At 38.9% G+C, this 72,089-nt stretch overlaps 3 protein-coding genes across 3 annotated transcripts in view; 1 reads left to right on the top strand and 2 right to left on the bottom strand.

Annotated features, from left to right (window-relative positions):
* The window catches only part of LOC139720843 (ADP-ribosylation factor-like protein 3), a 6,411-nt gene extending 2,497 nt beyond the window's left edge, over window positions 1-3,914 (top strand). Inside the window, exons 3-5 of the mRNA XM_071632179.1 lie at window positions 398-504; window positions 977-1,162; window positions 3,873-3,914. Of these exons, the coding sequence (XP_071488280.1) occupies window positions 398-504; window positions 977-1,162; window positions 3,873-3,914 (335 nt within the window). The remainder of the gene's footprint in view (window positions 1-397; window positions 505-976; window positions 1,163-3,872) is intronic.
* Window positions 3,915-14,574: 10,660 nt separating this feature from the next.
* Window positions 14,575-21,723, bottom strand: LOC139720842 (uncharacterized). The gene is made up of 6 exons (XM_071632178.1): window positions 21,583-21,723; window positions 20,376-20,919; window positions 19,890-19,970; window positions 18,480-18,608; window positions 16,824-16,986; window positions 14,575-16,153 (listed from the first exon to the last, which is right to left on the bottom strand). The coding sequence occupies exons 1-6, from the start codon at window positions 21,721-21,723 to the stop codon at window positions 16,078-16,080; spliced, it is 1,134 nt and encodes a 377-aa protein (XP_071488279.1). The 3' UTR covers window positions 14,575-16,077.
* Window positions 21,724-22,613: 890 nt separating this feature from the next.
* On the bottom strand, window positions 22,614-62,271 carry LOC139720841 (uncharacterized). Its single transcript, XM_071632177.1, has 21 exons — window positions 62,262-62,271; window positions 61,488-61,697; window positions 52,041-52,217; window positions 51,383-51,565; window positions 48,753-48,881; window positions 46,640-46,954; window positions 45,439-45,822; window positions 40,601-40,834; window positions 39,589-39,744; window positions 38,274-38,534; window positions 37,307-37,459; window positions 35,763-36,065; window positions 35,395-35,583; window positions 33,690-33,815; window positions 32,007-32,267; window positions 26,712-26,921; window positions 25,905-26,201; window positions 25,172-25,297; window positions 24,307-24,564; window positions 23,272-23,784; window positions 22,614-22,729 (listed from the first exon to the last, which is right to left on the bottom strand). The coding sequence occupies exons 1-21, from the start codon at window positions 62,269-62,271 to the stop codon at window positions 22,713-22,715; spliced, it is 4,512 nt and encodes a 1,503-aa protein (XP_071488278.1). The 3' UTR covers window positions 22,614-22,712.
* Window positions 62,272-72,089: the final 9,818 nt, after the last annotated feature.

Genomic DNA, 72,089 nt, shown 5'->3' with positions numbered 1-72,089 from the left:
CCTATTTTAAGTCCTCAAAGAAAATGGGCTTGTGTGACTTTTTTTTTTTTTGGTTTTAGTGATGCATGAACACATAATATTTCGTATATAAAATGTGTAGGTGTATTCACGTATCCTACATTTTGACATTAAACCTGGGCTTATGTGTTGAAGGAATGGAATCATAAGAAGCACTTTCATTGTATTCTGGCATTTGGCGATTTGTTGATCGCTTTGGGCGGGTTTGTGCGTTTCAGCAGAATATGTGAACTTGGCGCGCAGTCGACTGAGTTGTGCATGCGAACATGGCACATAAAGAGTTAAAGATAATGATACTTTAGTAGCACCAGTAACATTAACATTATTCTGAAGATCACTGAAGCAGTTCTCATTTTTCTGTTTACCCTGTCTTCTGCAGGTCAGAGGAAGATCCGCTCCTACTGGTCAAACTACTTTCAAAATACAGAGATGATAATCTATGTCATAGACAGCTCAGATACAAAGAGATTTGAGGAGACTGGAGAAGTAAGTACAGTTAGCAGTACTTGGTTCAGATTGTACACACTTGGAGCCAGGGAGTTATAAAATGCATCAAAGTATTTTTTTTTTCTTTTGGTGTGTGTGTGGGTTTTTTTTGTGTGTGTGTTAATGCTTTGGTCGTGAATGTCTGTAGATGTCAGACATGTATTTAAAGGTAAAACTGTTGAAACTTGTAATCTCTGTACAATGTTCACATGAATCTGAATCTGAATGATATTGTTTGTAACTGTGTTTGATAATGATGGTATTGCAAAAGAAGTCAGTAAGGTTCTTTCTTTCTACCCATTACAATTTTTTTTTCATCTTTCCAGTCATTTCTTTTGAACTGAAACAAATGCACAGGTGGTGCATTTCATAATGCTGTTGTTCTTAAAGGAAACATACAAAGTTTACATTTATTCTTTGTAATTTATTGATCAATTGATTGATTGACTGATTGATCTGTTTGGTAATTCAGGAACTCGCACATCTGCTTGAGGAGGAGCAGTTGAGAGGCGTTCCGCTCCTCGTGTTTGCCAACAAGCAGGACCTGGTAGGGGCGGCACCAGCATGCGAGATCGCCGAGGGCCTGAACCTGCACACCATCCGAGACCGGGTCTGGCAGATACAGGCCTGCTCGGCTATCACCAGTGAAGGAATACAGGTAGTGGTATTGAAAATTTTGATCTGCAGCTTCCTTTATTGGCAGCTAACTTCATTGTTAACTTCACTGACTGACTTACTCGATATAGATTATGATGATAATGATGTGATCTCATTTTCAAAGGAAGCCTCTTCAGTTTCAGAACATCTCCATCCCATATGCCCTCCATTTTGATGAATGATAGATTTATAACTGTAGCTGGTGTTGATAAGGGTTGGATGATTAATTACCACATGTTCAACTTGTGCCAAACTGGTGGTACACTGTACACTATTTCCCTTTACAGAGTACTAGTATTTGTCTCTAGAATGGTGTATGATACATTAACCCTATATCAACTGGGGGGGGGGGGGTCATATTGACTCCCCTCGACATTTCGCGCCATGATTCCGCAACGCGCAAAGATTTTGCCGCGTCGTGTATGACTTTTTTTGTTGAAGTCTCCCGCATATTTTGAGACCAAATTTGCGACATCCGGGTACACCATTCTGAAGTTACGTAATGTTTTGCATACATGAATATGCAAGTCAACCCGAAAACAGCTCAAATTCATGATATGGTGTGCAAATCCAATGTATATTGTGTTTTGTTAAAGGCAGACGATCGTCATCCCTAATGGTACATTAACTCCGAACGACCGAAGTTTGTGCATGCAATTGCGCAATGCCAGACAGCGTGTTGCTTTCATCTCCGTGCCGCACAAACCACTCGCCACGATTGTATGACTTTAAATTTATATAAATTAGATTATTTCAACTTTTAATCATAGAAATTAATCAATTCTAATGTAGATAAGCTTGAAAAAGTCCCTGCAACAAATTTTGGCCAAAAAACAATAGAAAACAAAAGGTCCAAAAAACAAAATACATAAGAAATTAACAAAACAATAAAAACCAAAATAAATTGATTTCGATTGTGCAATTTTTGTACAAGAAAATTGACCAATCCTTCAGCCTTTTTGATGGAGTTACAGGTGAAACTATGATTTCATGCATAAATTTACATAATTAATTTACTAAAAATAGAAAGTCAATATTTTTTTATTGTATGACCATGTAATCTTGTAGATGACATCCGGCTCTATGATCAGGCAAAATTTTGCGGCGATCGCGCGACCGGCAGCCGAGATCTGAAGGGGGTGGGGGGGGGGGGGGGGGGGGGGGGGGGGGCAACCCCCCTCCACCCCCCAACCCCGAGTAAAAACTTGGTCTCAAATGGCCTAGTTGAGATAGGGTTAAACCAAAAAAAAAGATAATCTGTGGACAGTTTTGAGTTGTAAGGTCAAAGGTCAAATTAAAATTTTAAAATTTTACTTGTTTTCCTTCATATCTCAGAAATGACTCTAAAAGGCAGGGTGGTCCCATGAGGGGTTTCAGCATGTCGCTGCAACATGCTCAAATTCTTGCGCAACATCCTCAACCTTTGTGCAACATCCTCAACAGCTAGCAAACATGCCATGCAACATCCTCAAAAATTTGCAACAAGTTCAAATAAAATGAATTCAAACATGTGAAAAACATGTGCAAAAGATAAGAAACATCAAACTACCTGATACTAGATATTTGTGTGCAAAACATGAGAGAGGACATTGAATGTAAGCAGCACAAAGAGAGATTAGCTGTGAAATATTGTGTACTACATGCTCGTGATGTGAGCTCTGCGCACATACAGTTTCTGCAATCTTTTTTCAGATTCTGAGCCAGCAACATGCTCTAATTTCAAGTTGTGGACCACCCTGATTTATCTTCATGAAACTCAGTAGGCTTACTTGTATTGCCTGACTTTGATTCTCTATACATTAAATTTACAAATTACACTACTGTATAAGCTCCTATTTGTGCGTACAGATGATTTTGCGAATGAGGAGGTCACAGACATTTTCACAAGATTTGTTTTTTTCGTGATTTTGTCACCAAGGCTATTTTAAGTGCACAAATGCTTGTTGCTTTGAGACATTTTCGCATGTTAAATTCACTGTCCAACAGTGATTAGCAAAATTTGCAAAAATAACAGCTTATACATTATTTGATGCTGAAATTACAGTTTTCTCCATATCCTCCTTCTTTTTAAGTGTGGATATATTTAGCAGTGTATTTGGTACTGAATACAATTTTGTACATTGTCATTATGCATCTCCACACAATAATTATCTGGGGATTGTTTTGGGCCGTGGGGATGTAGGTCAAGTGAAAATGCTGAAATTTCCTGTTTTCCATATTTTGAATGTGGCTCAAAGTATTGTGATGAAATTTGATGTATGATTACCAGATAATGACTATTTGGCAATCATGTCAAATTGTCTTCTCACATTGGCAATATGTACTTCTGGCACATTAGGAGAATAATGCGATGTGGTGGAGACATACGCCATACACCACTTGTACCAGTTGCCATAGCGACCGCCGTAGCAACATTTTATTGATAGTTCTTGCATAAACAATGTGAACTAATGGCCTTTGAATCATTGATCCATCAAGGCCCATTTAAGGTATTAAAAATTAAAGCATAATCTTTTTAAATGGAAATGATGGGCACTTTTGATGTTACATTCACACACTGCCTTCATGTTGTATCCCATACCGGTCCTGAAGAGTGAAATATGAGATCTGCTGATTTTCTTTACAATATTGGACATTGACGACAAGAAAATTGACACTGATGTTACTGTTTTGATCACAATTTTTCTTTACTTTTTTCTTTACCTTTACAGCCTGGATTAAAGTGGATAACAGATCACATTAAGGCAACGTGAGTGGAACAGTTTTTCCTACAGAGGGGCATGTGATTGCTTCACACACTCCAACAAAACAAGCCTTGAAAATGTTGTCATAGTATGTGATTCTTGCTGCTTTCTGGACTGATCTAACTCGTGGACAACGTGTCTGACACTGTTACGTAGTGTTGCTCCATGTACAAAGTGCATTTTCACAGACAATAGATTTCTTAAAGAGATAAATCATCCATGGAGACATTTTGTTTGTTGTAAAGATTGGGTATGTCAAAGTACAAGTTACGAGAGAAATTAGGAAGATTGTAAGGTATTATAATCTATTTGTAGAAAATGTCTACACATGCCACTTGCAAGCACTTTGTCATGCTCTCAGAACTAATCAGTGGGCATATCATTGCACCAAAATGAACCCTAGAACTTCAAAGAGTGCACTATACTCCACACAGGTTGGTTCATGGCTTGATATTTTAGCATTATGGATGTTGCCTAGAAAGAGAATCTTGATATTGTATGAAAATGTATTTGCCCAAACACACACAATGTATCATGAGCATATCCCTTGTTGCACAAGAGTCCATGGCATGCTGAAGGGCCTGGGAAGGTCTAGGGTATGTTGTGTGCTCTGTGACACCATCCTATTTGTAGGAAGCCCTGTTGTCAAACATTTGACTACAATGAATGAACTTCCATCCATGGATGAAAATCTTATAATAATGAAACTGTCAACCTTGCCTAAAGTCATATCTTATTTGGACAGAAGAAATAGCTTCGACTTAGAGAAATTTCGACTTATGAGAGATGAGAATCAATAGAATATAAAGAGATGAAATAAATGAGTCCTTGACAAGACTTTCAACTTAAGCGATTATTTAATTTATGCAAGGTTGACTGTAATTGTTAATCTAATTTGCAGGTTTCACAGTGTCAGGAGGTTGTTGGTGATAAGCATGACACACTTTTTGATTGTGTCAACATTTCTTATGGTGCAGAGCAAACAGCATGTTACTCTGATAAGTTAAAGTCCCTTAAGTGTGAAATACCCTGCTGCAACCGGTGCATTTCATTTCATTTCATTCCTTTATTTGAGCATGGCACCTACTTCAGTCCAGAGACTGTTCCTGTGCAGGTCCGTGCTGATGAAAGACAACATAAATGTAGCAGAAATTAAAACAAAACTAAATCATTAAAACGCACACACACACACACACACACATACACACACACACACACAAAACAAAAGCATGTAGGCTATATGTGGTCCTGCACCACAAAACCAACAAAAAGTCGCCAGACTTGGATTTTAAAGAGCATACTCTAAGCTGTAAAATGATGTATAACTCAATTCAAATGGATTCTCCTAACCTATCTAAATATTGGAAAGAAAGCACACACTGTGGAAAAGTATAAACTGAGAAAAGAGGCTCTGAACTACAGGGTCTATTCAAGCGCTTCATCTTTACTATTAAAGCCATGCTACCTGTGCGATGAATGAGACACAAAACAGGATGTAAACCACGTAGCAACAACAATGAAGGAATTATCAGATTAAGCTGAAATTGAGCATGCTCTATTAATACATTCTGTCTGTGATTAATGTCAACTTTCAGAGCAGTAGCATTATCCTTTCAAAAGTTCTCAGAGTTGAAAGTAGAGAGTGTGCAAAGGATTTTCATGAAATAAAACGGGGCCTCTATTTAAAGATATACCTGATCACACTATTCTACAAAAAGTGGGTTGTAGAAAAAGTGCTGAAAACCCATCTTCCCATTCATTTTATGATCTCAAACTTAAGAATAGTGTAGAAGTAGAGAGTTCTTTCAGAAAATATGGAAAACTCAAATTAACTTGGTTGACCCATTCAACCCTCTTTGAGTCCTCAGGTAAAATCAAGAGATAGGATTTTTGATGCACGGTCACATATTGTTGCCAACATTCCATATCTTGCTCAAAGAGAGAGCAAGAGAGAACTACTCTGGTTACATTAATGGTCCCTGACTGGCCATTATTGTTTTAACTGTACATATTGATATTGTTTGAATTGTAAATTTTTATGATGAGATATTTATCATAGATGTGTTCTATTGACTAGATTTTCATGAAAGAGTTTGCCTGCCAGCTGTGTGACATTCTATTTTTATAGTATTATACACTTTGTATGCATGATAGCTTGATCAGAAATGCCGTACTCGATCACTGTGTGAAGTTTTCTTGTAATATGTGCTTGAAGTGTAAAGTGCTAACAAAATTCCTTTTATGTGCTAAATATGATCCCACCTGATGTCATTCATAAGTATTTGATGATACAGTGTATACCAATATTGATATCAGTATTTAACTCGGTTCATCAAATGACAAATATGTGAAGCAATATTATGTTGAGAGCAGCTTAACAGTATGAACAGGGTTTAATAGGGTTTGTTTTAGTCCATTTTGGTGTGTACGGTACTGTACGCAACATGCTGTAAACTTTTACAGGGTCCATACATGTACATGGTGTAGATATCCAATCCTTATTTTGTACACCTGTACTGCACCCTATCCCAGTATCGTATTCGTTATGTATATTTCCCAGTTCTTTCAGTTTTTATGAAGTGAAGGATGGTTCTCTTGCCTTGACCTAGTACTGCCAATTGTCCACAGATTCACTCTTAGATGAGGATTCATTCACGTGGATGGACCACTGAAATATATTATCATTCACTGGTAGACAGCATTATAGTAAAATATACATATATTTTGAGATGGATTTTGATGGAAGTAAATACATGTATTGACACGGTACATTAGTGTTGACCATGCTTTATAACAAGCTCATAATGATACATGTATGATACATGTACAGTATATCAAAAGTGCACATATTCTGTGTTCAATGGGAAATGTTAATACAGCTCAGGCTACAATTAGAAGGACAGGTTCACCATCACGTACATACATTGTAATTACTGAGAAAATGCAGCTCAGTATTAGCTGAACACATCACTGAAAGTTTGAGGGAAATTGTGCAATCCATAGGAAAAGTTATAATTTTTTGAAGTTTCAATGCTGCCATTGCTTGTGATGTCACATGCGTAAAAAGGTATAAATGAAATATAAAGAAAATTCAAGATACAGTGTAGTTGCACCTTTCTCGCTTAATAAAAGAGCACTTGACTCGCTGCGTTCAGAAGGAAGGCTGGGGGAATAATATTACCCTTAACATACAATTATTGTACCTCAGTAAGGAGTCTAGGGAATGTATACTTTTTTCATAAAATGAAATTTGGTGGAATTCTCATATTTTCCGTATATTGTTCTACACTGTATGCATGTGACATCATACACTGTGTAGTCTTCTCATCCAACAGTGACTGTGCAAAAACTTTAAAAATTCATAACTTTTGAACAATTCGTTCGATTTTCGTCAAACTTGTTCCACTAATATTGCTGTATTCTCTCAATCCACATGTATGGTATATGAAGGTGAATTTGTGTTGAATGTGTTCAAGTGTGCAATGAAGAAATTGCCTTTTGTAGAGAAGCAACATGTACTACTAACATTATATGACAAGCACAAGGCAGGAGTACCAAAAGTACATCGGAAGAGAGTTCCAGAGACATGGAACAGTAATACTGAAGGATCTGTCACCCTACAACTATTGGAACCAGCCCTCCTTTCATGTGAATGTGCATTTTTAGGACTTGAGCCATGATTGACTTCAGATGGCACGAATATGCAACATATCAAATGTGTCCTGGACCTAGAGACCTTTTGACCCATTGAGGACGAGTCGCGAGTATACTCGGACAGGTGTCTATGGGAAATGTGTGTTGTAGCAAAATCAGTCTGTCCTCAATGGGTTAAGAGTGAGATTTAGAATCTTCTATTCCTTTCCTGTAAATTGTGGCTTCTTTTTTCAAATGAAGCAATGTCAAAGAAAAAGAGGTCTTACCTTTCTTCGCCAAGTGTGTCACTTTGTGTCAGACATGATACGTTGGAAGATTCCATCATTATAATTATTATCATTATTAATGAATAACCATGCCTTGTGTGCAGAAGATGATAGAACTTGCAAATGCAGTGTCATTTTGCAAAACTTTTGTTTCCTTGCATGTATCATTATGTTTGTTTCACATCTATAGAGTTAGCAGTTGGTAAGCGCAACCATTTTACAGTAGGATGTGGGCGATTATATTATGACTGGAATATGACTTTCATTTATGTCAAAAGTGCCGAGCAGCGTGTACATGTAGTATGCCATTCCTAAGTGCCGGTATGAACCTGTGCTTTACATTGCAAATTCTTGCCCAATGGTGCATTCATTGTGCCTAGTACAGCCTTATCGTATACTGCACAGCTGCAGTTGTCATCATTCTTATGCCTTGTGTTTTTGAAGACAATTTTACTCACAGTGCACTTCTTCCTCAATAGGCGCGGTCAGACTGGCAAAAGATCGAGAAGTTTAAGATCGCAAAGTTTGGGCCATTGGTATGCGCGCAAGAAAGAGTGCGCCGTCAGATGGCTAGTGATTGTGACATAACAATGCACATCTGTACAATGGCCTTGTGCTTCAGAAACCGCCGGCAAACAAATCGAGAAGTTTCGTGGGAAGTTTGCTGTGGCACTGGCAAAACTTCGAGATCTTAAAGATTGCGATCTCAAATTTCTCGATCTTTTGCCAGTCTGACTGCGCCTATTGTATATTTTCTGTGCCTACCACTCCCAGTGTGTGTGATAGCGACAACCGTAGTGCTTAGAATATTTACTCTATTGACATAGCAATTCCTATCTAGGCACTTTAACAATTTCTGTTGTGACACATGCTCTTTACAATGTGGGTCAGTCTACAGGGTTTTGTCAGTTTTTATGACATACTGGTACATTGTACTCAAAATCCAGGCCTCTTTGCAACCAAGCAAATATCTGCCAGTGTTGACTTCAGAAAGAAATCAGTATCCCACCAAGATTTACTGCTCAAGCATTTTATGTATTTCAATTTCAGACAGGATCTTTTTTTGCCATTTTGATTTGTGTAAATGTGATGTCCGGGTAACAAAGGTAAGAAATTGAATGTGTTGCAGCAAATCCATGAAAGACTTCTGATTTAAACATGCATTACTGTAATAGGGGGCAAAGTTCATATTGACGCAGCAAAACTTAACCACATTTCAGATGATTTCCATTGTGTGGAATGAAAAGGGTGATACTTCTGTTATTTGGACATCATGCACTTTGTTGACCCAACCTGATAAACTGGCCCATCTGCGTTCAGTATTAGTGACAGAGTCAGGTGTAATGATATGTCATTAGGGTGAGGTTCATGTTGCCTCACATTCTGCTATTAAACATACCAAAAGTTAAAAAAAGGAAAAGGAAAATAGGAATAATTAGTGTGTCTCTCCTTTTGTGGAGATCAAAATCATTCAAATTAAAAGAAGTGTTCATTACAAATGGTACAGCATTTGAAAAAGATTTGTATGGGTTAATTTTTGGGGGGCCTGCCCCCCTCAAATTATACTGAACAATCCCTGCAAAGATTTTAGTCAATGGTACATTTATTATCATTTATTTTTACATCAGGATTCTGTATTGACCCTTCCAAAATTTCAGTGCAAACATATGTAAACTTGTATGAGGGTGTAGGTTAAACTTTTTGTTGAGTTTCTGCTGTGATATGGTTGTTTAAATTTCATGCTATGAGAAATTATCTAATGTCCAAAGTTTGCCGTGGTTTATTGCCAGTTGGTTGAAGTGATCATCTTCCTTGTTTATCTTAATGTCTATGCAGATGTACTCCTTCAATGATTATGAACACATCAACAGAGTGCTGTTTATACTAACTAATATAATATGTGAGTGCAGTGGATCCAGGCGATATAAATTTGAGCAGTCTTGATAGCACATGTGCAAACTTAATACTAGGTTTCCCATGGAAATGGTGCAACATAAACTCCCATTTCGCTGCACCCCCTTTGTTAAGTAAACTGTTCATCGTACCCTAGTCAGTAGACTGATTTACCAATGTATATTCCTACTTGTAATACATGAAAGCAAGATGGGAACCTTTGAAAACTGGATTCTGTGCATTGAAATGTATTCTGTAAATTTATACTCGTGAATTGGTTGGCTTGTTATCATCTTAAGGGGGGAGAGTGAACAAAATCATCATCTACGTGTATCATCCATGTCAACCCTTATTGTGCATGTATACACTTTAAAAGTTCAATTAACTTTGGCTCTGGAATGATAAGAGTATGAATAGGGTTGCATCCAGTATCTTTATAAATATGAAATAATGTGAGCTCCACTGAATGTGAGTAAATATAAATATGACATTAATTGGTGTACGTATATGTCTGGAAGTGTCTCTAGGCATCACATTGATGTATCCAGAGTAACAAATCTCCTTGCATTGGTCCCTTGATAAGCAGAGGAAGTATGACATGGAAGCCTGGTTTCATAAAACTCTGCTATGTAAAATTGCAACTTGCACTAATACGCAGTCTCCACACAGCTACAGCTGTACAACAGCTGAAAAGGCTCGTATTTGAGTGGTTGTGTCCCTCTTCCACCGCGGCAACTGCATTCAGTTTTTGCACAGAGGTGTCAAGACAAGATCTCATGAATATACTCCAAATTTGCTTTTTAAAGGACAAGTTCACCTTCATAGACATGTGGTTTGAGTGAATGCAGCAATATTAGTAGAACACATCAATGAGAGTTTGAGGAAAATCGGACAATCCGTTCAAAAGTTATGAATTTTTGAAGTTTCTGCTCAGTCATGGCTGGATGAGAAGACTACTATAGCTTGTGATGTCATATGAGTACAACTATGTAAAGAAGGTATAAAGAAAATTCAAGGTATTCTCACTTTTCCCACATAATAAAAGAACACTCGACTTCTCTCTTTCAGAAATCAGGGGGAATGATATTACCCCTAACATAAGTCAGTAGCAAGTCGAGGAAATGTGCACTTTATTCAAAAAGTCAAGTTTTGTGAAATTCCCTTTTTATTTTCCTTATATCGTTGTACGCATGTGACATCATACACTGTAGTAGTCTTCTCCTCCAGCAGTGATTGCACAGATATTTTAAAAATTCATATCTTTTGAACGGATTGTCGGATTTTCCCAAAACTTTCACTGCTGTGTTCTACTAACATTGTTGCCTTCACTCAATCCACATGTATATGAAAGTGAACTTGTCCTTTAAGTAGTGAGAGCTCTTTAATTTGCAGCTGCTAATGTGGTCCCATGTGCATACAGAATGTTGAGGTCTACAGAAAAAAATAGCAAAATGCATGGCTGATTGCATTGGGTGGAAGTAAAAAGGAACTTGTCCTTCCACTTGCAATGATACTGTGTGGGACCACCACAATATCCTTGTTTTAATATAGGGTATATTGTTATACACATATCGGGGATTAAAACAAAAGACTATGTAAAAAAGAATGGGACCTGCAAAATTACTTTGTTTTATCAGGTACATGTATCTTGCAACAGATGTATATCCGACCTTGTTACACAACAAGATTCCGCTGTAATACCAATGTGGTGAGTGGCAGTTCAATACTCCAAGACAGTGACCTAGGGTGCATTTTATGCATATAATACAGTTATTAGTTTAATTGTACATTGTACATGTGCAGTATTAATCTTTGCTGCACAGTTGTTTCTTCCACATGGTTTAATTCAGTTGTTTGCACGTGCCAATAGAGTCAGACAAATATATTTGGAGACAAAAAAAAGAAAGAAAAGAGAATCATTGTGTGCATTTGTCATAACTTTGGTCTCAGAAAACATGCAAATGAGATAAAACACAGAAAGAAGATGTGAGGAAATAATTATACAGAGAGGTCGTGGAGTGATGCGTAAAAGAGAGATATGCAAATGGATAGATGGATAATGGATGATAGATTGATGATGGATAGATGGATGCAAGCATGATGGATGGATGATGGATGGATGCAGGTATACATGCATGGTGGATGGATTGATGGACGGATGGATGATGGATAGATGGATGGATGCAGGCATGCATGTATGGTGGATGGATGGACAGATGGATGGATGGATCGACGGATGATGGTTGATTAATGTATGATGGATGGATGGAATGATACAATGTAGATGGATAGATGATGGATGGGTGGATTGATGGATGATAGATAGATGATAGATAGATGGATCAATTGATGGAAGTCACAAATCAAACAGACATGATAATCTGCCGATGAACTTATTTGCTAAAACATGTAACTGCACATGTGTTTCTGTTGTAAGTGTAATGTGTACAATTCGGGTTTGGAACTTGCATTATTCTGTGCTGTATTGCCCCAAACATGTTTTTTTCTTCGTGGTCCTCAACTACGGTATTTGCAAGACCATTTTTTTTTTTCAGTTTGCAGACACTGCTAGAATTGACATTCCCAAGAAGTTATTTCCTCCATCCACACTCTAGCTAGCATGGCACCACTCGACAGTGATGAACATGCAAAATTCAGTCATATCCTCCACAGAGCCCCTCCCATGATGATGTAACATTCACTTTCACTTGCTGTTACCATGGCAACAGCTAACCTGTGCAGAGACTCACTAATTGTGAGGATTTCAGTTATTATACATAATGGTTGTGAAAATTATTGTATGTTTCAATTTTCCGGGGTTTTTCTTAAAGATATTCAAGTTTCACAAAAACAAAAAAAGAACCTCCGTCTGTTCTTCTTCATCTTAACACTCCTTCACAAATGAAGAAATCTTGAATTTCTTTCTGATTTTGATATGTCCAGTTTATTAAAAACTTCTTCTGACACAAGGTGGCAATGAAGGATTTGTGCCATTAAATTCAATGTAGAAAATACAAGAGTACTTACAGATAAAGGCAAGATTACAGATAAGGCACAGTCTTTCAGATGAATGTAATAGCACACAAAAACAAAACAATGTATTGGAATATCAGCTTTAGGATATGCAAACACAACAATTACTGCAGAAAGTGAGATACATACAGTTTGATACAAAGGTACTGGTGCAATATGATTGACCAAGTTAAAACGCAGATATACATCTTCTCATACAGGGATACAAAATACATCATACCATGCAGAGTAGCACAGCTACATTGTAAATACTAAACAATGCAAGTCATGAGTATATTATGCGACTTGAAGTCAATATGTGACCCTGTACCACAAAACAAACAAACAGTCGCCAGACAGGGATTTTTAGTAAAGAGTAGATTCTGAAAGAGCTGACCCTAAGCTTTAAAATGATGTATAACTCAATTCAAATCAACTCTCCTAACCTATCAAAATATTGGAAGGAAAGGAAACACTCTGGAAGTGTAAACTGAGAAAACAGGCTCTAAGATACAGGGTGTAGTCAAGCGCCTAATCTTTACCAAGCTAAGCTAGCTGTGGGATGAATTGGACAAAAAACAGGATGTTGACCATCGGGCAACAGCAATGAAGGGAATATTGGATTCAGCTGAAATTAAGCATGCTTCATTAGCACATTCTGTACATGATTAATACCAACTTTCAATACAGTAGCATTATTCTCTTCAAAGTTATAGGAGTTGAAAGTGAAGTGTATGGACAGGGTTTTTGAGAAATGGGAAGAGGGTTCTATGAGAAACAACTAATCACACTATTCCACCAAAAAGTGTTCGAGAAAAACTGCTGAAAACACAAGTTCCTGTTTGTTTTATGATCCCAAATTTTGATATGATATAGAAAAAGACGTGCTCTTTCAGAAAATATTAAAAACTTAAGATTGGTTAGGTTGACTCATTTCACCCATTTTCAGTACTCACACAAAGTCACTGTGTGCGACTTTTTGTTCGTTTTGTGGTGCAGGTCACATAAGAGAGGGGGAAAAAGATATACAGACAGACAGGGAAGAGGGAGAGGGAGAATTCAAAGAGAGGCGAGAGTTTACAAAAAGATTATGGGCAACGTAGATATTGCAAAGATGAGGATGTACAATGAATGAACATGATCTGCTTTTAAAGATCTTAAAGACATGATTGTGCATTACATATCTGATAGTGCATGTTGCATAGACTTCTTACATCTCCTATGTCCTGTTAAGAATAAGAATCCTTGCATACATGCCACACATAATCACTACTGTATAACTACTGTATTCAGGGGCGGATCCAGGAATTCTGTAAGGGGGGGGGGTGTGACTAATATTTCTGGTGCCACGTCCGGGTTTCATTTCATGTTTTCTTTTGATTTCTTTTGTTTTTAACGAAAAATAAAGGGGACGTGCGCCGGTTGCGCCCCCCTCTGGATCTGCCACTGGTATTAGCTACTCTAAATCTGTCTTATATCTTGGTTGTCTCTACTTTTGACATGAGAATATTACCAGGTATACAGCATTTCACACAATGTCTCAGCATAGTGAGTCACAGACCAAAATTGCCAGACATTGATTTTTAGCTAAGGGCAGATTCTAAAAGAGCAGACTCTAAGCTTTAAAATGATTTATACCTCAAAACAAGTGGACTCTCCTAACCTATCTAAATATTGGAAAGAAACACACACTATGGAAAGTGTGAACTGAGAAAAGAGGCTCTGAACTAAAGGGTCTATTCAAGCATTCTTTTTTTAATCTTTACAAAGCCATATGCTAGCTGTGTGATGAATGAGAAAAAAAACAGGATGTAAACCACTGGAGCAACGACAATGAAGGGATTATTGGATTAGGCTGAAATTAAGCATGCTTTATCAACACATTCTGTCCATGATTAGTGCCAATTTTCAATGCAGTAGCATTATCTTTTCATTTGAAAGTTATTAGAGTTGAAAATGAATATTGTGCAAAAGATTTTCAAGAAATGAAAAGAAGCCTCTATAGTACACTGTATGTACCTGATCACACTACTCTATGAAAGAAAGGGTTGTAGAAAAACTGCTGAAAACACATTTTCCCATTCATTTTATGATCCAAAATTTAGGAATTATGCAGAAGAAGAGTAGCTCTTTCAGAAAATATGAAAAAGTTAAGATTGACTTGGTTGACCCATTTCACCTTTTTTGAGTCCTCACATAAAATCAAGGGGTGCGACCTTTTTGTTCCTTTTGTGACGCATGGTCACATAATTAATGTCCTCTGTCTGTATGGCAGTCAGAAATGGAGGTAGGAAGGTGATAGTCATTCTGATAAACTAAAATGGCTGGCAACATCCAAGCTGGAGAGATTTCCATGAATCGATCTGTAAAGTTGTGGACTTCTGAAATATCAAAATGTTCCCAGTTTCCAGTAAATCTCCAGGCACATTATGTGGCAAATTGCATCATTATGTATTAACGACCATATTCAGCAGCTTTATTGGCAACCCGAACATAACAAAATAATTTCCATCAATTTTCAATCAATTTCATCTGCGTAATCACCTAAAAAAACAAACAACCATTAGGATGAGTTGATTTCTTTTTATCAAGCTGTCACATGCTATCATATGCCAACATGATAATTTGATCAAATTTAGTGAATTCTTAAATAAACAAATGGCCTTTTTAAATAATCTGTGTACTATATCATATCATTTATTTCAATATTACTAATTGGAAAGCAAAATCATGTAGGCAAATTTTTTTTTGTTTTAATTTGCTTGAAGCCTAGACATGAATAATTTATGGCTACATGCTAAATTTGGCCATCTTCTACAAATGAAAGACTATTCTTGTGACCTCACATCACAAAACAAACCCAAAGTTGCCAGATAGGATTTTTACAGTACAAATGAGATTTTGAAAGAAGCAATTTCAGCTTTGATATAATACAATGATTGTGATGACTCTACATAGCTACGATCAATAATTATGTATTATGGTATGTTTACAGAGAAAATCATCACATGGATTTAAAATGAAAGCAAAAAAAAACAGACAAAAAAAAAACACTGACAAACAACAACAAAATTTCGCAACTTTAAAATAACCCAGCATTGACTTTGAAATGAAGCGAATGGGACGAGTTAACACAAAAGCTAACGATGTCATGTGTATAGCAGGCCATCAATACTTGGTGGACATGCGTTTGCACAGTTCGTTTCCTCTGCAACTACACAGTATAAAACTGCTGCCTTTCGAAACAGGAATGTTATCAATTGTTGCGCCCTTCACAGAGAGGGAGGAAGGCTCTGAGGCACTTCACGGTCCAATGAGATGATTGTGGTTTTTTGGTTTTTTTTTCTCTAGACCTCCACAGTGTAGGCATTGTTGATGACACCCTGGGGAGGGGACCCTCCATGCATTTCCCGCTTTGCCGTCCTGCATAATGGGAGACATGATTTTAATATACTTATTCACAATCATGTGCTTCCTCCTGTAGAAAATCTAAAGTGTGGCATACTGAAATATTTGATTATTTTGTTCTGGCTCAACATAACAACAAAATTTTGGCTGTAACTGTAGAAAGAGGCAATGTGTGGAAAAGATATGTGTACCTTGGTAGAAGATTGAGATATGAAAAGTTGAAAGGAATGAGGAAGATATTGGTCATTAATGATCTTTTATTCCTAGTAGATTGTATGTTCATTACATGAAATGTGGCTGAATTTCTTTCATCCAGCATTCAGATGCATTTGACAAGAGCTGTGATGATGTAAGGGAATGCAATAATTCTGTGTCGACTTGAGCACATGTGAGCTGGTTGGTGTGTGCCTCGGTCACCTAGAGGCAGTTGGTGTCTACCATTCATGCCTTCACTTCAACACTGATAAATCTTTGCTTTGTCTTTGAGCGTCTCTTTTTCTCCAAAGATAAAAAAGTAGCGAAGCATGAGCTTCATTATAAATTTGTATAAAGGCTGTTACGTAATATAGCAGAAACTTCAGTGGTGTGTGGTTTCACTTTACTGGCAATGGATGGGAAAATAAAGGGTCGGATAAAATACTGCACTCAAAGGGATGTCTCTATAAAAACATGACAATATGCTCACCTGACAACATTCTTTTGCTCTGGTGTTAACGAGCCAATTAACTCCCTCTCATCACTATTGTCCACTGAACTCTGACTTGTCATGCTCCTCATTCTGACCTCTTCATAAACTCCGTTGTGATCTCCCGTTGGTAGGTCGTCAATCCCTTCTCCCATTATATAAGCTGAAAATGTATAAAAGTGCCACAATGACAAAAATAAAATCAAAAAGGCTGGAATACATTAACGAAGAGAAAGATCTCTATGATTACATACCTTCTCCTATAAGTTACATATACGGTACTGTTAAACCAGATATGTTTGCATAAATTTTGATTTCACAAGAGCCAAGATTAGTGGGATTAAAATGCATGCATAAGTTCTTGTCTACACTATAATGCATTGGATGTCAGTGGCTATTCGTGGAAATCTCAGGCCATAAAAAAGGCCATCAGCTACATGTACAATTCACAAAAAATTACATGCCGCAAATATTTCTTGCTTTACAGTATAAACATTTTCATATGAATTTATCAAATATCACACAATGACATGGAACCTCAATTTGACATTAATGAATACCCTTTTCAGTGCAAAACTATCAAATCACTATGTTTTTTTTTAGAACTGAATTGAAGTGAAAACTGAAAACTTCTGTGAAAGGGGGAATACCTAAAATATGAAAAGTCTGAGTCTACACTTGTAACTGTCTTGCCTATTAATGGTTCTTTTGTATGCACACCAGAGTCCAGCTACTTAGATTACAGTAACTATGACATTTGAATATTTCTCACCAAATTCAAGTAGGAACTAAAGCATTTCAGCTAGCTGATATGCATAATTGACTGGGATGCCTCTGTTTCTCATGCAGTCAGTATTTTGTGTGCCATAAGTCTGTACATGGCCCTTCATTTACAGAGACTCCAACCCAAGCGCCTTCTGATCTGGAGATTCTCCCGCCTGAAACCCCTAGCAAACGGGAGACTCCAAGTTGATGTGTGAGAAGCGCGAAGTTCCTAGGATTCTAGATGTTCTCTGGTGCTATCAAAGGCTTGTTTTTTCAACATACGATAGAAATAAGTAAGAAATCCTTTCCACCGGGAGACACAGAGCCAGGGCGGGAGAAATCAAATCTCAAACGGGAGAACGGGAGATTGTGCAAAAATGGGCTTTCGGCGGGAGATCTCCCGTCGAAAACGGGAGAGTTGGAGTCTCTGCATTTACCCTTTGACAAAGTTCATTGACCATTGACCAAGAAATGACCTACTTTGGGTATAACACTACATCTCTGCACACAGCAAACTTTTTTTTTTCAATTTACTTCAATCCTTACACAAAACAGGATGAATTAACATTGGACTTTACATGTACCTAGTGGAATGTATGGCATTTTAACCTAAGTTTGGTGACCTTTGACCTTGAGCTACGATCTTGATATCTTCCCCATCAATACCAATGTCTTGACTTATTCATACATGCCAATCCTTCTTACTGGAAATAATTACCATTGGACATTCCTTGATAAAGTTAAAGCTACAAACTGTAGAATGTTATTTTATTTTACCAAAATAATGTAATCTTTGCCCTTGATCTTCACCTTCTACTTTTATCATGCTTATCATTGTCAAGTTACCCTGCAGACCCAGAAATTACATTTCATGTACTGTTTGCTACTTACAAGGGTCTTCATCGATTCGATAGGTATGGTTCTTCACTCTGCGCCTCTGAACAAACATAACGAGGACTGCTGCGATGATGATGATAATGATTATGATGGCAACTGACATGCCAATTGCCAGGCTGTCCACTGAAAATGTATAAACACACAGAAAAGAAGAAGGGTAAAGATGTGATGACACCATCTCAAAGGTGGAACAAACTGTAATTTGATTTCAGAAGCAAAAGCTTGGAGAGGAGATGATGACTTTAATATACAAAACTTGTACTCATGATATCATATGCAGACTTGATGCAACCTCCCTGGATGTGGACCCCTGGCCTTGATGCTATGTCTGAAAACTGAGTTGTAACTTTACATTCACACCAACCTTTACAAACATATAATAAGTCCTCACCCAGTGGCAGATCGGGGGGGGGGGGGGGGGGGGGGGGGGAGGGGGAGTAAAGAAAATGAATTTAAGTCTTCAATTGCAGTGGTACCACAAAAATATGCTAAAGCCTTTTTTCTTTTTTTTTTTGCTTGTCAGCTGATTTAACCTGGAATTGGATTCAGATTTTGTGCCCCCCCCCCCCTCCCCTTTATGGAATTCCTAGATCTGCCCCTGCTCACCTGTAGGGTCCTACAGGTATGTGTACACAGATGATTGTTAGTGTTATATCTCAACAGAATAAAATGATGCTTATATTTTGTTGTCTATGGCCATTAGCAACTGTGCTCCCAATATCCCTTGGGGATAACGAGTAAGTTTTACCCGTTCTTCCCACAATTCTCCGAAAGCCTTCAATGCCCCAAACAAGATTCGTTTTGCCCATCAACAGGAAATGGACAGGTTGGCAATCAAGGAAAGTGGTCAAGTGATAATGTATCCCTTTTCCATGGTCAACTGCATGTGCCATTAAGCAATGCAAAAATATTGATGGAATCATGAGGTACAAATAGAGCATGCGCTGATGAACTTGCAAATAACCCTTTCGTTATACACGAAGGGCATCCAAATGGAGTTTGCAAGTCAAAATCTAGTGAGCACAACCTTGGTGGCTAGTTTTCATAGGAGTTTTAATGAAAAACAAGCGCACTACTAAATTGGAAAAAGGCAAGTTGAATTGTAAAAGGTGCAGTTTGGATATAGAAAAAGAACATACATTGCTGTAAGAAACTCTAATTTTTCAATCAAAGTCATTTTCTGGTCAGCATAAAGCAAACATGAATTTAGGCCACACATACAGACATGTCACTCCTGTCTACATTTTGGAAAACTCTTCCCTTGGTTACCCTTACATGAGCTGATGCCTCAGGAACCTGGTATATCACTTTCTTGTAATGAACAGGTTAAAATGTGAGGTTTCACACATTGCATTAGATTCATACTGGGCATGAAAATAATGCACAGTTTTCATAGCAACTCACCTGATGAATTTGCTTGCCTTCCTACAGATGGCGTGGTGTTGATGACCACTTCACTTTCAGTGTCATTGACTAAGAACGAAGCTGGGGGGAGAGAGACAAATAAATACTGGTGTATATTGAGGTATGGAAAAGCAGGAAAGGTCAGAGGACTTTAAAACAAATTGTGAGAAAAAAAAACATCTATATACAGCAGAACAAATTATTAATTTCACTTGAAAATGAAGTGATGGTAGAACTGGTAGATAACTGGCTGAGGTCATTCTGTGGGATTAAAAGTGATGTACAATTCTTCACTATCATCCACTATTATTCTTCACTACTATTATTTTGTGCAACATGTATGGTACAATGTATCCCTTTGTAATGTTCATTCTGGTATTTGTTTCATGTTTGTAATGTTTATGATATGTAATCCTATATTCTTTACCTGGTCGAACAGACAATAATAATAATTAATGGATAGTGATGATAATTTAAATATCATACCAAGTTCACAAAGATCGCCTTCAAATTCCCTCGGACACAGGCAGGAGCCATCCTTGGCATTACAGACACCTCCGTTTTCACAGAGACACATGTGTTCACACTTCGTTGCCCCAATCGTCCTGACTTGCACTTTGATATCAGGCAGCGTCCGTCTATGTGGCTGCAGTTGTACTGAACACAGTTGGAGCACCGCTCCTCGCAGTTCTCCCCAAAGAAGCCATGGTCGCAGGGGCATGTCACAGAAGTCGCCGATCCAGCCAACGGCGCAACGTGCACCGTCCGTTAATGTGATCGCACGCAGCCCCGTTCTGGCATTGGCATGCCTCCTCGCACTCTGGACACCATAGAAGCCCTCTTCGCAGGGATCCGAGCACCGTGTACCCTGCCATCCTGCTTGGCAGATGCAACTCCCCGTCCTCGGGATGACATACTGCCCTATTTTCACACTCGCAAGGGAACTGGCACTGGAGTCCGTATCTATCCTCAGGACATTCTTCCTCACAGTGGCGACCAGTATAGCCTGCGGTGCAAGAAGTGCATTCACCTACAAATACCAGGAAACAAGCAACCGTCAGAATCAAAACCGTCTGGTTGCCTACATTAACAGAAATAGGTCGTTAGTACCAGGTCATTAGTATGCGGGCGATGGCAAAGACTAATGCCCGCTGGGCATTGTTAGGCAAAATGAAAAACTGGTCACATAACTGCTCTCAGACAATCATTGGATAAGAATCCATATTACCATTGTATAATGGGGGCCAATCATTTTAATAATGACTTTTGAAAATGTAGCAATGTGCAATTTTGGAGATAATATTTTCCCTGTGTGATACAAGACTGTTAAACTGCAAAAATTGATATCACAGCAGGAAGAGTAACGTACGGAATATCTTCTGGTAAACATTTTTTTTGTACACTAGTCATGTCTCTTGAAAGAAGACATTTCAGCAAGGAACATATTAAAGAGAGGGTGGAGGAGGCAAAACATATTGACTAGATGAGATGAATTTTAGGAAAGGGTTAATCATATCAGTTACAAAAATATTGAATCATTTTAATGACCTGTGATATGATGACAGGAAGCCCCGTTTACGCAGGAACATTTACGCCGACATCCAGCACCGTAAGACTCCAGGTTGGCACGGCAAAGAGCAGAATGCCCCCCGCCAGCCTGGCTGACACTCGCACTCCCCATTAAATCTCTCACAGAGGGCATCGTTCTGACAGTCGCACTCTTGTGAACAGTTCTGGCCATACGTCCCACCGGGCACGCCTCCCTGACACTGGTCACCCATCCAGCCAAGAGGACAGATGCACACTGCACTACCGGACTCACATGTGCCGCCATTATTACACTGGGCAGCGAGGGCGACATCCAAGTACATATCCAGTCACTGCATCAACCAATGCAACATAGATACAACAACACTGCTAATAGGTTAAAATATCAAGTATAGAGAAGTGAATGAGACTACTTGGCATATCCTGTGTCACATTTGAATACAGCTGCAAAACTAAATAATAGTGACAATGAATAACAAAATGGACACATAATTATTTTTTTTTCTTTTTTTTTTTCTTTCTTTCTTTTTTCTTTTTTGTTGTGTACAAACAACTATAGCAATGAAGAGTTTGCGGGTTTTCCCATTCTATTCCAAATACCGAGTTATGATAATGCACATTACAGGGTCAAAACCAGTTTTTCTGTGTTCTGGATTTCTGTGTTGCAACACAAACCATGCATTGCTACAAAACAATTTTGTGTTGCTACACAAACCATGCATCACTATAAAACAAGAACAGAATGTTGAACCCAATATCATTAAAACCTCTGAGTTCCATATTTGTAAAGAAAAAAATGAAATATATAGACTGAAACAATTTGAAAACCTCTTTTACAGTGTGCCTAGGATGACTGTAAGGCATAATCTGATCACAAGATTAAATTGATTACTAGAAATATACCAGCTGACAGTGTACATCCATCATCACATGTTACAGCCATACATGTATGTCCACACATATCCTACATGCATGATTGCAATACGGTTGAATACTTTCTCAGGTTTCCATCTGGCATTTAAACTCACAAGTGTTACATGATGTCTCGCATTGGTCCCCCGACCCATTCTTCTGAGCATATGCAGCGCCCATTCTACATGGTTGCATGTCCCGCCATTTTGACAGGTACAGGTGTAGTTGCATCCATCGCATAAGTAACCCCTCACTGCAGGGGCCTCTCACAGGACTCCCCAGTCCAGCCCGGAAGGCAGAAACATTCACCAAATGATGGGGAACAGGAGTAGGCGTGGTCGCACTGGCATTCACTGGCACAGTTCACACCAACCTATTGTCTAAAGAGTATGACAAAATAAATACACACACAAAGTGACATCAAATAAAACTATACAGAATTCTGCATATGAGGAAGATATAGTCATACTAAAGAGAGGGAGACTCAGTGGTTTTTATACAGTATTACAGAGAAATACAAACAGACAGACGGACAGAATTGACATATGGAACAAATGTATGGATAACAAAGGGGCTCAATGAGAGTGAATGTTTTATTCTAATAAAGCGCTATGCTGTATAAGCCATATATTTAGCAAGTCAAATTTTTCGCAAATCAGGACTTTCTGACAATAGTCTTCACGGGTGGTTAAATTTGCAATAATGGAGTACAGTAATTAAAGGAGAAAAGTATGGGTGCATGATGCACATATGTCGGGATCAGATTTGATAGTTTTGTAAAAATTTGCTAATGGCATGCGACTCATGAAATTTGCAAATATAAAATCCTCACAAAATATATGGCAGTTAGGACCTGTACAGTACACAAGACACATCATTACTGAGACTCGATGGGCATAGCCACGCTTGAAGACAAACTTACTGGTGCAGGTTTCCTCACAAAACTGTCCTTGGAATCCAGCTGCACAGGTACACGAGCCATCGACAGGATTGCAGACTGCCTCGTTTCTGCACCTACAGTTGGACTGGCAGTGCAGGCCGTACGACCCCTGAGGGCAGGCTACGCCACACCCTTCTCCTGTCCAGCCCGCCTCGCATCTGCACGTGCCCACGCTTGCGTCGCACGACACAGCTTGTTCACACTGGCAGGTCTGCGAGCAGTTTGCCCCGTAGCGCCCTTGACTGCAGGTGAGAGCACAGTTCTCTCCATGAAAGCCCGATGTGCAGGTGCATTCTCCCGTCACATGATGGCAGAGGCTACCCTCCAGACAGGTGCATTCCTGGTTGCATCTGGTGCCATACCACCCTTCACCGCAAGGCACGTTGCAGAACTCCCCGTGCCAGCCAGGTCTGCACGAACACACCCCTGAGTCCGCCCGACACTCAGCCCCATTCTCACACTTGCACATCTGGCTGCACATTATGCCATAAGTGCCTTAGGAAATATATAGAAAACAAGATAAACAAAAACACACTTTTTTAAAATCATACCTAAAGTTGGACCCTCAGTCATGTTTGTTGGGATAGTGTCAGTTTAGAATGTTTGGGAATGGCTATTTTCCTGTCTTTTCTTCCTTTAATCACTTTCAGATAGCATTCTTAAGGAGCTGTAAGAACTTTATTTTATATAGGACATAAGTTCGCTCCCTCACAAAACAAATACAAGAAGATCAAAGACACACTGTGAATGATACATGTAGAATATTGATATTGCTAATAGTAAAAAAAATAAATAAATAAATAGATAAAAAGTGTTCATCAGAACAGAATAGCTTCAACATGGTCAAATCACATTTTATGCGAGCTGGTTCTTTACAAAGAATAATTGCACTCAACAATGTCCCTGGTAGAAAGGTTCAGTGAGTAGACTTTAATAACAGCAGCACACTACACTGGGAGTTGAGTGCATGCACAGAAACATGCCAATCTCTCGAGAAACATAGTCCCCAACACGTACCTGTCGGACAAGGCTGGTCACAACGTTCTCCTCTCCAGCCAGCCCAGCAAGAGCACTCCCCTGTGATGGAGTTGCATGATCCATTGTTGCACTGGCACCGGCCCCGGCACATCTCTCCATACCTGTCCGCTGGACACGCGTATTGGCAGTTTTCCCCTTGCCAGCCAGCCCCACAATCGCACCTGCCATCCACCGCCTGACACGTTCCCCCGTTTTGGCACTCACACAATCCTACACAGCCAGCACCATACATACCATCTGATGAAAAAGAATGCAGAACAATTACCCCGGTATATCATTTTCATGATGGGGCTATCTATGATAGCTTTTTGTTTCTTCCATGCAAACCCATTCAAATTTCAAAAAAATTTCAGATAATTGACACCAGCGAGGCAGTGGATTGGTATAGTTGCACATATACTAGTACACAATAATTCTATAATTGTATGGCACAGAGTGCCTGGTTGATACCATTTGCTGACTATTGCAAGTCACTTGGGGTGAACCATGAGGGTTTGGCATCTTTCACCTGTTTTCTTTTGTGGGTAGCTACACTGTCACACCCAACTTAATCGGGTTAGCAGCATGCTCTTTGCTATGAATGAATGACGTGTGATCTTTGATGTGTCATGACTAACTCACACAGGACCTCCATTTTATGTCCTATCCAACGGACAGAGTGTTTCTGCCTCTTACTAGAGGGGATCAATAGAATGCTTACCAGTATGCAAAACAATAATTATGCTGATCGAGACTTGGCATAGGATATAGCATAGGACTGTACAGGCAGGCCTTCAGGTAGCAATAACTTCTACCAGAGGGCCTGCCATGTATGGTAAAATCCAGTTATGGTTTCAACACTCACCAGGGCAAGGGGTTTCACAAAACTGTCCCATCCAACCCGGTTGACAGGAGCAAGAACCATTGACACTATTGCAGGTGGCTTCGTTCTGGCACCCACATGCCTCCTGACACAGCACACCATAGAAACCTGTAGTTAAACCAAATGTTATCCATTGAGATAGGAATGATGATGACAATGATGTGATAAATGACGATGATAGCGATGATGATAACGATGATGATACATGCAAAAGAAAGAATTAATGGTAACAATGACAGCAAAGAGGAAGATGACAAAAGAAAAGATGAAAGTTAAAAAAAAGAGAATAGAGAGAATATAATTATCTATTATATATTACATTCAAACCACTGTAAATGTTACATCCAAAAATTGACAAAATTCAGTAAAACACAGATAACAAATAATAGCATATACTGTAAAACCAGAAACATTCTTGGCATGAAACTTTTTGTTGGATCTGGTGGCCTTTTTCAGAGCATGAAATTTTCATGAATTACCACTGGCATTCAATGCATTGGTCGCAAACCGGTCCGTGAACGCTTAAAACCTTCTGATTTTCTTAATACTCAAGGGAACACACTTCCATTACTTACAGTAACAAATTGCTTACTGAAGTAACTTTTATGCATAGGCCTATGATAATTGTAATATGGGAAGATAAAATGAAATCATATTTAAAAAGATATCACTTTCTGAACAGAATGTATCATTATATTTTGGTTTATCCTCTTACCTTCCTCACACAGCAGCTCGCATAATGTTCCCCTGTAACCAGGCTGACATCCGCAACTGCCAGTCACATGATCACAGAGGGCACCATTCCGACACTGACAGGTTGAGTTGCAGCCCATGCCAAATGACCCCTCTGTACACTCCACGGAGCAGTCCCCGCCCTTCCAGCCTGGAGAACAGGTGCACTCTCCTGTGACCTGGTGGCAAGAACCGCCATTCTTACATTGGCACCGCAGTGCACATGAGGCGCCGTACCATCCTTCTGGACATGGCTCCGAGCAGTTGCTTCCCATCCAGCCTTTATAGATTCCACAACAGTTCATAAAAGAGAAATGCTTAACCACAGGCCAGATAGAATAACACACCTGTGACAGACATGTATATAAGACCTGACATTTTATGTCCCTCACTCAAGAAATGTCAATGTCAATCTCCTCACAGTGGTGGATCCACATAAAGATGGAATGAGTTCATTTTCTACCACACCACAGGTGAAACAGTACAGCACAACCCCACAATAAGCTAGTTTGCTACCTGTAGTATAAAATAATGTCATTTTGAATGTCACACAAAGAATGTCACACAAAGTATTTGCTGCACTTAAGTATATCTTTGTTCAATGCAATTTAGAACACTACTGCAAACACAGAATGTTTGTCACTGTATCACAAATCACAAAGGGTTTATACACAACATTTGAATGTACTTGAAAGTTGAAATGCGCACTCACAAATTACTAATTTAGCAATGATGCATATGTTTTGCAGCGAGTGGTACTTTTCAAATCCTACAATCGATAGAAACCTACCTGCTTCACATTGGCATTCACCCATAACCTGGTCGCACACCCCATTCTCACAGTGGCAGACCATGCGGCAGGAATTTCCATAGAAACCCTCTTGGCACTCTTGTCTGCAGTCACCTGTGGTTTCGCAAAGACACTGGCCTGTTTCGTGGTGACACACACCCCCAAGTTCACACAGGCAGGGTTCCTCGCAGTTTAATCCAATGAAAAGATCTACAAGTCATGAGAAATGAACAAGGGGCTCTTCTCATGAATTTGTCATTTAATTTGTTCATTACTGACTTGGTAAGTCATCAAAAAGGTTGAAAAACAAAATTAAGTTAATTAAGTTATTTAAAACTTCTAGAAGTATATTAAAGTGGTGCACATTCCCAATCATAACAATCATACAGTTGCTGAGATAAAGCACATATTTGTGACCAAAGTCACGAAAAATAATTGCTGTTTCACATACGTGTACAATGTCATAACAATTTCTTTCTTGACTGGTTTTCCACAGATAACATCCCCTTTAGCTATCATAAAATATTCTTGCTAAAAAAGGACAATGTTAAAAACAAAGAAATACATATTATCAATTGAAAAGAAAGGAATACTTAAGATTTCTGCCCTTAAGAGGTCATCAAAACTATAAAAAAAAACAGTTTATTTGCATAACCAATTACATTCATGTAAAATTATAATACATCAAAATTTCTTACTTTTACCAATTACATTACAAGCTAAAAACATCCAATATTAGGTTGCATTGTCTCCATAAATGAGAGAAAACTGACAAAATAGGTATTCCTTGCAATAACAAATCATATTTGCATAATTGATTATACAAACTCAGAATAAGAATATACATAATACATATTATCATACATACAATCTACTTTTTCGATACAATAAAGCCATGTATCAATATTCCTGCAAGGGGTTTGCCTAATGACATACAATATTGTCAGCATAATACCTGTCCTATGCATTTTACATTACCTGTATCAATGGAGAAAAAGAGTACAATATTGTTTCCAATATTGTACTCTGCTGTCAATATCGCACTTAAATGTTTCTTTATACGCATGCGCAGTATCGCTTGCAAAGAAAGCAAAGTGCAGTGGCATTGCGCGATGAGGTCGAGAAGAAATGCGCGATGAGGTTGAGAAATGCCAAGGAGTACACGTAAATCGTCTGTGCTGTGTGCGGCAGTCGCTTGCTGATATGCTCTGTACTGTACTGTACTGTGCGTAGATACTAGATACACGTCTGTATACAAGTTGAAAGGTTAGATTTTGTAAACAATATAATGGTGAGTGAAACCCTTTTTCATTTTTTTTTTTTTTTTGGGGGGGGGGGGGAATTGAATGTGGTGTTGTCGTGGAGAGTGGTTTGTACATGTATGTATAATAATAATAATAATGGATTTCTTTCGCGGTATATCAGATATATTGCATTCATCAACATCAATATTGCACTCGTCTTCGACTCGTGCAATATTCATGTTGATGAATGCAATATATCTGATATACCACTCAAGTGCATCCAATAATGATTATGCATTCTCATCAGATACATGATGATATAACATGTTTGGTAACAATTATTGGCCAAAAACTGGGGGGGGGGGGGTGAGATGGGAGAAGAGTTAAGTTGTGATACCCCACATTCCAAATAATATACTTTGTATGGCCTCATACAATATTCCATATCCACCATGGGATGCCTGCCTAATACAACAAATGTGTTATGTGCATATTGACTGTCTCATGAGAGGATGCCATTATCACTAGTTCCCCTATACTCCTCCTCCTTGTAATCCTTTTTTTTTAGATTTTTTTTTTTTTTTGGTGATATGGAGTATTTAGAACTGTCCAGATATACTACTTATGATCAAAATTCAACTCTGCAAAATGCGTGTCTATGTGTGTATGTGTGTGCAATTATATTTTTGTGCAAGGGGGTGATAGTATAATTATTCCATGACTACCTTTTAGTACAGGAAAAGTACTTGGGGGTGTTTCACGAAGTTGAACTTCATTTAAGATTGACTAAAAATTATGGTATTCCACAGGTTTCCCTGTTCAATTTCATTAGCCTAATCACCATCCACTTCAAAATTATCATTTAGTTTTACAGAATAATTCCATTGTTATTCATTTTATCTCAAGTTGTATGATCAATGACTACATGAAAAAAGTTTCCAAAATCTTCATTTTCATTAGAAAGTTGAGCAACATTGAAGACACACACAGCATACCATGATTTTTAGTCAATCAGAAATTTAAAGTTCAACTTAAATTCTTCATGAAACATCCCCCTAATACTAAAATTGTGCTTGATAACAAATTAGCAGAATGCAAACATTACACATGTACTGATATACATGTTTATTCTAAGCGAGGGTATGTATGTCTATGTATTTGAAACTCACACAGAGTGACAGTGGGTGAAATCCGTAATATTGTCCACAAGTAGTCCTTTATTACCTCCGCCAAGGGAGGAGGTTATGTTTTCGTTACCTTTGGTTTGTGTGTTTGTGTGTTTGCCCTTGTGCAAAATAACTCAAAAAGTAGTTAACGGATTTAGATGATACTTGCAGGAAAGATTAAGAACGATACAAGTAACAGATGATTAAATTTTGGTAGTGATCCAAGAATTTTGGGGGAATTTATGAAGGATTTTTTATATTTTGGCATGTAGGGTCAATGAACCTGGGAGTTCAGGCTGCGCGTATTTGAGGTTTGCATGCGCGCACTAAAATGCGCGCTCTAATTTCTACTAGGGTGAGGCGCGCCGTGCAGCTGAGGGTTTATGACGTAAACAAAGGCTTCTATATTGGGAAATCAGGCAATTTTCAGCACACAATGCTATAAGTACGTATGGGTAGAAATCACTGAAATCTCTATGGATGAACGAGATCAGTGGTGGAAATGAGCTGCATGCTTGGCGGAGGTCTGCGCTCTCAGAGTGCTTCTCTATAGTTCATATAAGAAATCTAAATCATTTCACAAAAGGATTTTGTGTTAGTGATACATGTTCTGGGCAATCAATCAGTGAAATAACTACAACAGTAAGTGTGATTTAGACAACTTGTCAACATTTGATGTGACAGCTAATAATTCCTGAATTCAGTGCATGTTTTGTTTATACAGGAGTTCTTATACATCTACACTGTATACATGTGTAAAAGAGTGTACTGTGCTGGTACATTGTGAAGTCTGTAGATTGCCTAAAACCAGGCTTGTTAGGTGTGAATTCATATCTCTTATCAAACACAGGTGTTTGAGCTGCAGCCACAAACAATTGGCATGTCACAAAAACAGGTGTTATGTGTGGATTATGCTCCCTAGCAGTAAACAAGAAACATACAAGTAATCAATACCTTTGCTGTCAATCATTTTGCTGACAAAGGATGTACCAAATTTGGTATTGATTTTACCTATCAATGAGTAAATATAGACCATGAAATTAACTTTGTTTACTTGGCATTCTTTACAAACAACTCTTTTATCTTGTAGTTTACATTTTTTTTTCAAGGGCCATTTGTTGAATTAGAACCAAGGGATCATCATCAGATACTAATCCGTTGGGGGAAAAGAAAAATGTCATTAGCAAGGGTCGCATTGGGGGCAAAAGGTCACAGGAGCAAAACATCATAGAGTTTAACTTCGAGAAACCTTCATGAAGTTTGTTTGTCCTTCCACACTGGTGATCTGAAACTTTGCAATGTTTTGCTAGTGTAACAGCAGATACTCATGACGCAAATCTCTCGTTTGAAGAGGCTACACCCCAGTAAATAATGCCAGTGCATATCTTGGCAATCAATGACTTAAAGTCAAAGATATAAAACACCTGTTTCTTGACCCTGGCCTAATCTAAGCATCAGTCATCGCCACAGCGCCACAGGAGGGGGGGGGGGGGGGGGGGGCACCGCGAGAGGAGGAGATTGTTTTGGTTTTGGCATGGGCCATGTAGCTCCATGGTGCGTGTGTGTGTGTACGTGTGTGTGTGTGAGTGTAGACATTCAGCGTATGCAGACAGAGCATGCCTGTACTGTAGTGACCGGAACCAGGGAGGTGGAAGAAGACCTCCCTGCCGGAACTATTGTCATTCCATTTTGCTCTCCCCTTCTCCCTCCCCCATCTCTCCCCCCTCTCCCTCCCTCTCTCCCCCTCGCTCTCCCTCTCTCTCTCTCTCTCTCTCCCCCTCTCTCTCTTTCTCAATGATCCAGTCAGCAGGCTGATTGTAACCAGGGAGGTAGTCTCACCTCCCCGTTGTAACTCACTGCCAAATAGCACATTGTCAGCACCGGCAAACTGGCAATGCTCTCCTTCTTATTCCTGTATTTTCGTTATTTACGGGTCAATTTTTTTCGTTCGAAATGTAAAATGGATGACCATAGAATTTCTCAATAGAATATAAAATTGAAAACTTTAGAAAGGATAGAGAAAATTGAGTTCACTTTGAATGGTCTGCCACAGGCAGATATCCTTATCATGCTCTTACGTAATACGACAGCTGCTTTCTCAATGATCCAGTCAGCAGGCTGATTGTAACCAGGGAGGTAGTCTCACCTCCCCGTTGTAACTCACTGCCAAATAGCACATTGTCAGCACCGGCAAACTGGCAATGCTCTCCTTCTTATTCCTGTATTTTCGTTATTTACGGGTCAATTTTTTTCGTTCGAAATGTAAAATGGATGACCATAGAATTTCTCAATAGAATATAAAATTGAAAACTTTAGAAAGGATAGAGAAAATTGAGTTCACTTTGAATGGTCTGCCACAGGCAGATATCCTTATCATGCTCTTACGTAATACGACAGCTGCTTTCTCAATGATCCAGTCAGCAGGCTGATTGTAACCAGGGAGTAGTCTCACCTCCCCGTTGTAACTCACTGCCAAATAGCACCGGCAAACTGGCAATGCTCTCCTTCTTATTCCTGTATTTTCGTTATTTACGGGTCAATTTTTTTCGTTCGAAATGTAAAATGGATGACCATAGAATTTCTCAATAGAATATAAAATTGAAAACTTTAAAAAGGATAAAGAAAATTGAGTTCACTTTGAATGGTCTGCCACAGGCAGATATCCTTATCATGCTCTTACGTAATACGACAGCTGCTGGAGTCATCAAACCCTGGCTTGGCCTCCAGGTTTGTCACGCCTGAGCAGAAAGCTTATTTGCAATGGATAAGTACTTCGACTCCCAACTCCCAAACGACAAATATACGCACCCCACTTTGGGTATTCCCCAGTTGGGGACTCGCCTCAAACGAGGGATTGACGGCATGGATAATAAAAGTTACTGTACCTGGTCTTGGGCATGAGTGCTGGCACATGCTTCCTGTGTACCCTCTAGCACAGGTGCAATTACCCGTCACATGGTCGCAGGGACTCCTGTTGTAGCAAAGACACTTTTGGTGACATTGGTTGCCATAGAAACCGCTTGGGCAGGGCTCCTCACAGAGGGGACCAATCCAGCCTGGCAGGCAATGGCAGGCGCCTGTGACAATATCGCACATTGCATTGTTCTGGCAACGACATTCCAAATTGCAGCTTTCTCCAAAGGTACCTTCGCAGCAAATTGAGGTAGAGAACATGTCATGGTAATATGAATTGTTCACAGGATGGTCATTTTTAAAAAGTCTGGCCAACAACAACCTTCCCTTTCCCTTCAAGACATGAATACATGATCCCAATAAATAAATACACATAAAAAAAAGTTTCTGTATCTATGTAATATACAGTTTGTATGTATATTTATCTATTACAATAAATACGAATGATATATTTCTGAAATTTTGGTGGCCCGACTTGTGTTTTTGGTGGCCCTGGGCCACCGGGCCAATGTTAGTGTCGAGCCCTGTATATATATACAGATATATATGTGACCGTGCACCACAAAACGAACAAAAAGTCGCACACACTGATTTTGCGTGAGGACTGAAAATAAGTGAAATGGGTCAACCTAGCCGATCTTGACTTTTTCATATTTTCTGAAACAGCAAGTCTTCTTTTACATAATGCTAAAATTTGGGATCATAAAACAAGCAGGAAAGTGTGTTTTTTTAGCATTTTATCTCGAACATTTTTGGAAGAAAGCAGTGATTAGGTGTGTCCCCCTTTTCATTTCTGAAAAACCTTGTACACACTCTTCACTTTCAACTCTAATAACTTTTAAAAGGGTAATGCTACTGCTTTGAAAGTTGGCATTAATTATATTTGTTCTTTCTCTCCAATGTTTAGATAGGTTAGGAGAGTCCATTTGAATTGAGTTATACATCGTTTTTAAAGCTTAAAGTCTGCTCTTTCAGAATGTGGTCTTAACTAAAAATTCATGTCTGGCGACTTTTTGTTTGTTTTGTGGCGCAGGGTCACATATATTCATTTATTTATATATATATATATATATATATATATATATATATATAATATTCATATTCAAACATATATTGTAAGTTGACACAATGAACTTGTTCATTATGTCATTTTGTGAAATTCTTTAGAGTGTGAGTGAACATCTATTTTAGCTTTGAGAACTAGCAATGCGTTGCAAATACTCAGTAATGTGTTGTATGCAGGCAATGGCAGATCCAGAGGGGGGCGCACCGGATGTGTGCCCCCTCTTTACTTTTTTGTTAAACAAAAGAAATAAAAAGAAACAAATGGCGGTGCATGTGCCCCCCTTAATTTTCTAAAGGCGCCTCCCCTTCACAGAATTCCTGGATCCGCCCCTGTGCAGGTACACGTATAGAAGCATGGCACATACCTTTGTGTTCTGATTCATTGATTTCCTTGCAAGACTTGCAGCTGCAATTGGTTTACTATTTTTCTTTGTTTCAAACATCTCCATTACAGAGTTAAGGAAAAAGATAATTAATTTGTTGTGGAGGGACTGATTTTGCTACAACACGCTTTTCCCATAGACACTTGCCCGAGTACTGAGTATATACTCCGGACTCGTCCTCAACGGGTTAATCACCAACAATTTTACCTTGTGGACAGAAGGTGTCACAAGTGGCCCCATGGAAGCCAGGGGCGCAGCGACAGGTACCGTTGGTGGGCTCACAGGTGCCATTCTGGCACTGGCATTCCATGTTGCAGCCTTCTCCGTAGAAACCTGTGTGAATTAGCCAAAGGAGATGGGGAAATGATATACACCCAAAGGAGTCATTTGTTATTCATTCTGAATTATCATTATTACTTTGACAACACAGGTATCTTTTTTTCTAGGAACACAGTCATGGGGAAGAGTAATAATGAATTTAATGTACACATGTCGTGCTTGGTTCATCAAAACATGCTTCATACTGCTAGCAGCAAAGTGCTGATAAATGTTTTTTCTCATTCTCTCACAAACAACAACAACAACAACAACAAAATGTCCTACTTTGATGGTACAATCTGCACCATCACATCTGGGGGCATATCATGAAGCATTTACTTTGGTGGACAAATTTGCTCTCATCTGATCAGATGCAAAGATTTCAGTAGCTTGTAACAGTTTGTAAGAAAAATATCCGACCATAACGCTTCATGAAATGCTCCCCTGGACTACTGTAAAAACACAAAAACAAACAAACAAACAGAAATGTTCTCATGCATTTTAATTTCACAAATTTCACAAGAGTCCAGATCCTAGATATCAAAATGCCCTTGAAAGTTCTTGGTGTCTACACTATATGCATTGAATGCCAGTGGCATCTCACAAAATGTCACGCCTCGAAAATATCTTGCTTTACAATATAATATCAATATCTTCTTTCTTTTTTTTGCTCCATCTTTCCTTCTTCTCATCTCAAATACCTAAAACCAATTGTCCCGCTACACATCCATAAGAGTACACATTTCATTTTTCTTACCCTCATCCATATATTCATCTTGAAGATTCTTTTATCTAAGTGAAAAGAATTGTGTTCCACTATATATACACCATGAACCACCATTTCACAGAGCATATCCAATTTCCAGACTGAAATTATGCACAATCTATATTGACCATATGGAAGGGTAATTGCGATGATGGAAGTGACTCAAGACATAGAGCATTATGCATTCATGCTACACAGAGCACATGAGAGGTGAATTCTGATACAAACTCATTCAATTCGACGACCTTTTAACGCAAGATGTGTTATATCCAAAGTGCCTAAAGAAGTTTTAAGGGGGTTATTGTATCATCCTTTTTTTCTTCTCACACGTATTCATTTTGAGAAATATGTGACCTGATACAGATAAAAATCAAGTTTCATTGCAACTTGAATGCAAGGATTATTTGCCGGCAGGATAAACTACCAAGTACCAACCAAGAAGAGCCATGATTTTTAAAAAAGAAAAAGAAAAGAAATCATGGCCGTTCATACTCCAGTAGGACTGCACATGATCTTTTATTATGGCTTCTACTTAATAACTAAATAATCGGTGCTCATTTATGTTGATCAAGGGCAATTTATTAAGTAGTTGCAATAAATGTTCTTTTTAGCAGTTTGTCTATGGCCCCCAAATGGCACTCATATGAACGTGGTAATCTATGTCTCGCTTCTCCCAGACAACTTCTGTAATTGCTTTCATACAACAAAGAGCAAACAGCCAGATAATAGAGTCAAAATTCATGCTATGCCAGATATATGCTTCAAAAATAATAAATGGACAAAAAGAAAGGATTTGCAGAATCTATTCAAAGAGGGCAATATACCTACCCTCTGGACACTGCTGTGAGCAACTTTCACCAATGAAGCCTGGCAGACAGACACATGTCCCATCAACGTTGTCACAATAGGCATCATTTTCACAGGTGCATGCCTGCTTACATCCGTTGCCATAGTAACCAGCTGCACAGGGTTCACCACACTCCTCACCTTGCCATCCATCTTGGCATGTACACTCCCCTGAAAACAAAGAAGTAATTTGACATTGTTAATCCTTACTTGATATATCTATTTTTCATTCATTATGAGGGCTAGTGACCAGCATGAACATATCACTATCAATACATTATGCATGCATTATACAAGTGCATGCTACACTCGTACAAATACAGTTATCTCATCAATTAATGAGGGCTTACCATTGGTATGATTGCAGGTGGCCCCATTTTGACAAGAGCATAACTCCCTGCATCCATCGCCGTAGTAACCTGTATCACAAGGTAGAGAACAGGCTGCCCCAAGCCATCCTGCGGAGCAGTTGCAGCTGCCATCCAGTGGACTGCAGGAAGCGCCGTTCTCGCACCGACAGGAATGTGTGCAGTTGGGACCAAAGGTGCCGCTTTCACAATGCCGCTCGCATCTGGACCCCATGAAACCAGCATTGCAGAGGCAGGTACCATCAGTGTGCACACAGAGGGCATCGTTTGCACAGTCACACCTCTCTACATTACATGCAGTAATACAGAACATGTATTTAAATGGTACAAGTCCAGATGCATAAATCAAAGCTAATTACCATTTGGTACAAGGAAAGGAATTGCCACATATTTCTACTGGTAATGGTCATGCATGATACATTCATAGCAAAATCCCAACACTAATACGTTTAAATCAACTGTATATTGGTTAATAGGCACTTGACTTTACTCACAGCACATTCAATTTAACTTCTCTTCTTCTGTTATGGCATCACTAACCCATTTTCTGGTATAGTGAGTGTGTGTGTGTGTGGGGGGGGGGGGGGGGGAGGGGTTAAAACAGGTTACAGGATGCACCCAGCTCTTAGCATGGAGTGAACAAAGATGTAACTCTCCCACACGTGTGACCCTCAGTTTACAATAATACACATATAATTATGTCCTATCCGAGAGACAGAGGGTTTTACCTCGTGCCAGAGGGGATGGCATTTTAAGTCCACTCAACCGTGTTCAGCAATACTAACTGGGACTCCAATTCAGCCATTTGAATTAAAGTCAGCCTGGTCAACCTTGCAACCCAATTTCATTTCATTTCATTTCAATTTATTTTCATATTTCTCACATATATCATTACAAAGTATATTGATATGAAAATTATACAGAACATATTTCAAAATAGAACTTCACCGGAATGTTCAAAAGTTTGTCTTGTTATAAACACAACGTCTGTATACATGCGAGTCAAACTAAGGTCATAATGTGAAAAATATGATGGGGCCTGAGTAAAAGCAAGCTTGTATAGAGCCGCAGGTCCCGTGATAAAATCAGATTGGGGAAGTATGAGTACAAATATTTTTTAGACCATACTATAACTGGGGGATCCGATTAAAACAAACAAAATTCAGATCAAATATGTGTTACTAAATAAAATACAGAAATCTGACATAACATGACTGTACCATTTTCACTGGATGATAAAAATTCCCTACTGAAAGGCAAGAGACACTGCATGAAGATATTCTGTCAGAAAGATATTTAAGTATCAAGATATATTCTATCATACTAGGATATCCTATTACGTAATGTATCTAAAAAACCAAAAGGATAATGGCGCTTGTTGTACATTCAATCAAAATCCCCGCTTGGGCCCCATGCACTGCTGAAAACTTTGTGTTTAAACACAAGTTGGGTTTCCAGTATGAGGTTCTGATAGGAATAAACAACAAGATGTGATGGGCATCTGGATGTACATTGTAGATCAATACCTGAGCAATTCAGTCCAAAGAACCCCTTCTCGCACACACGACTGCAATCCTTTCCAGTATATCCTGGCCGACATGTGCAAGATCCTGTTACATTATCGCACTTCCCACCATTATCGCACTGGCACCGGTGCATGCACTGAACTCCAAAAAAGTCTGGTATAAGAGAAAAGTTGGAAGAATTAGACTTTGGGTGAACACATAGATAGTTTTAATGATCAACTTTCTCAGAATGAGTATGTTTATACACTGATAATGCTAGTGCAAAGTTTTTTTGTTTTTTTTCCATGTTGTTTAATCAGCCCAAATTGTTGATGTGCTGAATCCAATGTCAAAAGAGCAGTCCCACAATATGCCCAGGAGAGTTAAATTTTGCATATTCTGTATGGTAAAGGGCGGTGTGAAACTATTCAGATCTCCTCTGAAGACCCCTGTCATGAAAGTGCCATTTTGTCACTCCAAAAATCATCAATCTTTACTTGGTGTATACCTTTGCCTGGTTCAATCGTATCTATCCACACCCAAACTTACTTTGAATCATATTTCTTCATTCATTTATTCATGATTTGTAATAAAGAACACATATAAATGTGTATAACTACCTCTATACCCATATTATATACTGGTATATATATATATATATATATATATATATATATATATATATATATATATATATATATATATTCATATATATATATATATATATATATATATATATATATATATATATATATACATATATATATATATATATATAAATAGAGAGAGAGAGAGAGAGAGGGAGAGAGAGATAGAAATAGATATACATAGATATGATATTTGACATACGTGTAAGATTTAGATAGACAGATAGATAGATATGCATGGGCCCAGATATAGCTGTAAGGTTATTTATTGATATTCCTTCCTGCTGATATGAATTTTGTCAAAATCTTAAATAAAGATACAGTAAATGTTGCAGACTCACTCTCTGGACATGACGTTTGGCAGGTGCTGCCCATGAAGCCAGCAAGGCATGTGCAGTGGCCCGTCACTGGGTCGCACTGGCCATCATTTTGGCACTGGCAGACCGAGGCACACTGGGGACCGTACGTTCCATCGGGGCACTGGTCCTGGCATCTCTCCCCCATCCAGCCTGGTAGACAGGTGCAGTTTCCATCACGGTGGTCGCACAATGCATCGTTGAGGCACTGACAATCAAAAGCGCATGCTCTGCCGTACTTGTTATCTGTGTATGGGGATATGTCATTGTTATCAGCAACAAAATTACAAAACAGTTATGCAACAAAACTCGCCCACTTTTCTGTAGATGCAACTAAAAAGAAAAGAAAAATCCTCAAGAATAGCACCTACATGTATACATCAAAAGATGACGTTTCCTAGCTGTACGCTCCTATAACTTTGCATTTAATGTTGACAATCAAGAGATTTTAATAAAAACATGAAACACATTGTACTAGCGAATCAACAACTAGAGAAAATAAATCTCATTATATTCTATTAATCAAGTGGGACTGTGACACACTTTTGATGAAACTGTGATGCAATGTATCACATTTAGATGTAATATAACAACTCATTTGAAGTAACAACAGACAACAAGATTGATGTCAAAACGGGAAATATGATAAAGTGCAGTCTCCACTGATTAGCCACTATTGAAAAGTGCATGATAACATTAATTTTGTTGTTGTGTTGTTGTATTTCATTCCATTTTTATTGGTGCCAAAGCTTTGCCAAGCCATGCAATAAATAGTACTCCTGGTCAAAAGTATGCATGCACTAAATCTACACCTTCTAATAACAATGGAAACAGAGATGGAGCTGTGAAAACAAATAAAACAGATATAATAATTTGCTCTCCTTATCTTTTTGAATATAAGCATCATCTTGGATAGGCTTAGTTGGATTCTCTATGGCTCTTTTTTCTTATCACAGAAATCATAAAAAGGTAAACATCATTAAAAAGATGAACATAGTATGAAGTAAAAAGAAAAAATAAAACTCCAAGAAAAATTGATTCAAATCAGAGTAATGTTTCTATTCCGATAGACTGAGACACAAAAGTTTTTGCAGCTTTAGGGATTCTTGTGTGCCCTAATTTGAATATTAGTTATTAAAAGAATTGGAAATTGATATGACCTGCAAAAATTGTCATTTCATTTCATTTTTCATGATTGTGCAAACTTTAGGAAACTGATCATAGGATATCTTAGGATATAAGAGAGGATCAGGCTGACACAGACAAACATCGCCAACATGCACTTAATTCACAAACTCACTGGAGCAGGTGGACAAACAGTACTGTCCTGTATATCCATCAAGACATGTGCAGTCACCAGTGACGTGGTCACAAATCCCGCCATTTCCACACAGACACTCCTGGGTGCAGCCTGCACCATAGTAGCCTTCTGGGCACTGCAGCTCACATAACTGACCTGAGTCATGCGGGCAAATAAAACAAAAAAGTGTTAGTCGTAATATGTTTCATGACTTGAGCAGCAAATGTATAGCACAAAATACCACTTTGATAAATCTTAACATGATATATTTTGACTCTGTAATAATGATACAGTTGTCATCACTTTATCAAGAAGGAAATACATTAGATTTAAAAAAAAAAAAAAAAAAAGCTTGTTTGCTCTGTCCCCATGAAGGGTTGTTAAAGGTACTGATATTATACATTTTCACTGATACCTATATCAACAAATCCATTCAGTTTCCATTATGTCTGATGCATTCATACTCACACACATATGTGCACACAATGCGTATATAAATATGATTTGATATTAATATTTGGGGAATGGGGGAGAAGTAAAGATTAACATGGTGACCAAATTAAGTCAACTGGAAATGAAATGAAAAAAAATATATATATATTATATATTATACTTGGCGTGGTATACTGCAAAGCTAAGAGTCTGGCTATGTATTATTATTTATCAAGTAATCTGCTTGTGTATGTATACAATAGTCAGACCGTGGAGATACGCTTTGATCTATAAACTCTAGCTACATGATCATTCCCACTAACTAATTGTGTAGCAACACAGTATGCAAAAAATAATGTATACCACAAAGAAAATAAAATGCTATTTCACAACTAAAATCCACATCACAAGGAGGTTCAGGGGGCATTTCATTAAATATAATTATGTCACATATTTTTTTCGCATGAACTGTTATAAGCTAGTGAAATACTCACATCTGATTGGTTGAGAGCAAGATTGTTGGACACACATGTAAAACACTTCATGAAAAATGCCCCCTGAGCGAAGCATATGGACTCACCGATCCATCCACTACTGCATGTGCAGGAACCAGTCACATGATCGCAGGACAAAGAATTATTGGTACACTGACATGCCATGTGACATCCATCGCCATAGAAACCCTGTAGGCAGGGATCTGTGCAGTACTGCCCATCCCAGCCAGGTTGACAGGTGCAGTTTCCGGTCACATGATCACAAGATGCACCATTCCGACAGAGGCAACTCTGGCTGCAATCTTGTCCATACTTTTTGTCTAAATAACAATTTATGATTAAAACACAAATCAAATAATTTCTATACTGATCTATTACTATAATGATTATATTTTGTTTCACAGTGTTTTTGGAAATACAAATGCAAATAATATTTTCTAAGACCAAAAATGGGAAAAAATAAGAAATTAAAAAACAGAAAAAATTACCTCACATTCCTATGAGTTAACAATGTGAAAGTAATTGTAGGTGGCTCGGATTTGCTATGTTTAGAAAAGGAAAATTTTATTTATAGTTGATACAATAAATAAATATAAATATATATATATATATATATATATATATATATATATATATATATATATATAATGTTACTATTATTATTATTATCATTATCATTATTGTCATTATTATTATCATTATTATTATCATCATTGTTTTTGTTATTATTTTTATCATATATCTGTTCATTAATTAATATATTCATCTGCTTATTTATTAATCTATCTTAATTCAAATAGATATATTCACATCTGCCACGACATGGGCGTCACGGGGGGGGGGGGGGGGGGGGGGGGTGCGTTGGGTGCGAACGCACCCCCCTTCAGACCCTTAAAAAAAAAAAATAATAAATTCAGTCTGCGAGCGACCTCAACGCCGGACACTAAATGATTATTATTTTTCTTTTTTTTTTTGAAATTTTGCATCGGGGACAAAAACAAAAAAAAAAGAAAAAATCGTGGGCAAAAGCAATTCGCACCCCTGGTTCTGGCAGCACATAATAATCATACATAATTATCTAATAGTGCAAGTGTATTCTATACAGTGTTGACTATATACATAGATTTTGGACATCCTTCCCATACTTGGTCACTTCGACGCCACCTCGCTGGTCATACCTCCCCCAGTCATGAACATAAACCGACACCCTTGACTACCAGTGGCGGATCCAGGGGGAGGGGCACACCGGGCGTCCCCCCCCCCCTCTAAATTTCCAAAGCGAAAAAGTATAGCTACAAACGGCAGTTTTTGGACTGCAAAATGTCAAAATTTTCAAGCTCGCTCGCTGGCATTTAGTCGTAATGCCATTCTCCTGAAGTTGCTGCCAGTAATTGCCGGCAGTTCCACCCGGTGCGCCCCCCCCCCCCCCCCCCCTTACTGCAAAAAAAAAAAATATAGCTACAAACGGCAGTTTTGGGACTGTAAAATGTCACAATTTTCAAGCTCGCTCGCTCCGCTCGCTCGCATTTAAATTCTCCTAATATTGCTGCCAGTAATTGCCAGCAGTTGCGCCCGGTGCGCCCCCTCAATTTCGAAAGCGAAAAAAGATATAGCATCAAACGGCAGTTTTGGGACTGTAAAATGTCAAAATTTTCAAGCTCGCTCGCATTTAATCTTTATGCAATTCCCCTGATGTTACTGCCAGTAATCGTCCAGTTGCGCCCGGTGCGCCCCCCTTAATTTCCAAAGCGAAAAAAATATGGCTGAGAACGGCAGTTTTTGGACTGTAAAATGTAAAATTTTCAAGCTCGCTCTCTTCGCTCGCTCGCATTTAATCTTTATGCAATTCCCCTGATGTTACTGCCAGTAAATGTCTGCAGTTGCGCCCGATGCGGCCCCCCTTAATTTCCAAAGCGAAAAAATATTGCTACAAACGGCAGTTTTTCTACTGTAAAATGTCAAAATTTTTAAGCTTGCTCTCTTCGCTCGCTCGCATTGAATCGATATGCAATTCACCTGATGTTGCTGCCAGTAATTGCCAGCAGTTGTGCCCGGTGGCATGCGCTCCCCCCTTAATTTCCAAAGCGGAAAAATATGGCTAAGAACGGCAGTTTTTGGACTGTAAAATGTAAAATTTTCAAGCTCGCTCGCATTTAATCGTTATGCAATTCATCTGAGGTTGCTGCCAGTAATTGCCAGCAGTTCCGCCCGGTGCGCCCCCTCCCTTAATTTCCAAAGCGAAAAAATATGGCTAAGAACGGCAGTTTTTGGACTGTAAAATGCAAACTTTCAAGCGCACTCTCTTCGCTCGCTCGCATTTAATCTTTATGCAATTCCCCTGATGTTACTGCCAGTAATTGTCTGCAGTTGCGCCCGGTGCGCCCCCCCCCCCCCCCTTAATTTACAAAGCGAAAAAATATAGCTACAAACGGCAGTTTTTCTACTGTAAAATGTCAAACTTTTCAAGCTCGCTCTCTTCCCTCGCTCGCATTTAATCTTTATGCAATTCCCCTGATGTTACTGCCAGTAATTGTCTGCAGTTGCGCCCGTTGCACCCCCCCCCCCCCCTTAATTTCCAAAGCGAAAAAATGTAGGGTGGTAGAAGGCTTCACGGTGCACCACGTATATTCTTTCTGGAGTAAGTGAGTGGCCCTGAAAAGGGCCTACCCATTCCCTTGAGAACGGCGAGAACATGCTCGCCCAAACGTCGGGATTGGGTAGGCCCTTTTCAGGGGCACTCACTTACTCCAGAAAGAATACGTGGTGCACCGTGAAGCCTTCTACCACCCAACGTTCTACCACCACGGAAGCCTTCAAAGATTTCATAGAAAAAATGTAGCTACAAACGGCAGTTTTTCTACTGTAAAATGTCAAAATTTTCAAGCTCGCTCTCTTCGCTCGCTCGCATTGAATCGATATGCAATTCACCTGATGTTGCTGCCAGTACTTGTCAGCAGTTGCGCCCGGTGGCATGCGCTAAACCCCTCACCCTTAATTTATAAGCGAAAAAATATGGCTAAGAACGGCAGTTTTTGGACTGTAAAATTTAAAATTTTCAAGCTCGCTCGCATTTAATCGTTATGCAATTCCCCTGATGTTGCTGCCAGTAATTGCCAGCAGTTCCGCCCTGTGCGCCCCCTCCCTTAATTTCCAAGGCGAAAAAATATGGCTAAGAACGGCAGTTTTTGGACTGTAAAATGTAAAATTTTCAAGCTCGCTCTCTTCGCTCGCTCGCATTTAATCTTTCTGCAGTTCCCCTGATGTTACTGCCAGTAATTGTCTGCAGTTGCGCCCGGTGCGCCCCTCCCCCCCCCCCCCCCTCTTAATTTCCAAAGCGAAAAAAATATAGCTACAAACGGCAGTTTTTCTGCTGCAAAATGTCAAAATTTCAAGCTCGCTCTCTTCGCTCGCTCGCATTGAATCGTCATGTAACTCACCTGATGTTGCTGCCAGTAATTGCCAGCAGTTGCGCCCGATGGCATGCGCTCCACCCCTCCCCCCCTTAATTTCCAAAGCGAAAAAATATGGCTAAGAACGGCAGTTTTTGGACTGTAAAATGTGAAATTTTCAAGCTCGCTCGCATGTAATCGTTGTGCAATTCACCCGATGTTGCTGCCAGTAATTGTCAGCAGTTCCGCCCTGTGCGCCCCCCCCCCCCTAATTTCCAAAGCGAAAAAATATAGCTACAAACGGCAGTTTTTCTACTGTAAAATGTCAAAATTTTCAAGCTCGCTCTCTTCGCTCGCTCGCATTGAATCGTCATGCAATTCACCTGATGTTGCTGCCAGTAATTGCCAGCAGTTGCGCCCGATGGCATGCGCTCCACCCCTCCCCCCCTTAATTTCCAAAGCGAAAAAATATGGCTAAGAACGGCAGTTTTTGGACTGTAAAATGTAAAATTTTCAAGCTCGCTCGCATGTAATCGTTGTGCAATTCACCCGATGTTGCTGCCAGTAATTGTCAGCAGTTCCGCCCGGTGCGCCCCCCCCCCCCCTAATTTCCAAAGCGAAAAAATATAGCTACAAACGGCAGTTTCAAGCTCGCTCTCTTCGCTCGCTCGCATTTAATCGTTATGCAATTCACCTGATGTTACTGCCAGTAATTGCCAGCAATTCCGCCCGGTGCGCCCCCCTCCCTTGATTTCCAAAGCGAAAAAAATATGGCTAAGAACGGCAGCTTTTGGACTGTAAAATGTAAAATTTTCAAGCTCGCTCGCATTGAATCGTTATGCAATTCACCTGATGTTGCTGCCAGTAATTGCCACCAGTTCCGCCCGGTGCCCCTCCCCCCCCCCCCCCCCTCCCTTTATTTCCAAAGCGAAAAAATATAGCAACAAACGGCAGGGTTTTTTTTTTTTTTTTTTTTTTTTTTTTACTGTAAAATGTCAAAATATTCAAGCTCGCTCGCTCGCATTTAATTGTTATGCCTTTCTCCTGATGTTGCTGCCAGTAATTGCCGGCAGCTGCGCCCGGTGCGCCCTCCCCCTTTATTTCCAAAGCGAAAAAATATAGCTCCAAATGGTAGCTTGTTTTGTTTTTTTTTACTGTAAAAGATAAAATCCTAGCGACGCCGGTGCCCTTTCCCCGCTTGGTTTCCCTCAACAACAGTAAAAGTCTAGGGATTGAGAGCTTCTTATATTCCAAATGTCTGTCCAAGAAAAAAAAAAAAAATCTCGTTACATTAGTCAAAACGCACCCCCCTCGAAAAAAAGCTGGTGACGCCCCTGCACGATGATGCATTATGATGTGATGACGCGTTTCCTCTTGGGTCGGACAATGGGAAGAGCTGTCTCGCCCGTGTGCAGTATAGAATTGTTGTTTTTTTCTTCTTCTCTCTTTTTTTTTCTAAAAGCCGCATCTTGAGGATTAGCATCGAAGATCTAAAGTCCGCTAATAATTTTCGAGCTGCCCAACATGAAACCTACCTGGGCATTGCTGTTCACAAGTGGGCCCCGTGTATCCAGCAGAACAAGCACAGGAGCCGTCTACAGGGTTACATGTTCCTCCATTGGCACACGCACACTGATGCAGGCACCCTCGTCCGTATGTTCCCGTCGGACAACGCTCGTCGCAGTATCGGCCGGTCCATCCGATCCGACAAGTGCACTCCCCGTCGACGTAGTCGCACAGGGCGTTGTTCTGACACAGACAGGTTTCACTGCAATTTGCTCCATAAGTTCCGGCATCGCACACAGAGTCGCAAAATTCGCCCTGCCATCCGGACAGGCATGAACACGACCCTGAGATAGGATCGCAGTCGCCATTTTGGCAGCTACAGTAACTGGAGCAGTTCACACCATAAAGCCCATCTGTACACAACATACATGACATGGGAAAGATTTGAATCCTTTTAGAACCACGTTCTGCAGCAAGTCAGTACCATTGCGTACAGAAACGTTACCAATGGTGATAACACTGAACGCAATAATGGAAAATTATAATACTAGTAAGAAAATCCTCCCCCACACATCTTCTACTGCCACATGCAGGTTTATATACTTTTTTAAAACAGTGTGGAAATGAAAACTACATAGTTATCTATAGGGTATAGGCCTATATTATTTTTGAAATAATATAATACAGGTAATACACATAAAACAAAAATCAGCAACATTTATTTAATTTGAGTTATTTTATAAAATGGAAAGAAATATAATATACAGTACACATACATAATACTATATATGTATATATATATATATATATATATATATATATATATATATATTCATGTATTTATATATTTCATATTTAGTTATCTATCTATCTAATCGTTTATTTCTTTATTAATTTACTTATTTACTTACTATACTTACTTACAGAGCATTATTGGGGGAGGGAGGTTGCAGCTAGGCCGTATAGTGGGGGAGGGGGTAGTCTTTGGTAATGTTCGTAGTGAAAGGCATGTTTGTTTTTTAATGTGTAATTTCCTTGCTTTTTCGGGGGTTTGGGCACTTCTTCCCCCTTAGGAGCCAAGCAGATTAGGGGGAGGGGGCAGGCTGCAGCCACCCTTAATCGCACAATATGATTATGATAATAATGGTTATAACTGAAACACTTCATCAAAATTGGGCAACGTAAAAGGAAGTTGGCCTCTTTAAAAAAATAAATGTGAAACCTTCGTACCTTGACACACTTGAGCGCAAAATACGCCCTGGAAACCAGGAGCACAAGCACAACTTCCATCCACGTGGTGGCAATCCCCGCCATTCTGGCAATCGCATGTTCGCGAGCAGCCAATCCCGTACGTTCCTTTGACGCACCGATGCTCACAGGAAGTGCCGTTGTATCCTGGAGCGCACACGCAGTCTCCAGTTACGTGGTGACAAGATCCTCCGTGGCGGCAAGAACATTGCGATTGGCAGGCGACACCGAAAGTCCCTTTGGGACACACCTCGTCACAGGATTCCCCGCGCCAACCGGATGCACAATCACACGATCCTAAAGAGGAAATAGTAATATTATATCGACCCTATCAGAAAATCAGAAAATCCAGTTAAGAATTCCATGAAAAAAAAATGTTTCGTGTGTAGTAAAGGTGAAAAGGATCAAGGGCATTCCAAACAATTTTCAGAATTTTACATCATTATAATACATAACTCATTGCAACAGCTCCATGTCGAGATTTGTGGAATTTACCGTGGTTCTTAAGCAGAGAAACAATACTTTGAAAAACCTTAAACAAATTACATCGAACAAGGATGATAGCATAGGAGACTCCGACACATTCAGAAATGTAGTAGTGTAATTCCATTACAATACCGCTTGCTTGCGAGTTCACCTATGCACAATCTATGCATGCCTTCTTTTTTTTCTGCTTCCTTGAGCCCCAACTCATGCATTTTATGGTGACCCTGCCATGTCCTCATCCTTGTTCATTTCAATTTGTTATACATTTTCAAAAATATATTCTTATTCCTCATCCCAATAATCATAAATTCTGAAGCTCTGTCCTCAGTATAACTAACTTATAGTTGTTTAAATGTGAAAATCTGAAAATCATCCGGAGGTCTCCTTTAAGTAAACAAACATTAAGTGAAACCTATAGGCGAGGTACACTGTATTCGACCGCAGATCAAAACCCCATTGAAATTAGATGCCGGAACTGATACAGCATTCACTCTCGGTCTGTAATGAGTAGCTTCTAATTGTAACTGACATTCAAGTTTTTAAGAAAGTGATACGTATAACATGATAGTTACAAGGTGTCGGGTTGCGTGGAAGAAAAAAAAATGTTAATAATTGGTCGTAAATTCGAACAGTAATGGCACAACAACAAAATAAAACGTAAAACTGATTACCGTGATTCCGCGAAGAGCTAAACAACAATAGAGCACTATAAACAAGCGAGTGATTCTCTCCCGTGATTTCAGACTCTCTCGATTCTGCAACACAACATATTATCTTCTTTATCTTTTCCTAATTTCTTTTCTTCAATACAAATAAATAAATAAATAAATATATATATATATATATATATATATATATATATAATCTTTTTTGTGGGAGAAGTATGATGAGAGTAAAAATTATAGTTGCAAAGAGTAATATAAGGAATACGAAATGACAGATAATCAATAAACAGGAACATAAATTACGTATGACGGTCTACGAAAATAGATAATTTATAAATGGAGTATAAGTTTAAAATGCATGAGATATATCAAAAGAAAGAGAAGCAAGGGGGAAACAGAGAGAGGGAGATAGAGAGAGAGAGAGAGATGAGAGAGGGAGGGAGAGATGCTTGACTGATAAGAAAATTTGCCAGAGGGACTCATGATACCAGCTTAGAAAGCTATCTGTCTGCAGGTTTTTAATATTAAAAAAAAACTAACAAACAAACAAACAAAATAAAAACAGTCACAATTAATAAAGTGTCAACTTAGTGATTTCATTCATATTGAAAAGTTTACAAAAGTAGGCTTACTAAACACGTAACGCGTGTTTTTTCAAAGACACTTCCATGATAGTGATTTTGTTATGAGGTGATGTGGCCGACATGTTGGACTGGAAAGATGAAACGGAAATGCAACAGCGTAAAGTAATTTGGCAACATGTCCGGATTTCCTCATCTCACTTTTATAGTGTGCATTTAAACGGTTAAAATGTGTGAGTGAATAAGGCAGGATATGAGAACATAGAAAAATAAGAGAAGAAGAATACGAGAATTAAAGAGCATAAGAACAAGCAGGAAAGAACGGAAGGGCACGAGGATTCATTATTGACACTTTACACCTACCCGTGACAGAGTCGCAACGACCTCCATTGTTACAGGTGCATCGGCGAGAGCACCCAGGCCCATAGTATCCATGTTCACATGTCTCGTTGCAGTGTGTACCCTGCAAACCAGGCCCACACCAGCAGTACCCTTCGAGAGATACGGATAGCATGAGTTGTTATTCTTCTTCCATAAGTGTGCCAAAATTGGCAATTAGTGAACGCTTGCAAACACATTTTGTTTTTCTGGTAACTTCCCCCTCATGTCCCCACTCTTGTTGTTCGTTATAACTTTATTTGTTTGCTTGATCTTTCTTCCTGTATGTATCTATTATATCAGGATATAAAAGGGCAGTTGCCAAGTCCCGCTTTGGCATTGGAAGCCGGGATTGGAGGACAAATTTGCGAGGAAACTCCAACCACTTTTCAAAAAATAGCCTTCTACGGATCTGATTTACAATCAACACCGCATTTTTTATTCGAAATGATGTAGGTTAACCTGGGGCAGAGTAGACTAAAAATTTTTGTCCAGCCAAAACGGGACTCCAAAACAGAGTAAAGCAAGATTTTTGGTTTGTAATAAATTATTAGCTCAGGACTACCGCTGACAAATGGCAGTAAATTTTGTTTTCAGATTATCAGTTTTATCAATTACTGTGACCTTGAAAGAGAGTATGAAAATTCCATTTTGCCCCAGACCATCAGGGCAAAGTGAAATACAATCATGGGGCAATTTGAAACACCTCTCCTAGAGATTATCCTTCTATGTAAAAGCCTACTTACACAGTTTTAAAATCAAAGAGTATATCTCGGCCCTATATAAATGACTTTTATGGTAATGATAATTTTCCACTGGAGAATTTTAAGAGTTTTGTAAAATTATACTTGAAAATCATAATGTGTAATAATAATTTGAGGAATTTCATGCAATTTTCGTGAACTGTTATGTCACGTGACCAACGCCAGAATAGTGATTGATGACGTGTAAGCATGGGGTCGAGATCAGATTCTGCTAGCGATTTATTCTATATGGAAACTATAATGAGAACATATAGCTGCAGCAAGGCATGCGGCGCGCGGTAGTGTCCCTGACAGAGACACGAGCGTGCGGCCCTGCTGCGCGACCTCAAGCGTTGAAACGTACCAAACTTCATTTTACCTACAAACCCATTAAATGTCATGTTCCACCTTGCCCCGTCCACTTTGCCCCAACCATGTATAATTTTCCCGACATGCATCACTGTGACGTCGGCCAATATTTGCTAGCCCTGATACCAAGATTTATGGAAGCTTTGACCAACGCATCGTCACTCCGGTTTTCCAGATATATATAATAATTTGGCCTAAAATATATAATTATTAATCACTGGTTTTATAATTATCATTTATTGGTTTTGAGGTATGAAAAACATACATTTTCCGTCATGCAATGACTTACTTGCACGGCTCTAATATCAAAAGATGTAGCCTCCCCAGAGGGTTCTTGGTGCATGAGCTTTAGATTTAGATTTAAGACTTAATATACAAAGGTTTAGTGGAGGTGTTTCACTTTGCCCTGTGTTCCTCTTTGCCCCGGTTTCCCTACCGTTCGTATAGTGGACTCTTGCATTCACGAAGTTCTCGGGACCGGCAGTTTTCTTTAGTTATATCGAAATTTCGTTATAAACGAACAAAATAAACAACAAAACATAGAACGGATAATGTGGTGGCCTGACTTTTGAATTCGTTGTAACCGGAACTTCGTTTACAGCCGTGTTAGGTATACCCGCGTTCGTCATAACGGGATCGCACTGTATTGATCGTACTCTCCCACATTTGCATTAGTTCGAATCCGCCACTCCCCACTTACTGATGTATTGGCGGAAAAAATGTCAACGTGAATCAGATTCACATTCACTTTCATATGTTACTAATCGTTACCAAGAAAACACAAATAAAATAAAAAAATCTGTTAAGTACATAATGGTCAAAATGTTATGATTAAGGAGAAGTATTCTTGACTGTTTTTAGAACTGAAGACCAAGAGTGACAGCAACCACTTGATGAAATTCAAAACCGAAAGAAGGTGCAATGGCACGCTTCTTGCGAGATATTTGAAGCTCTCCAAGGTATATAGCGGAGATAATGATGATTATATCTTAATGACTCATGCTGTTTGCATATGTAATGCTGGGAATATAAACACCCGAACAAGGAGGGGGGGGGGGGAGAATTCAGCATTGATACTGAAAATTATTATAATGAAATGAATGAGTCAATGTTAGGTCTGAAAACAAAGACAAACATTAAAAAAAGTCTCTATATTCATGCAGTGAAAGTCACGCTCTATTTCAGTTTATTCTTGCCGTCTTCATTACTGTTGTTGTTGACGGATTAAAATCTTATATAAAGAAATTCTTGGAAACCACTTCCTTTACTGACATGGTTAGTGTACTCCAATATAATGACATGGTTTCGCTTGCTGCAGAGCTATCAAATTGACTTTGGTTGAGTAAAAAGCATCTTATTAGCCTTTTATGAGCACGCAACTAGAGGTGGAAACTGTAATGTTGCTGTTACATCTTCTCTTGGATATCATTTTGATGATTTTTGTTTTCTATCTTCCTTTCCAATACAAAGATATCAAAGGTTCCACATATAATAATTACTCACCTGTAAATCTGTCGCACGCTTCGAAATGTACGCAAGCGCACTTCTTCATGCAATTAATCCCGAACGTGCCGTTTGAACAGGGGTCGTCGCACCTTTCTCCAGTCCAGCCAGCTCGGCAGACGCACGAGCCGTTCACTGCCTCACAAGAACCTCCGTGGCCGCAGTCACAATGATAGGAGCAGTCTGAAGAGGGCAACAAATTCAATATCAGATGACTTTTGCCACCAACAGATGCCACGGAGTTTGCCTCACCCATAGATATTGATAGACCCATGTATACCAATCCACGTAATTGTACTTAAAACTGAATCCCAATCAAATTCGACGTGTCATCGTATATAATAACAACTTTTTGTCGTCCTTTTTACCTGTAGTAGTGCACAGCATACCTTTATACTAGAAAAACAAGAAACGGAAGCCATGATAGATTACGAAACATGGTTTTTAGACACCGTTAGAAACCGTTTTTCCTTTTTCGCTCATGACGAGGAATCAAGAAATATCCTTAAGAAGGCAAACGCCAAGCGACGTCTAGATTTCATATCGCAAATTAACGAAATCCCCAACAACCAAACCAAACAAAATTTCATCAAGATATAGGGGAGGAAAGAGAAAAAAACCGGATAGGGGACAGTGTAGGTTGGGACAAAAAACTCACTTTTTCCGTACGTTCCGGATGGACACGTCTCGTTACATGTTGATCCTGTCCACCCAGGTTCGCAGTCACACAGGCCATTGATAGAGCTGCATGTCCCCGTGTCAGTCCGACAGAGACATTGACCACTGCAATTACGGCCATACGTACCAGCAGGACACAGAATTGAACAATCTTCCCCTAAAACAGAACGAAATTCAATCGTCAACCAGCAAAGACATATACAAACACATGAATTATTGGTAGATTCCAGATAGAATATCATTACATTAATGAATTGAGAACGGATAGTTGAAATTTCGTTTTAAAACAAAAAAGTGGGGGAGTTGTGGCATAGTGGATAAGAATCGACTCCCCAGTGGAGACCTTAGTGCTGACGTCCTTGGACAAGATGCTTTGCCCACAATCAATGTCCCTCTCGACCCAGATGTATAAACGCTATGGTAATGATAATGGCAGGGCCCTCTGGTAGAGCAGTGGCATGCACACTGAAGAGGCTACCCTAGGTAAATATCAAGACCTTATTATTATTACGTATACTATCATTAATACGTAACAAAAAGGATGGTGGGAAATGGAATATACACACATACAAATATCACACACATGCACACATACGAAAACACATAACCCTGCTTGAAAGATCACAGTTGTCCCACAGCGAAAAAAAAAACAATGTGAAACAGTGTTAACACATTGTGAACACAAAGTGAAATCTCTCTACACATGCAGTTCAATTCGATCATTTTAATAATGTGAACACAGTGCATCAATTAACAGTGTGAAACAGAACATAGGCCTAAGTGAAAACACCACCCGGCAGTGTGAAACTATCTTCACACTGTTAAATTCGAGCGGTTTTCACATAGTCGAACTTATGTGAAAACATTGTGAACACACTGTGGGACACTGTGCTATTTCCAGCAGGGGAAGCACTTTAGCGACTACCATAATCAAATGGACTAGATTTAGTTAAACACCATTCGCACAGATCATTGCTTAATTTGTAAATCGAGAGATATGGAATGAAAATACGAAATACGAATCGGGAAATTGAAAAAGAATATGATACAAAATCAAACGAGAGAACATCTGTCATTATATCACGTATCGCCTTCAGGGTTTAAGGGATCCCAAATAGTATGATGTGTTTTAGGTTTGTTAATATCATAATATCTTCAAATATCGTATCGACAAAAATATTAATGACAATAGGTGAAAAATGACAAATAGTGAAAGAAAACTGACTTACAAACAAACATTCGTTAAGAACTGGGAAATAGCAGAACTTCGCTAGTTTTCGAAAAGAAAACATGACTATGTTTTAAAGTGTATGACGATTTGTGCGATATTTCTGAATGATCGAGAAAACACTACACTTTTCAACCAAGGATAACATGCGACCTGTGGTAGTGGATCCTTCAAAAACATATTGGATCAGGATGTCTCTAAATTAGTCTAGCAGCCAGAAAGGGTCCCCGTGCACCCCCCCCCCCCCCCTTAAAACAAAATTCTACGATATGTTCGAAGATCGTCAGAACCTGCATTTTCCGAATCCGGTTGTCGCCAGCGGAAAAAAAAAAAAAAAAAAAAAGGTTGTGTGCGCGTCTTATTTGCATATTTCTAAAAATGGCCGCTGCCCGTTGCTAGGAGACAGATTATTTTTGAATAACTTTAGTTAGGAATAACAAATTACCATAAAAATGGTATCATTTTGAAGAGAATTAAATTTCCTACAAGTTGATACCCCATTTGATGGGATAAAATAGTTGTTGTCATGAAATATTAAGGAAGAGATTATGTTTTTAAACATTTTTCTAAAAAAATACGGAATCTGGTTATAATGTTCTTTTCTATACAATTAATATGCATTTACAAATAACATTTGAATTTTCCTAAAATCGTCCCCAAGCATAGCTATTATCATGTGAAAGCGGCTTTCCAATACACCAATTCCTTTTAAAGTTACACGACATTAAAGGGGATATGATTCAATAGGTTTTACAGCAACATTTACGGGTTATCATGTCTCCGCGCAATTGCGTAGGTTCTGTATGTGGGGTTTGTTGTAGATCATTGCTATCTATCGATCAAATCTCATCGAAGTCGGGGAAGAAAGAAAGAAAAATTACACTTTCTATTCCTTATATGAATTTTTTTTTTCTATTCTGTGTTACCAAACTCAATCCATTCAGCTTCCCATATCAACAGTTTCTTGTCTTTTTGGATTCCCTCCAAGAACGTGGAATTAATCACAACTTATCTGATATCAAAAAAGTTAAAGAAAAAATCAGACACGACAGTTTCCTCTTATTCGAAGATTAAAGTATAAAAAAAGAAGAATCTTATGCTAAAAGCGCTAAGAAATAAAGAACTTGTTAAATGGCCTTTCAGAGTTTAGAATGAAACATGGCTATCTTATTTTTTCCAAACAAAATGAAGGGAAGTATCTGTGCAGTTCAAGTCGGCCCATACTGGGTTACATCATAAATTCTTCAGAAATGGTCCCCGTTTACCCCCCCCCCCCCCGAAAAAAAAAACAAAGAGAAAATCTAAGATATGTTCGAAGATCGTAAGAACCTGTATTGTGTGAATCTGGCTGTCGCCAGCGGAATAAAGGGTTGCGCGTACGTCTAATTTGCATTCTTCTGAACTTTTTGAATACTTGAAGAGTTTGTTCGCAAAAGCCGATAAGTCCATATTTGCCAAATGGAGATACATATGTATTTGCGATTAAAGGTCAAGAAAAATAAAGAGAACAATAAGAAATTATTTGCTTATTTTGACCATAACTTTTAAAATGTACCTTTATATGTAGTGACCAATATATCATTTAAAAGGTATTATTTTGTACTTTCCGACAGAGACCGTACTTCAAAATCCTCAAAAATAGACTTATCGGTTTTTGCGAACACACTCTTCAACTTTAGTTAAGAATATCAAATTACTATAAAAATTGTATCATATTAAAGAGAATTGAAGTGAATTTCCTACAAGTTAATACCCCGTTTTATAATAGTTGTTGTCATGAAATACTGAGGAAGGATTTTTTTTTTTACATTTTTCCCAAGAAATACGGATTTCAGTAATGTTTTTTCCATACATTTAATTTCTGTTTACAAATAACATTGGAATTTTTAAACCCCATAAATAAGTATTATTATGTGAAAGCGGCTATTCAATACACCATTAAAGGGAAAAGGTTCAATACGGTTATACAGAAATTCAAGGGTAATGTCGACGGCCGCACTTGCGTAACACGTGTAATACTATAATAATCATTGCAAGTATGAGACCCTATCACTTCTTACATGCAAATTATTGATTAAATATCATTAAATCTTGTGGAATATGAAAGAAAATTAAATTTTCTATTCGCTATCACCTTTGATCTACTCAGCTTCACTTTTAGTTTACGTCTTTTTTCATTAAATAGAGTGAAGGCCTTACGAGAGGTGTAATTTCATGACGGCCGAAACGGGCTTACCTGGATAGGGGTTTCCAACATATTGATATTAATCAAACTTCTCTTCATCAACTCTTATTCTTCTCATCATCTTCACACACATACTCACACCTCCAGCATCACACACAGGCATTCATGCAGGGGAAATGAGCTCAGTCGTGAATTTCGTGAATTTATTGAATACGACATTACTGCATTCATGGAACATCAAACTCGAATGCTTTATTTAGATGTCGAAATAAGAGATACATGTATACCGCACAAGCGAAATAATTCTCACCATGCTCTAGCATGAAATCAATTTATTTTTATATGATAAGATCGCACATACGTGTTCTCATTCTTTGGTGGTTCGCCTGGTGGTTTTTAAACATATTGCTCATACGTTTATTATTGCCAAGAAATTAATAGATAGATTACAAATACCAAGGAATGGCATTGATAAAAATGAATAGTTGCAAGTCAAATCCAGTCGCTTTCAAATTCTGTTTGTTTTTTTTTTAATTAAAAAAAACTGAATTCATGCATTTAACTTTATTATATGGCTGATTTAAATGCAACACAATGTAAACTTGGTTGTTAAATACGTTAGGAGTGACTAATAATCAATATTATACAAAAATGAGAGAGAGGGAGAGAGAGAGAAAAAAAAATAATGTTCTGGTTATAAAGTAGACCTTAATACATGGATCTATAAAACATGAGGGGAAATGTCAGAAGGAACATTAACCACGCATGCGTGTATGTATGTGTGCATGTATATACTATAACTATGTGTATATGATATATATATATATATATATATATATATATGTATCACGTTTATATTTATGCAGGTTTGTATACGTTTGTGTTGTGTGTGTTTGTGTTCAAGGATATGTGTATGTTAACCCTAACTAGGCCGGGGGGGGGGGGGGCCTCCGAGGCCCCCCCCCCCCCCCCTCGACGTTCCGCGCGATGTATCGCAATCGCAAAAAGCTATCGCCGCGACGTTTCATGACTTTTTTCTTTCGAGTCTCCCGCATCTTTTGACACCAAATTTGCGACGCCCGGGCGCGCGGTTCCGAAGTTACGCATGAATATATACATGCATGTCAGACCAAAAATTGCTCAATAACGTGAATTCGTGTACAATTTCAATGCAAACTGTGCTTGCAGGCAAATTTCATAAAAGCATGATTATTTTGGTGTTTTATTGATAAAAATCAATGAATAACATATTTTCTTGTTCGGAGCGATGTCGCGAACAAATTCCATCGAAAAAACAATGAAAAACATAAAGTAGAAAAAACAAAGAAATACATAAGAAATTAAAAAAAAACAATAAAATACTTAAGAATTTTTTCTGATATCACAATTTTTTTAATTACATTTGCTAAGGATACTAAAAAGAATATTTACACCAAAAATGTGCCTGTTTTGAGCTTTATTTTGTGATTTATACCAAATAGTCTGATTTCATGCATCATTATGCATAAATTAGCATAATTTAGCATAAATGATAATTTTTTTGAAAAATGAACTTCATGGTATTTTAGATTACATCATAGGCAATGTGTGTGCCAATTTTCTTCGCGATCGCGCGGTCGACGGCCGAGATCTGGAGGGGGGGCCTGGGAGCCCCCCCCCCCCCCCCCCCCCCCGGCTCTATCAACTACCTAAATAGCCCGGCCTAGTTAGGGTTAAACATTAGATATATTCAGAGTGTAAATGTTTAACCACAACGAATACAATATTTTCATGTTTTCCACAGAAATTAGACATCTATTATGATTTAGATAAATTTGCTAAAATGATTTGAAGTGTATCTGCTATAAGCGCATCTGACGTGCAATCCACTAGAGCGCATGTAAGTTGCGCTGGAATAACAACTCATGCATGAATCAAATACACCATCCAATGTTTTCAGATATCCATGCCCTACTCGTCCGCCGATTCTTTTTAGGTATAAGAGTAAATATAAATGTGCATGATCGATACCCAAAAGATTATTGACATTGCACGTTAAACACTTTCACTAGGTTCCCATTGTCGCGCGTCTCGATATCAATGCTAATATATGTATACTATCTACCACAAATCGATTCTTAGTCTACGAGTGATCGTGGTGATCTTATCATGGCTTATCACATCTTGAGGTCTATGGTGTTAATCGTGTTGATCGTAGAAGAATTATTGGACAGTTCGAAAAATTACTACGATCAACACAATGTCTATGACATCAAGATTTGATTATCTGATGATCAGCACGATTAGTCCCCGAGTAAGACCACGATTTCGGGTGAATCGAGAAAGTGGAACCAGCTTAGTGAATTCCACGAGAGTGGTAACGTACATGTACCATAAAGGATAATCAACACGACAGTTTCAATACCGTACATATCAATATTTACATATTTTCAAAGATTACTTCACCTATGTAATCTAGATTCTTTTTTATGCCTCCGCCACGAAGTAGTGCCGGAGGCATTATGTTTTCGAGTTGTCCGTCCTTCCGTCCGTCCTTCTTTCCGTCCGTAATGAATTTTGTGGACAGCGTAACTAAAAAACCTTATGAGGTACGTATCCTAATGAAACTTGGCATGTATGTGTATTGGGGGTGAAATTGTGCCCATCAACTTTTGGGTGCACATGCTCACGGTCAAAAGTCAAAAGGTCGAGGTCAAATGCTTAAAATTTCACTATTTCCCCCATATCTCTGCAATGCCTGAAGATATTTTCTTGAAACTTGGTGTATACAGGTATTACCCAATCAAAATTCACTGGTAAAAGTTTGGGGTCATGAAGTTAAGGTCAAATGTGAAAAGGTCAAGTGAAAGTGTTAAAATTTTTAATTTTTTTCTCTGTATCTTGGATATTGTTCAAGGTATCTTCATGGAACATATAGTATATATGCACGTACGGACTGAAAGTGATTATCTAGGGAAGTTGGGGTTCATGGGGTCAAAGGTCAAGGGCAACACTTCAAAATTTTACTATTTCCCTCATGTTTATGCAATGCCAGCAGTACTTTTTTTAAAACTTGGTGTATGCATGAAATAACCCAAAATAGAGATTCTTTGGCATTTTTTTTTTGCCAAAAAGGTCAAAGGTCAAAGATCAAGTGAAAGTGCTGAACTTACTTCTTCCTCCATGTCTCGGAAGTGGCTCATGGTATCCTGAAACTGCTGATAGTGCCTGATAGTGATTCTCTTATGAATTTTAGGGTCAAAGGCCAGATGAAAATGGTAGCAATTTTCTACTCAATACAGAAATTGCACTTTTTCTCCATACCTTGAAAATTACTCAATGCATAAACTGATGAAAGGGTCAAAGTCAAGTTAAGGTCCTAAAATTCCCAAATACATGCTCTCCTATTCATCCAATTAAACCTAGGTCAAGGAGGGTGAACATTCAACACATACTGTGACAAACATGCCATTATAATATTTTGCCAATTTTGTGAAAATGTAATCACACATCGTCCACATGTACTATAAACCTATTAGGAGAATCATGCATTATGGCGGAGGCATACCAGTTGTCATAGCGACATTTCTAGTTTGATATTACAACGAAGATTAAGACTATTATTAGCAATTGGTAATTAAGTGGTGTACGAAGACTAACTCAAACAATACATCATTATTTGAGTGGCTATTGTAATGTACAATTGATAAAAACCCAATAAATCTGTTTTTCAGGTTATACAGTGCGTATCAAAAAAAGGTAACCCAACTTTGGCGGGCTACTACTTTACAATTGTCAGCTATGGAGAGCTCAATGTTTTAATTTTAATGATATCACAAGCCATCGAAAGCTATGCTGCCGGCTGAAAGCAATAACAAATTTACTTCTTGTACATTATAGAAAGAAAGGCCACGCGAAAGTAACAAGATTAATGCCCTGTTACTGGGAATTGAAAACAATAATGACATTGTTTCCATTCGTGTTGTGTCGTTGGTTGTCGGCGTCTTTCCTTTCAAAGAGTGTGATTAGTAGGTTAATAGATGTCGGCGTTATAAAGCTTGTATAATATAACAATATTGGTCACAGTTTATTATTCCGAAGGTTCATTTTTTTCCAAAGGTTCGTTATTCCAGAGGTTCGTCATGATATAGATAAACGGGCCCAACCAACGACACAATACGAATGGAAACAATGTCATTATCGTTTTCAAATTCCCAGTAACAGGGCATTTAATCTTGTTACTTTCGCGTGGCCTTTCTTTCTATAATATACAAGAAGTAAATTTGTTATTGCTTTCAGCCGGCAGCATAGCTTTCGATGGCTTGTGATATCATTAAAATTAAAACATTGAGCTCTCCATAGCTGACAATTGTAAAGTAGTAGCCCGCCAAAGTTGGATTACCTTTTTTGATACGCACTGTCTAACCTGAAACACAGATTTATTGGGTTTTTATCAATTGTACATTACAATAGCCACTCAAATAATGATGTATTGCTTGAGTCAGGTAACACAGAATAAAGAAAAAAAAACATTTTTATTTCATATAAGGAATAGAAAGTGTAATTTTTCTTTCTTTCTTCGCCGATTTCGATGAGATTTGATCAATAGATAGCAGTGATCTACAACAAACCCCACATACAGAACCTACGCAATTGCGCGCGGAGACATTATAACAATTAATATTGCTGTAAAACCTATTGAACCACAAGGAATTGGTATATTGGAAAGCCGTTTTCACATGATAATAGCTATGTTTGGGGGATAATTTCAGGAAAATTCAAATGTTATTTGTAAATACATATTAAATGTATAGAAAAGAGCATTATAACTAAATTCCGTGTTTTTTAAAAAAATGTTCGAAAACATAATTCCTTCCTTAATATTTTATGACAACAACTATGACAACAACTATTTATCCCATCAAATGGGGTATCAACTTGTAGGAAATTTTATTCTCTTCAAAACGACACCATTTTTATGGTAATTTGTTATTCCTAACTAAAGGTATTTATTATATTCAAAAATAATCCGTCTCCTAGCAACGGGCGGCCGCCATCTTAGAAATATGCAAATTAGACGCGCGCGCAACCTTTTTTTCCGCTGGCGACAACCTGATTCGGAAAATACAGGTTCTGGCGATCTTCGAACATATCGTAGAATTTTTTTTTTTTTTTTTTTGGGGGGGGGGGGTGCACGGGAACCCTTTCTGGCTGCTAGACTAAATCTCGTGTTCTGTAATGCTGTTGGATCTCAAACAGATATAGCATGCATTCCCAGAATCTCAATACACTAGGCCTATGCACCACGCCCCATTACGTGTTAAGTGCTGAGGTTTATCTTTCAACACACATCACTGGCGGAGCATCGTAAGCTTAGGTCTATACTTACCAATGCATGTTTTCTACGTGTTTCTACACTTGAGGGATTCTTACACTTGCAATTTTTTTGCTTAGTCCCGTACCAACGTTGGAGCTAAGGAGGGGGGGGGGGGGGGGCTTAGCCCCACCGTTGGTACGGGACTTTCCTTTAATAGCCCACTTTCTGTTTACACTTGTTTTTGCCAAAGTGGGCAGCCCCACCGATAATCCTGTACTATCTGGCCCTGCAAAAAAGCAGGGTTAGCACCGCAAGTGCGGTGATAACCCCGCAGTTGCGGTGCCAAGCAAGTGACTTTAAACAGAACGAAGAAATAATCCGGGGCTAAGCAACGGAGACGAAGACCGACCCCCCACTGACCAATCAGAAACGAGGTAATCAAGTGCTGCCGGTGCGTGCGTGGGCTTGTACGGTGCACAGCGTAATCATGAATATTCATGTGGTTTGGAAATTACGGGACTCAGAAATACAAGTGTAAAAAGGTCAGTTTTCTCTTTAGCCCAGGACAAGAGTTTAGTACGGGATTTATTGGCGAGTGTACACAAAGCTGAAAAAAAAAAATGGTACGGGATTAACGACAGTCCCGGGTCAAAGAAAGTACGGGTTTAAGAAACACAAGTGTAAAAAGGGCTTTAGTGCTCGATAATTCTCATCTCACCCATCCTTCCCGGGGGACACTTGCACTTCCCAGTCACGTGGTCGCATGGCACATCGTCTGCGCATGCGCAGCTCTCATTACAGTTGTGGCCGTAAGTTCCCCTCGGACATGTGTCTTCGCATCTCGACCCAGTGTAGCCCGGTAGGCAGGAGCAGTTACCTGGACTCGTGCACTCTCCTCGCCCGTCGATGCACACCGGGTCGCACACGGCTATGGACAACGAAAGAACACACGAACAGAATAATAACCATCATGCGAAAATTGCACTAAATATGAGAGAAATACACGTATACAACCACAATCATGCAGACTGCTGGCGTCAAACCTGGCGACCTACCGGTGGTGTTTGTTATTCCGAAGGTTCGCAATAATATGAAAATTAAATAAAATTCGTTTATATTACAGAGGGTCGTTATTCCGAAGCACCAGAAATTCCCTATACCTAACTATTTTTGTTAATGCGAAAATGGAGCATGGTCCGGTTATCCGGACATTAGTTGTGTTGATATTCCGCAGGTACATGTACAACTGCTTGTACGTTAGTCCGAAAATAGAGTAGGATAACCAGAATACATCAGAAAATGAAAAATACATTGTAGGTCCGTTCTATCGCACCTTTAGGAATTACAAACCTTATTTCATTTTTCGGATCAACGAACTTTGGGAATGAAGAACCTTCACTCAAGGATTAACAAAACCTTAGGAGAAGCTTAAGAACCTTATTTCATTTTGATTAACGAACGTTCAGAATAACGTATCTTCGGAATAACGTACCTTGTTTCATTTTCGGATTATACGAACCTATATTATGCAAATTACACACTTTCGAAATAACGAACTTTAACCGCGCCCTACAGGTCTACCTCAATTAGAAGTGAAGTTATGTACCTTTCATTCTGGGTTGATAATTCACAAACAGTAATCAAAGTGGCTCACAATAACATTCTATTACAACACGGGTGTGAGAGTAGGTCTACTTGCAGAAAAAAAAAAGGTCCGAAAATCTGAAACTTGTGGGGAAAAAAAGTATGAAGTGAGGACTAAACTTTTCATCATATTCGTGTGAACTGAGAAAAAAAAAACCCTGAAAAGTGGGTTCTGGGCAAAGTAAAAAAGGGGGATTCAACCAAAAGAAGAAGGCCTGAAATCAGATTACACTCTGAACTCTCGCAGCAGTGTTACAGATACCAATACAATGCATGCTCCACTGAGCACAAACTAAAGCAACCAAACATCAAATTAACAACGACCATGACCACAAAGACATGAAAATGGTACACATCGGCACAACGAGAAAATGTCTGACGAGCTTTATTCATTTCTATTTCCTCCCATAACAAAGTATATTTCGATAACACATACAACTACACTCTACGATAGACGACATGAGCATTGTATACTGACGAGTCATTCACAGCATTGTGTTTATTCTTTAATAGAAATGGTACATGTATTACATACGGCTCATAACAAACAAAGATGATATAACCAAAGAAACATGTAATATAATGTACGCCATCCTCAGAGTGTAAATTGGTAAGTGTCAAGTGCATGGTACTCACATGATTATCTGACTTTAATTACTTTGCGATTTTTATGTAAACATTCGTTTTCGTGCACGTTGCAATAATGCAATCTCGGCTATGTATTTTCGGATCGATCATTCAACTCGTCGACAAGTGCATAACTTGCTAATCGATGTGTGTTTTGAAATATTGATAGAGAGACTTTATTCAAGTTTTTATGTACGCTTACAGAACAACTCCTCTTAGTATTAAAGTTAACCTTGATATGCTTATTAAAAAAAAAACTTAAACAAATAAATGGAAATGTTTGACTGAAATCGGGCCAAATATATATACGGAAATGTAATCAAACGTCATAGACCCGATATTGATCAATCTAGAGTTACAATGTTACAAGTTTCTTTAAAATCAGAGACCCCAAAAAATCATTTACATATAAAGGAAGAACAAGAGAACATACTAGTTTTAATACATACATTATCTCTCTACATTTTTCATTAATCAAAGGCTTGATAACTCAAATCATTACGAAAATATCCTTTTCCTTTATTAATAATTTTTACCTTCACCACCTCAATCAATAACTTCACTATCATGACAAATAATCGTTCATTCATTCATTTATTAATTTATTCATTTTTTCGATGAATGACAAAAGAAATAAATGAACGAAAAACAATCGTTTCTGTTGTAATAACTTGTGTCGCATATTTACGAATCGTCAACAATGTCGTAGGTTTGGATTGGTTGATTGAGCCCCAGTTGGTATATTTGTGTAGGCTAGCTATGGAATAATCATGCGCGGAATCGAGGAAGCCGTTCATCCTATATTGTTCTCGTCTAAGACGTTATGTACGCGGCGTGGTCACTGCTACTAAAATAGCCCTGTTTTCACAGACGATACCCCGAAAACGTCGGGACAAAGTCCGGAGAAGAAAATTTCTCTCCTCGGACAATAAAACTGCAGGAGAGAGAGCGATGGGTACCGTTTTAACAGACACACACTGATAACCTTCTCCTGGTAGGTAACAACCTATCAGCCTATACCCGTTCGTGCGCGAAGGGGCTGTGGTGACAATCCGTGCACGTGTTGAGTTCAGTTCAGTCCATTTTTTTTTTCACCATCAAGCATAAAAAATAATGAAACACAATATTATACAATATAACAGCGTGCTTAAAACGATCACATAGTTTGATTAATTTCAATCAAGGAAAAAGAAATACAAAACAAAAAGTAAACACCTATAAAATTTATGGGTGTTCACCTATACTTTATTGTCATTCTTCAAAGCATCCCTATCAAATAGGGATGCTTTGAAGAATGACAATAAAGTAGGAATGGAAAAAGAGCGGTCCACTGAAAAGCTAAGCTCGCGGCCGGCGCCACGTTCTTTATAAGTGAAAAAAAGGCTTCAGCGCAACTTTCTGTTTCCACTTCCAAAATAACAGACATTACAACAACAAAAAATGGCCTTATCCCGCGCTTCATCGACTGGCAAACGTCAAAAGCTTAACCACTTTCTTTTTTTTCTGGTGCCACTTCCGGGGTGAAAAAAAAAAAACAATGCGGGAAGGGTGGCCCAAAGTGGTGTTACATGCTATGTAATCCCGCAGTTACTTGTATGTACCCGAAATGTGAAAAAAAAAGGTGGGGGGGGGGGGGGCGATCCCCCGGTTCCGCCGCAATATATGGATCACTCAAGATATGATACATACATAATGCATCATCGTTATGTATTCATAAAGTAAGTACTTTAAAGTGCAGAAAATACAATTCCAGGCAAATCTAGCAATGTTCAAGTTACAGGCACTATTCGATGAGCAGTATTTACCCAACAGAAGAATGGTGAAAAACAAAACAAAACGTAAGAAACACACAATAGTGGATACATATTTACACACATGCGCGTGCATTGCCCACACTCGTAAAAGGAGAATAACAACAACAAAATGATCCGTGAGCGATGTGCCATTCTGTTTTGACTATTGTGTCTTGAGGGCATGAAAGGACTGTTACCGCGAGAACGTACACTGTAACAGAAGGGTTGTCGGAGTAATTTTGGGGTAATTACCCTAGCTGACAGGGTAGAAATCGGAAACATTTTTGCGAGGACCGTTTCAACGGACAGAGTAAACACACACACACACACACACACACACACACACACACACACACACACAAAATGCCCGAGCCCGGACGTTGTCGCGGTATAAACTCTGGGTTGCATGTGTTACTTTAAAGGGATGATACAGTATTGTTAGATGTGAGAATTGGGCTTTTAACTTTTTGCGAGATATCAAGAAGTCGCTTGTAAAATAGTAGAGAGCGTACCTTTCCAAGAGGAATTCAAAGTTTATTTGATGAAAATAGGTTTTGGAATGGCTGAGACATCCAAAGGTAAAGTAAAACAAAGCGATCGTAATAAAAGGTGGGTGCAACATTTTATTAGGATTGCTCTGTTTGGGGTATCTCGGCCATTTCAAAACCAATTTTCATCAAATAAACGTTGAATTCCTTTTGAAATTACATGCTCATATCCTATAAGAGGTTTCTCGTAATCTCACCCCAAAATGTTAGAAACCCGAGGTTAGGTCTCATACAAAAACTATACGATCCCTCTAACTATCTTTTGCTCCTTATTGCGACCTAAGTCAGACTTCCATGATATTATTATACGAATAATTTATGAGTTGTGAGTGCATAGGGCACGAATATCGCACGAGGCGCGAGATGAGCCACTGGCCTATTCAACAAGGCGCGTAGCGCCGCGTTGAATAGACCAGTGGCGAATCTCGCGCCGAGTGCGGTATTACGTGCCCCAATGCACGAACAAAATCATAAATTATTCGTTTTATACAACACCTTGTCCACAATCACAATACAAAATTAGTGACCGCCAACTCAGGAAGGCCCAAAAATAAATGTAACAATTAGGCAGAGAATTGTAAACCACCCTGTGTACTGCTTTCAAACACTCGTCATGATTCGACCACACAGTCACAGGAATCACGAACTCCGCAGGGTCTATACCCATTCTACGCTAACGTTAGATCGAGTTAGGCCTGACTGTTAGGTCGATCTGAGATGTCGGTAGATCTAGTAGTAGGTCTAGACTTTGTCTATTTCCGAAAATGATTTTGTATAAAAACACAGAAAAATAATCAAATTACGGTTTCTCAACTTGAAATGAAGTCTTGATGTTGGGATCACTGTGGTCCACGTAGCAGATCAGAGTCAAAAGTAAAAACACAGCAGTACCGCTAGGTGTATACAGGCCGCGCGATACACACAAGCAACTAGCTAGGTAAAGTAACTGCGCGTACACGTTTACGTTGCAGTACTCCGCCGCGCCTGGTCTGTGAGACTTACCGGCAGCGCAGCGCAGCCGGCCAGCACGTACACTGTACAATGTAGTTTGCTGGCGCTTTGCTACGGGTGTGAGCCACAGAACTCTGTGCGCGGCCATGCATTAGTAGCCCCCCGCGAAGCCGTGCTATAGTACCTTCGAGCCGTGCTATAGGCCCATGCCAGGGGCCTATTGTATGGCTGTCACTCTCAATGAGTTTGATAGGTATTTTCTATTGAATGTCATGTGACATGTTCTTGGCCAATCACAATTCGACATCATTCTGAGGTGTTGTATAAAAGAAGATAACGCTACAGTAGTGATGGCATGTGATATCTATGTTTTCGTAACTAAACTTGTTTGCCACCGAAGTGATTAAAAAGCACATCTCTTTCGATGGCAAATTGTGGTACTTGATGAAATAATAGACATGTGTAGGAGCGAAATGTATGGCTGAAGTATACTCTGGTAACTTAATAGGAAAGTAGGCACTACCAAGTTTGCTGGCACAACCAGGCTGCACTAGTCTTTGTCAAATGCCCTCTCGTAATATAGTAGTAATTCAAGTTCAAGTTCAAATTCAGTATTGCAGGATCAGTGAGCAGAGTGTCGTCATCACCCAAGACAGGATTAATCCACCAGTAACAGGGGCTGGTAAACGCTTTTTAATGTGTGTGGACGTGGTGTGTGTGTGTGTGGGGGGGGGGGGGGCGGCTGCGGGCCAGGGTGTGGTCAAAGATCAATGGTTCCCCTTCATTAGTGTCATCAGTGATATTTGAGGAAGATCGAACAACCCGTTCAAAAGTGAAACGTTGACGAAATGTTTTGATAAGATCCTTGTGCCGTCATGGCTAAAGGTGAGAAAACTAAAACAATTCGTGATGTCACAGAGTAGGAGAATGATTATAAAGGAAACATATGAGAATTCCGCAAAGTTCTATTTTTATAAAAAGTACACATCTTCTCGTCTTTTTACTGATATGACACTGAACTTTACTTTTAATATCATTCTCCCTGAGGTCAATTAATTTGTTCTTTCATTACGCTAGAAAAATTTAAATATGAGGACTTCTCTTGTGCATTTCCCTCAACCTTCAAAGATGACTTGTGTCGTGCTAAAATGTTTCTGCATGGATTGAATCCACAAAGAAAAAACATATATATATATCAAAATGGGGCAAATTCCCATTTGAAGGCTAGGAAAAGAAAAGGGCAAAGGTCGCATCAGGGGAGTTCCCTATTATCATGAACCTCTCGCACGCTCTCGGGAGTTGAACGTAGCATATACACCGCCCATGCAAAATTTACTGTCGGTGCGAAAGATCAGGCGATGCGTCGAAATATCAAGTTTCATATCGGGTGATTCTCGTTTGGTTTAGCCTTTCATATACATTAAGGATTACCCCATCAGCCCCGCTCTTGTAAGACAAAAGAACCTCAACGTCTCCTACACGGAACTGAAGAGGAATCGTGAGTGATACGTCTAAATGTGGAGCAGTAACAGTCATGGTCTAAACATGTACATGAAAGAACAGTTCAACGGTACAGTCATGCAAGCACACGGCACGCAAACGGACGGACAATCATGAAACACAAAAGAACAGTGAAGAGACAATAACATTAGTGTTTGCATTACACGATGTACACAAGACACAGGTGTCTTTACGTTGTTAGATTTTCTCAAATTACTTACGTTTCTACATTATCGCTCTCTCTTAGATTCTCTATGCCATATATACTTAGGCATCGGAAATAAAACAAGATTTGAAACAAGAATACATTCCATTAATGTATCCCTATCCTCAATGCGCGTTTCCTTTAAAAACTGCAATGACAAAATCCATTATTGTAAATTTTGTTGTAATATTAGTAATAACGATGATTACTATCATGCATCACTACTATCTTCAGTATCTTCAGTATTATCATAATACTTGTACAAAATCACACCTGGGCTAATCGCCAGAATTCGCGTTGGTATACCTGATATTCCTACCACGACCCACAGCACAGCAGCTCATGTTTCATCGGATCTTATTTTACTCTCTCTCCCTCTCTCTCCCTCTTCTTTGTCTCACTCGCTTTAAAGGGATCGTATGATTTTGGTTGAGACCTATAATTTCAGGTTTCTAACATTTTTTTGGTAAGATAATGAGACACCTCTTATGAAATATAAAAGAGCATGTAATTCCACGAGGAATTCAACGTTTATTTGATGAAAATTGGTTTTGAAATGGCTGGGATATCCAAAACAGAGCGATTCTAATAAAGTGTGGGACCCACCTTTTATTACGATCGCTTTGTTTTTCTTTATTTTTGGATATTTCAGTCATTCCAAACCCGATTTTCATCAAATGAACTCTGAATTCCTCTTAAAAGTGTATGCTCTATACTACTTTATAAGTGTTTTCTTGGTATCTCGCAAAAAAGCTAAAAACCCAATTTTCATCTCCACCAATACTGTACCATCCCTTTAAAAAAAATTGACACAAAGTCAGTCTGAACAATCACATTTTATTAAAATTTTGAACATCGTGACAACAGAGTACACTACGTGCAAACTGCGATTTAGGGCCTATATCTAATTCTGGTTGGATTCACAGCTTCGGCAATAACCGGGGTACGAGCAGTGCGTTTCTTCAAACTGAAGGGCTTCTACATGCTTTCCTCAGTCGTTAAGTGCACTTTTCACACACTGCACGTCTCAATCGAGAAAACAATTAATATGCGTCTTGTAAATACTAAAAATGAAGCCAGATTGCGCCTGTACACCTACTCTGGCATCAAACTTACGAGTGAGACACGAGTTAGTCGTATTGGTCGTAGCCCATCCGGAACAGCAGACAGAAACGGTTTTGTTCACTTCTCGGGTTTGCGGGATGATAACAGCTCGATACGCTAGCCTGTGGGAAATGCGACAGAGCCGAAACAGAGACGCAGACCGTAATTTGACCAGAAAGACTGGTTATTTGCATGAAAAATGACAATAACTCGATTCTCATGTCTCTCCTGTGGTCACTTTTGCAGCACATATTGCAGTTCATCGAAATATAATGTACACGGCAGTATAAAATGGTATTTATCCAGTACGCTGAACGTTAAAGATGGCCGTGGATACCTTTGGCTTTACACAAACCTTGTACTTACAATTGGTACTATACCGTTATGACGAGTTCGAACGTAAATACAGTGTAGAAGTGGGTTTGGTTTTTTTTTTTTTGTCTTAATATAAAATCAATTTCATAGGAATAAAAAAGATACTTTAGGCCCATGATTTGTTAGTTGCTCAAACGAATCGAATATGTCATCTCATCAATCTTAATAACCACAAGACAATGAATTTGTGCATCTCAGTGATATGGCAATTTAAATTATGTTCACCTTACTGGACACTGTCATTGAAAACTGTGCACCAGGTACTTTTTTTATTGTAAACTATGCAAATAAACTTGATCGAGAGTCTAAGAATTCGGGTGAAAGCCTGGCTTAATGAAGGACAATGGAGAGTTATAGTAAGACTTGGAAAGATAGGAGGGATGAAAGCAAAGGGAGGGGGCATGGAGGAAAAGTACAGGAAGAAAATCAGATACTTGCCTATAGGCTGTGCAGGTCAAAAACAAAAAGCAACCTCTCCTGAAACTCTGTGGGTATGACTGTTTTATTGTAATGTTGTACGTCACATTGAACCTGCAGAAAATGACAAAGAAGGTTTTTATTGTTGTATTTTTAGCTAAGTAGCATAATAATAAGAAAGAAAGACCAATCACTTGCGTATAGCATGTTACTTTCATAACAATAGTCCGGCGAAAACACCCGAAACAGATTGCATCAGGTGATATTGCCCATGCATCATTTTTACTTGGAATTGTTATCAAATTAAGATCCAATCAACTTTAAAGGACAGGTCAACCTTCACAGACATATGGACTGAGTGAATGCAGCAATATTAGGAGAACACATCAGTGAGACTTTGAGGAAAATTGGATAACCCGTTAAAAAGTTATGAATTTTGAAGTTTCTGCTCAGTCACTGCGGGACGAGGAGACTACTACAGCTTGTGATGTGTAGAACATGAGAACATGAGGGGGTGTCCCCCCCCCCCCCTCCCACGGTGAGAATTTTTTGCATTTTGATGTTATAAATGGTGCAATTTGATGCTTTTTGCGCGTTTTATCGACTTAAAACAGTCCCACTTGTTTAACCCTAAAAAGGCCGGGGGGGTTGAATCACCCCCCCCCTCGACATTTTTTCGCGACTACTCCGCCACGCGAAATCTTTTGACCGCGCCGTTCGCTGGCTTTTTACTTTCCAGTCTCGCGCATCTTTTGACACCATTTTCGCGAAAATCAAGCATACCGTTACGACGCTGCATAACGTTTTATACATGCCTGTCAGACCGAAAATGGCTCAAAAACGTGATTTTGTGTATAAAGTCTATACAAATGGAGTTTTCTCTTCTTATTCATAAAGATATGATTATTTTCACTTTCATAGGCTGAAACTAATTAATTTTAGCATAATTATGCTTGAAATAAGTAATAAATTTTGCGGAAAAGAAATGATAAAACAAAAGGTCGAACAAACAAAGAAATACATAAGAATTTCATAAAACAATGAAATACATAACAAATTGATTTTGATACCAATTTTTTTTCGAGTACATTCTTAGGAATGCTACAAAGAATGTTTTCACCAAAAATTAGGATCTAGGAGCTTTAATTTCTGATTTAGAGCAAAATGTATGAATTTATGCATATATTAGCATAATTGATTATGACGAAAATTTCCATTTCTTTTTGTATAGCTTGGTAGACTACGCCACAGGTAATGCACGTGCCAAATTTCATGGCGATTGCGCGATCGACGGCCGAGATCTCGGGGGGTTGAATCCAGTCATCTTCACGGATGGAAATGAACAACAACAACCCCTCCCCGGCCACAGAACACCCAAAAAAGCCCGGCCTGGTTAGGGTTAAGGTAGCAATATTATATTTTGATGTAGATTATTATTGAACAATTTGCCTATAAAATGTATCATTTAAATAAACTTGTTGTATTAATTTTTTACACTGAATATCATGAACGCGACTGAGCCCAAGCGAGCGGAGCGAGCGAGGGGGGGGGGGGGGAGGGTGTGGGAGGGGGGTGCCCCCCTCCCCACCGTGGTTGTTAATATCTTTACCTACAATGTATTTATAAATTCGACTGAAATCTAGCCGGCAAATACGCTAGATAAAGACGACAAAGAAAACGATTAATGAATACAAGAGGAAATTACAGCTTTTGCAGTATATGCCAACTTTCAAATAGCTGAGAATGCAAATACATGTATTGCAAAGTAACTTAACAACTGAAGGAAGAGTGCTTTCAGAACATGTTACCATCCAAAGGGTATATTACCAGTGATAGGCCTGCCATGCCAGGTGCCCCACGCATGTTATTTTCATACCACGCCAACGTTAGGCTTTCGCACATGAAGGAGAATGGGGACATCCCACGTATAGACCGACACCCACGAGTCATACAGCCCACGAGTTCGACATTGAAAACAGGTCCATGGGTCATACAGCCCATATGAGTTCGACACTAATAGGCAAATAAAGCCCGTGAGTTCGACACTAGGTTAAAAACAGCCCACGAGTTTGACAGATACAACACGGTCTCGAGGGTCGTGTTAGCTTAGTGTTGAACCATCACCTCCCTGGTTAAACTAATGGGCTGTGTGACTC

This window comes from Diadema antillarum, unplaced genomic scaffold (genome assembly GCF_040938485.1).
Source record: "Diadema antillarum isolate AM-2024a unplaced genomic scaffold, OU_Dant_1.0 scf00000134, whole genome shotgun sequence".
Taxonomy (NCBI): Eukaryota; Metazoa; Echinodermata; class Echinoidea; order Diadematoida; family Diadematidae; genus Diadema; species Diadema antillarum.
This window is presented reverse-complemented; position numbering and strand designations above follow the sequence as displayed.

Bases quoted from the DNA above. Each gene is read 5' to 3' on its own strand.
- LOC139720842 (XM_071632178.1), bottom strand. From the start codon at position 21,723: ATGGCGGCACATGTGAGTCCGGTAGTGCAGTGTGCATCTGTCCTCTTG. The intron at 18,609-19,889 runs GTGAGTTGCTAT...ATACATTTTCAG, and splicing joins AAGGCAAGCAAATTCATCAG to TGGACAGCCTGGCAATTGGC. The intron at 16,987-18,479 runs GTAAGTAGCAAA...ATACATTTTCAG, and splicing joins TCGAATCGATGAAGACCCTT to CTTATATAATGGGAGAAGGG.
- LOC139720841 (XM_071632177.1), bottom strand. The intron at 48,882-51,382 runs GTGAGTAATTAT...TATCTCTCGAAG, and splicing joins AGCGTGCGACAGATTTACAG to GGTACTGCTGGTGTGGGCCT. The intron at 36,066-37,306 runs GTATTGATCTAC...CATGTAATGTAG, and splicing joins CTTTGGACTGAATTGCTCAG to AGAGGTGTGACTGTGCAAAC.